The 72,089-nt window shown below is 41.6% G+C and overlaps 1 protein-coding gene across 1 annotated transcript; it reads right to left on the reverse strand.

Moving 5' to 3' along the window:
• Positions 1 to 18,064: 18,064 nt before the first annotated feature.
• LOC139544183 (protein CutA homolog) lies at positions 18,065 to 45,263 on the reverse strand. The gene is made up of 6 exons (XM_071351002.1): positions 44,952 to 45,263; positions 43,521 to 43,669; positions 27,484 to 27,543; positions 25,663 to 25,708; positions 25,500 to 25,549; positions 18,065 to 25,360 (listed from the first exon to the last, which is right to left on the reverse strand). Exons 1-6 carry the CDS (start codon positions 45,054 to 45,056, stop codon positions 25,258 to 25,260), a joined length of 513 nt encoding a protein of 170 aa, XP_071207103.1. The 5' UTR covers positions 45,057 to 45,263; the 3' UTR covers positions 18,065 to 25,257.
• Positions 45,264 to 72,089: the final 26,826 nt, after the last annotated feature.

A 72,089-nucleotide genomic window follows, 5' to 3' on the forward strand; every position in this document is an offset into this window, starting at 1 on the left:
CCTCATATTGTAATTACTTGTACAGTAGGTCATATTTCATAGAAATCCAGAAACCCTGGGCAGTTACTTTAAGCACTTACAAATTCGTAACATATTGTATGAATTGGAATTCGTATCATATCATACAAATTGCAAAAAAATAAGATGCAGTTCGTAACATATCATACGAAATGGATGACGTAGTACACAATTCTGCACATTTTGAGGAAACATTTTGGCTCATGAGCACTACTTTCAAAACTCCTGGCTGAAATAATACAAATGCTCTGGAGCATCACTTTAATGTACAGCTATGATATATGTCATCACTATTTATTTGATATCACCGTCAGCCTCATGAATAGTGGGTTGGGTTCCTATGAGACTAAATCACATAATTAGCTTTATTTCAGCGTATTGTAGTGACAGGTTGCTGACTGATCATGCCTACTCCCAGAGAGCACCGTCCGACACCGATGTCCATGGACGTCTATACATTCAATGACTGCAAATTCTGTGGTCACCATCACTGTACAGTAAGAGACAGATGGATAGATAGGCCTACTTTCCATTTTGTCTGGCTACATTTATTAAAGGATCTAGGTCTATACATGGAAAATGTTAACTAAGATTAAATAAAGGTGTTCTAAGTGACTTTTAATTAGTTATGAAGCATTTACAGCACAACATGGAGGATATGACTATAGGCCTAGCCTACTTGGGAAGTGTATTTTAAAAAGTTGGTAATGTTGAATAAACTGTTACGAATCCCTTTGGCCCGACAGTCTAGGGGGGATGGTAACGAGACCCGTAACATAACTCATGCAAAGTGTAACAGTGACTAAGTAACGGTGAGAACGAAATAACACAGACAACTTAATTACCGTCAAACACTCAGGGTTTATTTCTAAACACACGGTAAAGGGGGGAGCAGGAAAAGGGGCTGAGCTGGACCCAAGGAAAGAAAGAATAATAATCCAAAAACACCCCTAAGCTAGACTAGCCCATTTCAACCACAGCTAACTAACCAAAAATACAGTGGGTGGTCCACCCAGTTCTAACTAGTGTATTTAACAAGGTTTACCTACGGGTAGTGTATGCCCATGGGCGACCTGTCTGGTTACCCCCTTTTCCCACCATCAAACAAACACTCAAACACCATAACCAAAAACAATGCTCACAGGTGGGGACAAAGTGACATGTATCCTAAACCACACAAGGGCTCTACAAACATATAGCATTTACAGAGTGCTTGAGCTGTAGAGAACACAACTGACAGGGTTTTTAAACCAAGGGAAAGGGACTGTGATTGGGTAGGAGAAAAGGAGCAGGTGTCTTCCGATTAGCGACTGATTGATGACTGATTGGGGAATGATGATTGTCACCTGTGAGTAGGGGAGAAGGAGAGCAAAGAAATACACACAGGATACACACAGAATACTTGTATCCGTAACAAACTATTATAATTAAACTTGAAATAATTAGATAAATGCACTTACTCTGTCATGCTCAAATCTCTGAGATATCATTCACACCCAATGGTCAATAATAAAACCATATGACATATGGCTCAATGTTTTTTGCTTTTGTGTGTAATTAAATTCTCTTCAGGGAACCAACTAGATAACATGGCAATTAAGTAATGGCTACAACACGTCGCCTTTAGTGCGCTCCCGCTGAGTATGTTAATAAAAAGAGGATAAAATGAACTAACAGCAATTACAATCTCTGCAGAGAAAGAGGGAACCCACTGGGTGGAAAACCATCTAACCAAGGAGGGAGGAGTTCCATTGGCTTTTACTATTTATCAACATGTCACGTTGTGTCTACATGTGTCTTTAATAAAATTTGTAGTGGTGGTGACCACTATACATGTAACTACTGGTGACCATTATGTCATATTTGTCAGGGTTGCTGAAAAAACTCAAAGCTTCTGTTTGAAACTTACGTTCTGACAAAAAGGAAAAAGCTCAAAACAAGTTTATTCACCCACTGGGTCGAACAACTGCATAAGAGAAAGACATGTTTACACAAGCCCATATATTTATACCCTCTTTCTAGGCGGGTGCTCCTCCTTGCACATCTGGACAGCAAATACATCTCTGTTCCTAGGCAGGAACTCAAGTGGCAACTGTTCCTTCTCACTGACCTGACCTCTGCCTGCATTCCTCACTCCTCCCTAACTCACGGCTGTCCTACCTTATCAGTGACCGAAACCAGACTGTTGCCCTTCTCCTCTCCATAGGATACATGATATTTAACAATAACATTTTCAAACAGAATGTAAACGTTCTGAACTCCCCTTTCTCACTCAGTATTTCCATACACCCAGTTCTAATATGGTAACATGAACAGTTATTTCAAGTTAGAACCCAACAAAACTTTCCTTTTACAGCTCAGTCTTTTACATACTATTTATAAGATATTCTTGTTTCCTTGCTTAATCAAAAGCACTCATACCATGTACAATGTGCATATGCAAATTACAAAAGAGGAAGTGAAATAAGATGGAAATCTGTCTGTACACATACTCAAAGGAATTTCACTTTCATGTGAAGGTGTATAAAGAGCGGTGGTGTTTCTAGGAAGAGGCACGAGGACCAGAAGAAAGCAAGGCAAAAGGGGACTTAGACTCAAAACAATGTGAATATGTTTTGCACCTATGTAAATGTAAATGTAAACAACATCTTACTATCATGGCCACAGGAAGATGTTTTGGGTGGGGGAGCTGTCTCATACAGGAGTAATAAAGGCCTAGTGCACTCATTTGGTGAAATAGAAACCAATATTTATTTTTATATTAATTTTTTATTTGTATTTTAATTTATCAGGTGGTGCTATAGCACCCTCAGCACCCCTACCATCTGCGGTTATGCTTGCTATGTATGCATGATTTAGTCACACCTGATTTATCAATTCTCCACTGACGTGTTTCTAAAGAGGTATCAGGAATGATGTGATTCAGTGAAGTAAAAGATCTGTGTCTGATAGTCAGGTGTATTTGATTACTTGAGTGTGTGTGTGTGTGTGTGTGTGTGTGTGTGTGTGTGTGTGTGTGTGTGTGTGTGTGTGTGTGTGTGTGTGTGTGTGTGTGTGTGTGTGTGTGTGTGTGTGTGTGTGTGTGTGTGTGTGTGTGTGTAGTGGGAGGAGAAAAAAAAGGTATGTAAAACACCTTCCCTGTCTCTCCCTAGCACTCAGGCTGGTGCTGCTGGGTTGTGCCCGGTCAGGGAAGTGCTAAGCAGCAAACACCATCCTGGGCAGGATAGAGTTTGTACAGTGTAGGAGAACTCATAAATCTGTGAGGGGACATGCCCAGGTGGCTGGAAGGTTTGTTATTTTATCTGTCTGATATTGTGCTCTTGTGTATGTCTTAACAGTTTTCTGATTGTACTCTTGTGCTAATAAAGTGATGGCACAGCTCTATGTGAGCTTAAGTCTAATTTTGTTTATATAAAGTACGGACTGACAGCATCAAAATGGTATGGTACATACACTGTAGTTGGAGGAAACATGAGAAAGTTATGCTGCTTTGAAAGTTGATAAACTTGTAAAACCACTCAAGGACCATACACATCTGACATTTGTTAGTTTGCTGACTGTGTGGTGTGTTTTGGGGACAACCCGCCGATAGTGCCTGACTGCCAACATTTGCTAGCGTTTGTAGATGACGGGGTTTCCTCATTGGCTAGAGACATTTCTACGCCGAGCCAATCAGAGAGCATGGACCACGCGGTCACTTCTGTGAGAGGAGAGTGGAATAAAGAAACAATGACAGCAAAAAAATAGGGAACTTTCCAGTGCGCCATATTTAATTTAACTAGTTTGCTAACTGTCATTCCACGAAATGAGTGTCTTTTGCATCCCTTTGATATTTTAAGAAGTAATTGTGCACCATTATTGCTTTTTAAAGCCTGTTACATTCAGTAAAGTGCCCTTTTAATATAGTGTTAAGGCTGCGAAGGTTCAACTGAGATAGGAACAATAGCACACCTGAACTTGGTTAAAATAATTGTTTAATTCAAAAGTTAATAAATGGCAAATGCAATTTCCGTATATACGGGTTCACTGTAACATCACGCAGGATGAAAACAGAGAAGACACTTGTTCCTGACAAAGATATTATAATATACTCATGACAGAGATAGTTCCCGCTTCCGAGCCGGCCTGTCAGAGTAGAGACTGGGCGTGGTTTAGACTCACCCAGCCTATCGTTGGTGTTGGCGCTTAAGCTAGTCCTAGCCCCTTAGCGCATGTGATGTCCCGACGCTGTTGCTGTGTAGATTACGCTCCCTCACCTCAAAGACTGAGGTCAGACAGCTCTGCAACATTGTCTGAGCTATTTGCACCTGTATACAAAGCCCACTGTTCTCGCTCAAGGCTAACCACAGCTTCCCAGCACACTTATCTGGGGCTAACTGCTACTTCCAGCACACACACACAGACACCCAGGCGCCCAGGCCAACAGTTGCTAATATTCAATTTGAGTATTCAATCACAATCACATATAGTATTGGGTTGTAGTGCATAATTCAGAACCTCACAGATGATCTTCGTGTGTATAGTTTATCTATTATTGTCTATTGTACACCATAGTCAGCAGTCTCCTGATTCACCCCCCTCCCTCTACACCCCTCCTGTGCCTCTCTAAGATTAGCACAGTTTCGGTCACACAGTACAGCGCACTTCTTAATTAACACACACACATTTTACACTGCTGTTCATATCTTATGCCCTTGTACATTGTTGCATACACACACATATTTCAGGCTGTGGCCTCATGGTTTAGGCTATGAGAACTGTTATGAGAACAAAGACAAATTGTCAGGCCTACATGAGTCAGTAGCTTAAACTTTAATTAATGTAAAATCCTTCTAGTTTATAGTTATTTTAGCACGCTAAGCCTAGCAAAACCCCACAATAGACAACATGGATATATCCATAAATCAGATTTTATACCAATAAAGTCTAGCTAAAGTGCAAAAACTCAGTATTTTGAAATGTCTCTCAGTGCGCACTCTGTGACTTCTAGGAAGATTTTAGTATTTACTATTTTATTAGATTCCCCAATTTGCCACGTCTTTCTGGGTTCCAAACAGGAAACAAAACACAACAAATAAAATACATAACACTACATAATATAATACAATACAATATAACATGTACTTTAAACTCATTTAACCCCAAAATGTACGCAAGATTCACCATCATTGTTTAACACTAGTTATTTTGCTTTGACATAGTAATTTCTGAAGAGCATGATTTATTTCATGTAATTAGTGATTCATAAAAAAAGACAAATAATACGTACCTCAACAGTGATTTTAATATGGTGAAACTATTGAGAGTCATGCTGAAACTACACTTCAAGGACGTATCGCTCGTCCACCCTGTGTATGTTACCAGCCTCGAAACTGTACCCCTGCTATTTGGAGCAGACTTGATGGATCGGTTACTCCCATTGATGGATTGGAAAACCAACCAGGTATGGTCACAGGCTACAGTGCCTTCTCCACCGACCACACTGTCTACCCCTAACGCTAGCTGCAACGCAGTCATTCACGAGGGGTATCTGTCGAAAGCACCCCTTGGGAAAAAGACGTTTAGAAAACACTTGGTTACAATATCAATATCTCGACACATTCCATCAGCCAATCTGATTGACAATACTTTTCATGATTTCGAGCCAGCTGTGTCTGTGAATGAACAACTTCCCTCCTCCTTGCAGTCATGCAATACGGTAGTTGAGATGAACTTCTCTTGCCCTTCGGACACTTCCGCAAGCACTGCGGCTGTCTCAGCAAGAAAAACATCGATGCGCAGAGTATACTCTGCTTCCGATGACACACCTTCCGCTTTGTGGGGGACTGTCAACCCTTACAATGACACTAATGGCGTCAGTCCAGCAACTGACCCGATGACTCCCACTGGTGAAACACTTTGCGATATCACAGACCGATATCCTCGTCTCAGTTTGCAGGTACTGACGAGGTTGCCACAAGCGGACGCGGTGGTGACTGAGAGACCGCGACAGCCACTGAGGGTGTTGAAGCACAAACACCAGGAGATTTGGTTGAAAGGTTACAGCCATTCTCATAATAACGCGGCCACTGACAACTCGTACATAGGGTCAGAACCTTTCGCTTGCGCCTCAGATACCAACACCACATGCTGGTGGGGGGGTCCCGAGACACAAAGGGGGGGAATAGTAGCCCAGACCCATGATGAGCCTTATCGAGGCCGGTGGGGGGGGGGGGGTCGAGACTACGGACAACACCGTACGAGGCCGCCAGAGCATAAATCAAATCTAGTTGTAAACTCCCCTTTGAGAACAGTGAGGAGCAGACAGGCCCCTAGACGGGGATTATCTTAGAACACATCTAAGATAGTACTGAGGTGTACCACACTGGTCGTAAAGGAAGTCCAGTGGATTTGTCCACCTCCAAAACAAATGGCAACAATAATCATTCCTTGCAATGTGTAGTAGTCACTACAAGACAACTAGTAAAATGCTCTAATCATGTATTCCGGTAGGATAACATTTCAGAATAAATCGGTAGGACAACTGAACCCCTTGAGTACCAGTACCAATACCACAGTCAGTCCAGCAACACTCAGTAAGAGGATTAATAACCTCACTAGTGTCAAGATCGTCTTGCTGAGAGAGAGTGGACCAAGGCGCAGCGTGTGCAAAATACATTCTCTTTTATTTTTAGAGAAAAGGAAAAACAAGTAACGAACACTTTAACAAACTGAAACAAAACAACAAACGATCGTGAAGCTATAGACGTAAGTGCACACACAAGCTACAAACGTACAACATAGACAATTACCCACATTAACCTAGTGCCTATGGCTGTCTTAAATATGGCTCCCAATCAGAGAAAATTAATGACATCTGTCTCTGATTGAGAACCATTCAGGCAACCATAGACACAGCTAGACACCTACACTAAACACAAACCCATCTACTCTACTTAACCCCCTAAACCATACAACCACCCTAGACAATACAAAAACACATACATTCCCCATGTCACACCCTGACCTAACTAAAATAATAAAGGAAACAAAGAATACTAAGGCCAGGGCGTGACAACTAGTTAAATTGCTATTGATAATAGCGACATAGCAGTCACTCAGAGTGCAACACGGGGAAGGGAATCTCCATTGCACTATTCCAATAGTTACACACGCCACTAATAAATAGAACCCTCCGTTCAGGAGAAAAGTTATTAGAAGTCATGAACCACGATCACACCACGTACGACTGGTCTAATACTTAAAGAGTACTTCCGTCATGAGGTTAGCTCCTCCGTGGATAACATAGCTATGAAGTATACTTAGTATACATAGCTATGAATTATTCTTCATACCTACCGCCACTACAATAGTGGAAGACAGTGACTGGTAGTAAAACCACTACAGACTCCCTCGACACAAATTCTGACTGACCTCCAGGCATTGACCTGAAAATTACCTGACTAGGTCAGACTCATTCTGAACAAGTTGTAATCTGCCAGGATACTTGGTGTCCTTCCCCTGACATGTGAGCCGTCGTAAGCATAAACGCACATGCACAACAGAACATCCAATTAGGATGTATGCTAGGATCACTTAAAGGTCCGAGCAAAATACCAGCCTTAGTAAAGTTGAACATTTATTTTGAGGCCTTTAACTCTACAGCTACAGCACTCACAAGTTTTCTTCCCAGAAGTCCATAGGTCATCCCTGTAGACTGCCCAAAACTAGTGCCTTACAGCTGTAGACTTATCATATAGTTATCAACTTAGGATAGTACCCTAAGCAACACCCTGCAAATTAGGAAAGCCCTAGATATGACATTAGACAATGCCATGATAGGGTCATTTTGCCAAGACCATGGACGTAGATAGAATACAGTCCAATTAGATGGTTAAGGTGGCATAACTATATTTTGTTTTGTTTATGCTTTCATTCATTTTGTTTAATTTTCTTCGGCACGTAGAAAGTGATAGAGCCATAAACAACTTCCCCATGCAACCATCAGTTAGTGCCACAACGCCGCTCATTTGAGAGGAAATGTAATGATATATTTCATGAGTGTGTGTGCGTTGTTAAGATCTTATAGGCTATAGGCTATATTTCATGTGTGTGTGCGTTGTTAAGATCTGCCTAAGTTACTGCCCAGATCTTCCAGTCTGGACAACCAGACGACGGGTCCGGAACGGCGATCCCAATCTGGACATCCGCTGCCGAGCCATGGAGCAGACTTCTTCATTTGCAGACACCCTACCCGGGTCGACCACCAGAGGGGGGACTGCAACGGCGATCCCAATCTGGACATCCGCTGCCGAGCCATGGAGCGGACTTCTTCCTTTGCAAACACCCTACCCGGGTCGACCACACCAGAGGGGGGACTGCAACAGCGATCACCAACTGGACATCTGCTGTCCAGCCATGGAGTGGACTTCATTCTCAGAAACCCTACCCGGGTCGACCACCAGATGGGGACCACAACGATGGTCCACAACCAGGACAACCCACGGTCATTTTTATGTTGGTTTGCAACATGCAGGTTAATCGCAAGATTGAACCCAACATGGGGGGACTGTCATGACGTTGGCCTGGGGGTATCCTCTCTCTACCCTACTGACGTGACATTAGAAAACCCCTTGGTTAACATAGAGATTCTGGGAACATCAGAAGGTGGGGGGAAATGAACTATATTCTGGTAATCCGACCAAATGAACATATGCGATGGTACTTAATGAATATGATGTCAGTTCGGTTGTCATCTGAGACATTCTCATCAATGATAGGATGACATAAACTCTACAGTGGAAAGTCTACACATCAGAGTTATCGGATTCACATGGAATTGTTGTTCAATTTAAATGTTTGAATATGAAATTATTCGTGATGGGATGAAATGTGATTTTAGCTTCTAAAATGTGAGAATTGGGTTTTTATGAGTGAATTAGGCCCGACTCAGTAGCCCGCCCACGTGAAGAGACATAGGTTGTTAATTATGAAACACACCCCTTTTCTCCCTCCACTATATAAAGCCTTGACGAAAATGTAACCTCCGGTTCCAAGTACGTGAGGTCTGCAGCCTCTGCGTTAAAAAGGACTAACATGTCAACTACAGAACTAAGCCAACATCAGCGTGAGCTTTGGTTGCGAATGGTATGAACTTTGAACTCTTATTCACTACAGAAGTGATACCTCCTAGACGTTGAGTTCGCAACAGCAGCTGCAAACGTAAATTAGGAAAGAACAGACCGAGTATCCCGTCTACTACACAACGACATTACTACAACGTATCCAATTTACCAGCAGAGACATTCTTCAAAGGACAAAGGACTCGGTTGGGCAACACGGCCTTCTATCTACCACCAACCTACCGAAGTGCAGCTCAGAGTAAATATTTATTGCATTTTCCTTTTCCAAATGGGCGGTAATTTAGAATGCATAGGATACTGTATTTACGATAGCATGGCTTCTTTCTTGGTTCCTCAAGTCTTCCAACTCTTTCACTTAAACCCAGCCCCCTTTTCTTTTGTGTAACCCGCTGTCATATCTGTTCCGCTAGGGACGTTTTCCTTTATGACATAATTTGTAATCAAGGTATGATTCATTCTGTGTATATGTAATTTTGTGTGATTAGTTAGGTATTGAGTACATAAATAATTAAACCCAATTTTGTATTGCTGATTCAACTTGTTAGCCAGGGTTCGTGAAGATAACCAAGAATTTACAACTTTCAGATGAGACTGAATTAAAGTGACGATTAATATTGACTGCTATTGATGTAAAATATTACTAGGTCTTTAAGAGTTTATTCGGAAGATAACAGCTCTATAAATATTATTTCGTGGTGCCCCGACTCTCTAGTTAATTACATTTACATGATTAGCTCAATCAGGTAATATTAATTACGGAGAAAGGATTTTATAGAATAGCATATTATATCACTTAATCCGGCATAGCCAAAGACACGACAAGTGGCAGCTTTTCAGTTTGCCCGTTTAACTGAACTGTGACCTCAGTGATGTCTCCCAGCGACAGATTCACCTGTATAAGTCTTTAACATGATATGTGCTGGCTGACGTGGAAGGTGTTTCAATGTCTTTTTGTAGACTGTCTGACATAAGAAATACAGCTGCCCTATGTCAAACTCCATACGCACCGGCTGCCCCCTAGCAAGGTGCAGCTCCCCAGCTACAGTCAGTATATCCAGTGTGACTTCCTCGTCTGAGTAACTCACATCTGTGTTCTCCTGCTCAAGAGCGTGAACATGTCTCTTTTTCTTTCATTGGAATGTCTTTTTCCACGTTTCAGTCATTTACGTTTTCTCTGAGCTATTTTTGTTTCTGCAGGCTCGTTTGATGTGGCCCTTTTACCACAGGCTCAGCAATCCATGTCCTTATACCAGCATGTAGATACCTAATGTCCCGCTTTGCCACAGCGGAAGCATGTGCCTCAATTTCCCAGTCTCTGATTTTCAGTTGCAACTCTGTGCACTCGTCCTGACAAACCCAACTGCTAAGCCTCTTTAGCAGCTAGTTCCATGGACACACTGACTTCAATAGCCTTTGCTAAGGTCAGATTACCTTCAGTCAATAGTCTTTTTTTGTGTAGCTTCACTCCATAGCCTACATACTAGACTGTCTCTAATGGTGTCATTTAGAACATCATGAAACTCTCAGTGCTCTGATAGTTTATTTAATGCAGTTTCAAACATTGTCACTGATTCTCCCTCTTCCTGATTTCTTCTGTGAAACCTAAACCTTTCAGCAATAACTAGTAGTTTTGGTGAAAAGTGTCCTTTCAGTATTTCCACAATATCCCCATACACCTTATTACCTGGCCTGTCTGTCTGTAGAAGGCTGCGTAGTAAATTAAATGTCTTTAGCCCCATTACACAAAAAAATGTAGGCACGCTTTAGTCCTCATATGTCATTTGCAAGAACAACATTTTCAAACTGTTCTGTAGGGTGATTTCCATCTTCTGTGACCTCTTTAGACATCTACCAACATATTAGCCCAACACATGATACATTTCTGAAATCCTCAAGATGTTTTCTAATCACACACAAAACAAATGTTTATATCATATTCACAGGAGTCAAAACCACATTTTAGTTTTCATTTGGTAGAGTGGGACAGCAGGTTAGATGAACTGAGCCATCATTATTAGACCCAATTGTACCCCGATGACAATTAAATAAAATGTGGGATTAGGAAACATCTGTGGATTTCGGAAATGTATCATGTGTTGGGCCAATATGTTGGATAGATGTCTGAAGAGGTTACAGGAGACAGAAATGCAAAAGGTCTCCCACTTTTTCTGAATTCACTCAAATAACAGTACTAATAACAGTACTACAAGGAAAAAAGGTACAGGATATAGTACTACATTAACCAGAGCCCTGCCTAACCTAAGTACAGGGCTCCCTAATGTAAACTGGATCTCTTTCCTCCATTGGAAAAGTCTATAAGACTGTCCCACTTTAGCTACTGCATGCAACTGGATCTCTTTCCTCCATTGGAAAAGTCTATAAGACTGTCCCACTTTAGCTACTACATGCTGTCCTACTTTATCACTTTAGGTAGCTATGGTTGGTAAAGTGGGACAACAACAAAACATTTCTGAATTACACAATTTAGACATAATGTTGACAACCTTTTTATGTATTTTGATGCACTAGTACATAGTGTGCACATAGCAATTTGGCACAGTGCATTATTTATGACAGTTTTATAACCTTAACATCAGAACATTAAAAAAAGCTGTGTGCTTCGGGGGGTGAGCATCCTGTTTGAAGCTTGCTCTGCCCCCCTTTATGATATCACACCAATGATGGAGACCAATCTGGAGACCAACCAGATTTCTTTTTTTTGAGAGGCCATGCTCTTACAATGGAAAGTATAGGGGCATATCCAAATCCAGCTCCCAGATTGCAATTCCTATGGCTTCCACTAGATGTCAACAGTCTTTTTTCCAAGGTTTCAGGCTTGTTTCTTCCAAAACGAAGAAGAATAATGAGTTTTAGTACTGTGATACAGACATGGAAATTATTGTATATGCGCGCGCGACGAAGAGGACGCACACCTGCAAATATCGCTTTCCTGCATTGTGTCCCACCACCCGCCAACCCCTCTTTTTACGCTTCTGCTACTCTCTGTTCATCATATATGCATAGTCACTTTAACGATACCTACATGTACATACTACCTCAATAAGCCTGACTAACAGGTGTCTGTATATAGCCTTGCTACTCTTTTTTCAAATGTCTTTTTACTGTTGTTTTATTTCTTTACTTACCTACACACACACACACACACACATACTTTTTTTTGCACCATTGGTTAGAGCCTGTAAGTAAGCATTTCACTGTAAGGTCTACACCTGTTGTATTCGGCGCACGTGACAAATAAACTTTGATTTGATTTGATTCCTATTGAACATACTTCTTTCCGTATGAAATATTATAGTTTAATTACATTATAGGGTATCTGAGGATTGAATAGAAACATATTTTGACTTGTTTCAACAAAGTTTAGAGGTAGCTTTTTGGATTCCTTTCTCTGCAGGTTGAACGAGTGGATTACTCAAATTGATGGCGCCAACTAAACTGACTTTTTGGGATATAAAGAAGGATTTTATCTAACAAAATGGCACTACATGTTGTAGCTAGGACCCTTTAGATGACAAATCGGAGGAAGATTTTCAAAAAGTAAGTGAATATTTAATTGCTATTTGTGAATTTATGGAACCTGTGCTGGTGGATAAATATGTTAATGTGGGGCGCCATCCTCAAACAATCGCATGGCATGCTTTCACTGTAAACGCCTATTGTAAATCGGACAGTGCAGTTAGATTAACAAGAATTTAAGCTTTTAACCGATATAAGACTCTTGAATGTACATAAATGTTTAATATCCATAATATTTATGATTATTTATTTGAATTGCGCGCCCTCCAATTTCACCGGAAGTTGTCAACAGGTGTCCCGCTAGCGGGACGCCTAGCCCATAACAATAGTTTAAACTTTCTCTTGTCAGACCAAGAAGTAAACGTGTTAAAATTAAGCTGTCCCAGTTCACATGATGTCCAACTCTTTCTGAATTCACCATATATGAGCACCACTGCTCAATACTTTCATCAAACTTTCAATAGGCTCCTGATTGGCACTCACTTCGATATTGTCCTCTAACACTGCAATGTTTTCCTCAGTCAAGTGATCTTGATTAATTTCACACGCTGACATTTTATCCTCAAGTTCGCTCATTGAGCAGTTTCTTTATTCTAAAATTCGTCTTACAGTTGAATAAATATCCTTTCCTTTAATCACTGTATATTCCTCCCTTTTTAATCATGTTGTTTTCCGCTCTGACGTCAGTCTGAAATCCTTTTCTGCTGTCCATGACGATGCTAACTCTCTCTCCTAGCTAGCTTGACTAGACACTTGCCTCTGCAATACACTATGCTATCAGTAGCCTAGACTGAAACACAGAAAATAACAGTTTTAAACTTGACAGTGGCTTGCGAAAGTATTCACCCCCTTGGCATTTTTACTATTTTGTTGCCTTACAACCTGGAATTAAAATTGATTTTTGGGGGGTTTGTATCATTTTATTTACACAACATGCCTACCACTTTGAAGATGCAAAATATTTTTTGTGATACAAACAAGATATAAGACAAAAAAAACAGAAAACTTGAGCATGCATAACTATTCACCCCCACCCAAAGTCAATACTTTGTAGAGCCATCTTTTGCTGCAATTACAGCTGCAAGTCTCTTGGGGTATGTCTCTATAAGCTTGACACATCTAGCCACTGGGAGTTTTGCCCATTCTTCAAGGCGAAACTGCTCCAGCTCCTTCAAGTTGGATGGGTTCCGCTGGTGTATAGCAATCTTTAAGTCATACCACAGATTCTCAATTGGAATGAGGTATGGGCTTTGACTAGGCCATTCCAAGACATTTACATGTTTCCCCTTAACTTCACTAGGGTAGGGGGCAGCATTCGGAATTTTGGATGAAATGCATGCGCAAATTAAACTGCCTGCTTCTCAGGCCCAGAAGATATGATATGCATATAACTGGTAGATTTGGATAGAAAACACTCTAATGTTTCCAAAACTGTTTAATTAGTGTCTGTGAGTATAACAAAACTGATTTGGCAGGCGAAAACCTGAGAAGAATCCATTCAGGAAGTAGTTTTTTGGGGGGTTTTGTAGTTTGCTATTCAATGCCATTACAGTATCCATTGACTTAGGACTCAAATTGCAGTTTCTATGCCTTCCGCTAGATGTCAACAGTCTTTAGAAATTGTTTCAGGCTTGTATCCTGAATAATGAGAAAGTAAGAGCAGTCTGAATGAGTGGACCCTAAAGTGTCACAGAGCTTTTTCATACGCGCAACCGAGAGAGTGCCTTTCTTGTTTACCTTTTAAATTGACAACGTTATTGTCCGGTTGAAATTTTATCGATTATTTAGGCTAAAAACAACCTGAAGGATTGAATATAAACATCATTTGACATGTTTCTATGAACTTTACGGATACAATTTGTATTTTTTTGTCTTCCTGTTTTGACTGCGTTTGATTACTGTGGATTACTGAAGAAAACGTGCGAACAAAACTGAGGTTTTTGGATATAAAGAGACTTTATCGAACAAAAGGAACATTTATTGAGTAAATGAATGTCTGCTGAGTGCAACCATATGAAGATCATCAAAGGTAAGAGATTAATTTTATCTCTATTTCTGACTTGTGTAACTGTTCTACTTGGCTGGTTACTGTTTGTAATGATTTGTCTAGTGGGCTATGTTCTCAAATAATTGTAAGGTATGCTTTCGCCGTAAAGCATTTTTTAAATCTGACACCGTGGTTGGATTCACAAGAAGTTAATCTTTAAACCTAAACCTATATGTTTTGTTTTCAGAATTTTTATAATGAGTATTTCTGTATTTGAATTTGGCGCCCAGCAGTTTCACTGGCTGTTGAAGAGGTGGGACGCTAACGTCTCACGTTTAAACCACTCGAGTGTTGCTTTAGCAGTATGTTTCGGGTCATTGTCCTGCTGGAAGCTGAACCTCCGTCCCAGTCTCAAATCTCTGGAAGACTGAAACAGGTTTCCCTTAAGAATTTCCCTGTATGTAGCGCCATCCATCGTTCCTTCAATTCTGACCAGTTTTCCAGTTCCTGCCGATGAAAAACATCCCCACAGCATAATGCTGCCACCGCCATATTTCACTGGTTCTCGGGGTGATGAGAGGTGTTGGATTTGCGCCAGTCATAGCGTTTTTCTTGATGGCCAAGAAGCTCAATTTTGTCTCATCTGACCAGAGTAAGTTCTTCCAAATGTTTGGGGAGTCTCCCACATGCCTTTTGGCGAACATTAAACATGTTTGGTGTTTAAGCAATGGCTTTTTTTGCCACTCTTCCATAAAGCCCAGCTCTGTGGAGTGTACGGCCTGAAGTGGTCCTATGGACAGATACTCCAATCTCCGCTGTGGAGCTTTGCAGCTCCTTCAAGGTCATCTTTGATCTCTTTGTTGCCTCTCTGATTAATGCCCTCCTTGCCTGGTCCGTGAGTTTCTTTTCATTTTTTTTATAATGGATTTAATGGTGCTCTGTGGGATGTTCAAAGTTTCGGATATTTTTTTATAACCCAACCCTGATCTCTACTTCTCCACAACTTTGTCCATGACCTGTTTGGAGAGCTCCTTGGTCTTCATGGTGCCACTTGCTTGGTGATGCCCCTTGCTTAGTGGTGTTGCAGACTCTGGGGCCTTTCAGAACAGGTGTATATGTACTGAGATCAAGTGACAGATCATGTGACACTTAGATTGACTTTATTTAACTAATTATGTCACTTCTGAAGGTAATTGGTTCCACCAGATCTTATTTAGGGGCTTCATAGCAAAGGGGTGAATACATACGCACACAATTCCTTTCAGTTTTTTTTATTTTTTAATAATTTTTTTAAACAAGTTATTTTTTTCCATTTCACTTCACCAATTTGGACTATTTTGTCTATGTCCATTACATGAAATCCAAATAAAAATCAATTTAAATGACAGGTTGCAATGCAACAAAATAGGAAAAATGCCAAGGGGGATGATTACTTTAGCAAGGCACTGTAAAAACCCGACTTCTTCCGGAAAGAAAAGTTCCTGTAGGTTGAAGACTTACTCGTCACCAATCTTTTGTCATATCTTGTGGGTTTCATAATCATGTCTTTATAACAATGGAATAATGATGAGACAGGAGAAATTTATCAGTTCAACCATTTATCTGGAACATGCTCATCTTAACACATGCAAAACTCCATGCTTTGTGACACAACCCCAATAGACAACAGTAGGAACTAGCACCAAACGCCCAGCTTCCTGAATCCCATCACCTATATGTATGAAAAGTACCTTGAGGGGGCAAGAAAAATAACACTAAATAAAATCATAATTATTGATGATGTTGTTACTGTCTGATTTTTAAGAAAAATCTGATGTTGATTTACTGTTACTGTTGTTGTCATTAGGCAGGTGAATGTTGTGGACACTGTTGGCTGGAGTGATTTTTCTGTGCAAGACACTCCAGTCTCTGAGCAGCAGGAGATCAGGAGATGTGCTGAGCTTGCCCCAGACGCTGTGTTGCTGGTGATCCCTGCAGACCTAGTCATCACTGACCAGTACCTATGCTCAGTGGACCAACACCTTGGTCTACTGGGGGACACAGTCCAGAGAGACACCATAGTGCTTTTCACTTTTGGAGACTTTCTACAACACCAGATCATAGAGCAACACATTGAGAGAGAGGAGGCCTTGTGGAGGTTTGTTAGCAGATGTGGGAACAGGTACCATGCTTGTTACAATAAGAGGAAAGGGGGTGGACAAGTAGAAGAACTATTGGAGAAGATCGACAACATGTTGGCAGAGACCAGCGCCGGACATTCTGTGGTGATGGGAGACGTTTCTCAGGTGCTGGAAGAGACACAAGAAGAAGAGGCTGAAGTTATCCAGAAACAATCAGAAACACTATTTAGGTGTGAGTACATTTTCTCACCAACTCAGTGGCCTTGTGGTTAGTGTCCGCCGGCCTTACGCAATGCTTACATTTTCTGACACTACTGTTGCACTTTTTAAGTGAAATATTTATATTTTTACAAGATAATTTTATCAGATCTCTTATAGGCAGGTCTCAGCAAACTGTTCATCACTAACAAAGAGGAATGTCCTAAAATGTTGACATTGATACAACCTTTTAGACTGAAAAGACACATTCTCATTACAGGTGCAGCTCAGCCGCTCTCAGAGTTGAGGATGGTGCTTCTGGGGGAGGAGGGGGGTGGAATGCTGTCAAGAGCTCTACAGGAAACACCATCCTGGGCATAAATGCATTTGGGCAGTGGACCTCCAAGCACCAGAAGGCACAGGCTGAGGTGGTAGGAAGGAGAGTGGTGGTGGTAGACACTTCTGGCTGGCAGAAGAATTCCACAGCTTTCTCACCCGAGCAAGATATTGTGCACTGGGTTTGTCAGTGTCCCCCAAACCTCATGTTCTCCTCCTGGTCATTAACGTGCTCATCATTCACAGACCCCCAGTGGAGGTCTGTGGAGCGGTGAACGGGGCTACTAGGGAACACCATGGTGCTGTTCACTGGAGCAGACATACTGCAGGGCACAATCATAGAGTACATGATCAAGGAAAAATAAAAAGTATTCAAAATCTTTTAAGAAATTGTGGGAACAGATATCACATTTTCAACTATAGGTACAGGGGGGATAGCTCTCAGGTCAAAGAGCTACTGGAGGATACCGAAAAGATGGCCCTGAAAACATTGAAATATTGTTCACTGTCTTCTGCCTCCTCTCTTTTCTGCCACAATGTTAGACTGTCTATCTTCTCCAGCAGCACTTTGACTTGGGAGTAGTGTTCAAACATCTTTTTGCTGAAAACATGGTACCTGTCTCCACATCTACCAACAAGCCATTAGAGATCTTCACCCGATTTCAATGTGCTCCTCTATAGTTTTGTCTCCCAGCTGATCCCCGCTGGTGAAGAGAACTATGTTGTTTATCCACACCTCTGCGAGGCAGTCAAGTTGCTCCTCTATTGCAGCTCTTTGTGTCTCTGTGACAGGACTTCTTAAGTCAACAACAATAAGGAATGTGTGGGGCCCAGGGCCACAGAGACACACTTCTCTCTATCTCTGATGTGATCAGTTCTGGGCTCTTGGTGAGGGCAGAAGGATAAGTGTGCAGCAAATTCTAAAAGATGAAAAGCCGAAATGAGTGTAACGTCCTGGCATTTAAAGCATACTCGATTTTCTAAATTTCACATACTATAAAACATTCGATTTTTGCATACCTAAAATGCCTACTATTTAGAATGCAAGTATGGGTATTCGGACGTGGCCATTATCTTTTTTCACCAAGTACACTATTTGAAGATAAACAACCATAGACACTCCAGTATTTCACATTTAAAAAATGGTAAGATATTTCCTTACTAATTATGAATTTGTATACTCAACTAAATACTATATACTTTACATATACTCTTGTGTACTATAGTTTTAAACACTATAATCTGTCCCCTGAAGCTAATGTCACCCACTATACTGCACTTTTCAGTGGATGGAGATACTCCAGCCTCATCAGAAGCGGACATCAGAAGGCCAAACCGGAGAAAACAGCAGGGAGATCACCACTTGGACGGTGGACAATCTTCAATGGGGTCAGATTACAGGAGTGAGATATAGGAGTAGAAACATTTAGGAGTGGGAGAGAGAGAAATTAGGAGCTGGAGTGAGATTGCCAGGGAGTTGGCATCAAATATAGCAGTGAGTTTTTGAGGTCATGTTAAGAACAGAGAGCTTACTGGAGTTGTGCCTTGAAAAACTAAGGTAAGTCACCAGTATCAATATCCTTTTCTTTGTTATTGTCAATGTCATTGGTCACCATACTGTTACTGGTTTAATATAGTGGCTCTATATGTCCTGTAAATATTGATTTCACTCAATTGATTTATTTGGAGGATAAATAATACACTGAGTGTATAGAACATCAGGAACACCTTCCTAATATTGAATTGCACCCCCTTTTGCAACCAGAACAGCCTCAATATGTTGGGGCATGGATCTACAAGGTGTCGAAAGCGTTGCACAGGGAGGCTGGCCCATGTTGACTCCAATGCTTCCAACAATTGTGTGAAGTTGTCGGGATGTCCTTTGGGTGGTGGACCATTCTTGATACACATGGTTAACTGTTGAGCGTGAAAAACCCAGCAGTATTGCAGTTCTTGACACACTCAAACCGGTGAGCTTGGCACCTACTACCATACCCTGTTCAAAGGCACTTAAATCTTTTGTCTTGCCCATTCACCCTGTGAATGGCACATATTCACAATCCATGTCTCAATTGTCTCAAGGCTTAACAATCCTTCTTTAACCTGTCTCCTCCCCTTCATCTACATTGATTGAAGTGTATTTAACAAGTGACATCAATAAGGGATCATAGATTTCACCTGGTTAGTCATGGAAAGAACAGGTGTTCATAATGTTTTGTATACCCTGTGTATGTTTCTGAGAGGAAAAAGCTATATTCTATTAGCCTATGTATTCAGTTATTAGAATAAAAGCATAGTCATGCCAATTGTATCACCTGACAATTGTTTTATTAATCTACAACAAAACTTAAAACATTTTTCAAACCCAACCTTTCTTCTTTACAAAAACTTTGCTCACAGGCTTAGTATGGTGACTTGATGTTCATATAGCACTTGCCAGCTTGTAGCCCTAAAAAACAGAAATTAGTTAGCATTTTATACATCTAGTTTGTAAATGGAGAAAGAATAGGATTATGGAATAAACTCAGAAAATAAGGTCTGAGGTTAAAACCGGCTTGGGAAATCTTGTATGTTTTGTTCTATGAGATAATATGTCAGTTAACATGACCTTTATGAATTTTGAAGCTTTAGTGTGATTTATGTGCTTGTTTTGATTTAAATAAATGCTTAAAAATTCCCAGTAGGTGACATTAGTTGATGAAGATAGAACAAAATGTATAATAAGATCTCCTAAGCCTGTGTTTATTATACATCTTATTTTCGGCATTTATCCAAAACCTCAAAAAAAAAAAAACATTAATTATAGGCTTTGGCCAACGTGCCATGGCGGAGTTAGCCTCCATTAGTGCCGACCAAAAGAAGCCATTACTATTGCTCTCTATTGTGGACCTGTGTTCGAATACTCATACTATCAACACTAACCATACCATTTGTGACGTATATTTAGTATATAGTATGCTTATTGGTCATAGTATTGATATAGTTAGTATGCCAAAAAAATCCCCAGAAGTCGTACTAAATTTGCCAAAATATGAAGTATTCACGAGGACAATATTTCCGTACTTTAGGGCCCATAATGCAATTCTTCAGGAAATGAGCTTGGCTTCACATCATTTTCAGATTTGAACAGCGAAAAATATGTAACCGAAGTCCAACGATAGCTGATACAAATGCATCGCTTTAACTAATTATGACAAATGTTAACAACATGTTGAGCAATGTAATAAAGTAATTACTTTTCAAATAAGTTACCGTACACGTTATGTTGGCTGACAATTTGTTAGCTATGCATATCATTACAGCAGTATGTACCGGTATGTTAGCTAATTACTTTACGTTAGTTGGCTACTTATACATCTGTAATATTCATATGTATAAACATACTGAATTATAATTGGATGCATTTTACCGCCATATCATAATGTGCTATGATTGGTTAAGACCACCCAAATGGTTAGGTCATGGTCAGTTTGATCCTGGTTGGCGATACGTGAACATGCCAGTTATAGCTAGCTAATAAAGAGCTACGGTAAGAAATATCCTGTAGTACTGCATTATATTATTTTGTACAAAGCGTGCAAAACAAGACAACATCAAACTTACCAGTATATTAAGTATGAGCTATCTAACTAACTACCCAACGTTTATTGATTATTCCCGTCATTCTTAGCTTCGCTAAATGATATAGTCAATGTGCTCAATGGACGTTTGGAAGCTTTCATAAATTCGCTCTGGCTACCTACTCCGATTTTGATTTCAGAGCACTCATGCAGTGTTGCCAACTAATTTTCAGGGTAAGTAGCTAGAGGCAGGTTGATTTGTTGCTAAAAGTTGCTAAATAACGTTACTCAAATTGACTGGCCATCTCAACGAAAAATATGATTTGACATTTGTTCAGGTACAGACTCCCACTCTTCTGTTCGTCTGGCTGTACAAATTTGATTGAGAGATGTTGTAAGTTCTGTTCAAGATCAAACGTTCGTGACCAACTATATTCATTGGGTTTGGCTCGTCGTCGTCGAACCCGTACTACTGCTGCTGCTGTCAGCCAACAATGATTTGCAATTTGCTGAAATCGCTGCTGGCCGGCTGCTGCCTGTGCACGAGCTGAGCGCCTGCTGCTGACGTCACTCACAATGCACTTTTGCAGCCAGGCACGTGTGTTGTGACTGCGTGTGTGACAGAGAAAATAGTTTTTGTGTCATTTAGAGGGAAAATGCGTGCATTTTAGCATTTGAGTCACTTTTCAAAAGTTGCTAAAAGTTCAAAATACATTTTTAAAAGTAGCTACATTTGTAGCTAGGTGCTGTTTGAAAAAAAACTTGCTAAATCTAGCAACAAAATTGCTAAATTGGCATCACTGCACTCATGTCTGAGTGTACCAGAGCAAAGAATAATGAATTTATGAGCGCTCAACACCGTTTGAATATGGCCGGTGTCAGATAACGTCAGCAAAAAAGCGTATTTAAATTGAGGCCAGCAACACAGTTAGTCACCAACGCTCTAGATAACATAAACTGCCTAACCTGCTCTGCTATGGCGAGTAAAATGGTCAGAGTGATCACTCTCATTTGTGTCTGGAGGTAGCAAGCAAGCTAGCAACGTTAGCTTTTGTGCTTGACTGACGTTGTAAGTGCAGAATGCTCAAATCAACCCTACTCCTCGGCCCGAGCGTCAGTGTGCGCTCCGAGAGCGTAAGGCTCTTTACAAACGGACAATCTGACAATGCTCTGAATTTATGAGCGCACTCTGGCAACACACCCGAAGTCATAAAATGTCTAACTAGTCATTTTTTATGCTAACTAGCTAGCAAGAGGTTGCATAGCAACAGCATCAACTTCCGGTAGTCCGGCAAAGAGCTAGACGCTCAACTGAAAGGATACTGTTCCGTTTACAGTACACTAAAATGAACTAATAGTATATAGTATGTAGTATATACTCATTAAGTATGCAGTATACAATATGTTAGTACAGTTATTCGAACACAGCTCAGGGTTGAGCTCAATTTCCAGGAGCGACCAGTATGAAAAAAATACAGAAATGTATTCTACTATTGTAAGTTGCTCTGGATAAGAGCGTCTGCTAAATGACAACAAATGTAAAAATCTCTTCGGCAATATACCACTTAAACTAGAATAATGTGTCAAGTGTTAGAAGTCCAAAGTTATTGGATATGTGTGATGAGTACCCTACAGTAGCAGTGCCCTCTAATGGCATTGCAATATTACTGCAGCATGCACTTGACAATTTCAAAATAGTGTCTGTAGTGTCCCCCTCTAACCTACAAAACCCAGTCAGCCACTCATTCACGGACATAAATCAGTTAGGACATACTGACCCCTTCCACATCCATCTGCTGACCTTTGGGGTAAAGTGGATTATTGGTAAATCCACAGGCACAAAACCTTGCTTAGCCATGTCGGCTTTTTCTTTGTGAGGCCTTTATGCCAGAATTGGGGACTAACCCCCATTCTAACTTCAGCGAGGTAAGCGAGTAAGGCTGCATCAAATTATAGATTGGTTTAACCAGCATTGGTATGTAAGTCTCAGAGGAAGCAAACAAAACTTCCTCTGACAATTGTACCATGATAAGTCAATCCCCTCAAACTGGGCCTGTTTGAGAAAAATGTTCAGTCAGTCAGTGTACACTATGTTCACTGTGTGTTTCTATAAACCAGAGCTCAGTACAGTATCCAATGTAAACAGTGACCTGACTGCTTTAATGTGTGTTACCCAACAGTCCCTGCTTTCACCAGGCCCGGGTCCGTCTGTGACCTAAACAGCTGGACCTTTATTCTCTGTGCTCTGTGTACCCAGGGGAACGGGTTTAATGTGGACACAGCTTCCTCTCTGGATCTAAGAGCCACGGATCACTGGCTAAAGATGCATAAACACAACAAGCTACAGTATACATTGAATTTGAGTGGTAGTGCATGTTCCTAATCTCCTCTTCGCGTAAGGCAAAAAAAACAGAAAATATGGATAGGGTATATGAATGTGGAAATAGATTAAATATTTGTCTTTCAATAAACATTCTCTTTAAAAAAATATGAACTGTAAAAGCTCCCACCCCACCATCAAATTCAGACTTGTACGTGGTATGTACAACGTATACAGTTGAAGTCGGAAGTTTACATACACTTAGGTTGGAGTCATTAAAACTCGTTTTTCAACCACTCCACAAATTTCTTGTTAACAAACAATAGTTTTGGCAAGTCGGTTAGGACATCTACTTTGTGCATGACACAAGCAATTTTTCCAAAAATTGTTTACAGACAGATTATTTCCCTTATAATTCACTGTATCACAATTCCAGTGGGTCAGAAGTTTACATACACTAAGTTGACTGCCTTAAACAGCTTGGGAAATGATGTCATGGCTTTAGAAGCTTCTGATAGGCTAATTGACATAATTTGAGTCAATTGTAGCTGTACCTGTGGATGTATTTCAAGGCCTACCTTCAAACTCAGTGCCTCTTTGCTTGACATCATGGGAAAATCAAAAGAAATCAGCCAAGACCTCAGAAAAAAAATTGCAGACCTTCACAAGTCTGGTTCATCCTTGGGAGCAATTTCCAAATGGCTGAAGGTACCACGTTCATCTGTACAAACAATAGTACGCAAGTATAAACACCATGGGACCATGCAGCCGTCATACCGCTCAGGAAAGAGACGCGCTCTGTCTCCTAGAGATGAATGTACTTTGGTGCGAAAAGTGCAAATCAATCCCAGAACAACAGCAAAGGACCTTGTGAAGATTCTGGAGGAAACAGGTACAAAAGTATCTATATCCACAGTAAAACGAGTCCTATATCACATTACCTGAAAGGCCCCTCAGAAAGGAAGAAGCCACTGCCCCAAAACCGCCATAAAAAAGCCAGACTACGGTTTGCAACTGCACATGGGGACAAAGATTGTACTTTTTGGAGAAATGTCCTCTGGTCTGATGAAACAAAAAAATAACTGTTTGGCCATAATGACCATTGTTATGTTTGGGAGAAAAAGGGGGCGGCTTGCAAGCCGAAGAACACCATCAAACCGTGAAGCCCGGGGGTGGCAGCATCATGTTGTGGGGGTGCTTTGCTGCAGGAGGGACTGGTGCACTTCACAAAATAAATGGCATCATGAGGGGGGGAAATTATGTGGAAATATTGAAGCAAAATCTCAAGACATCAGTCAGGAAGTTAAAGCTTGGTCGCAAATGGATCTTCCAATTGGACAATGACCCAAAGCACACTTACAAAGTTTTGGCAAAATGGCTTAAGGACAACAAAGTCAAGGTATTGGAGAGGCCATCACAAAACCCTGACCTTAATCCCATAGAAAATTTGTGGGCAGAACTGAAAAAGTGTGTGCGAGCAAGGAGGTCTACAAACCTGACTCAGTTACGCCAGCTCTGACAGGAGGAATGGGCCAAAATTCACAGAACTTACTGTGGAAAGCTTGTGGAAGGCTACTCGAAATGCTTGACCCAAGTTAAACAATTTAAAGGCGATGCTACCAAATACTAATTGAGTTTATGTAAACTACTGACCCACTGGGAATGTGATGAAAGAAATAAAACATGAAATGAATCATTCTCTATACTATTATTCTGACATTTCACATTCTTAAAATAAAGTGGTGATCCTAACTGACGTAAGACAGGGAATTTTTTACTTGGATTAAGGATTAAATGTCAGGAATTGTGAAAACCAAATACATTTAAACTCAGTTTAAGGTGTATGTAAACTTCCGACTTAAACTGTATGTATCACCTTAAGGAAGAAGCAACGTATTTATGTGCCATCATATATTACAAAAAGTTATCCTTAGAACACAAATATCAAACAGGTCTCAGCATCTGGTTCCCAGCCAATCTCTGTTGCCTTACTCTCCAGATAACCAATAGATTGGATATTCACGTCCAATAAGTCATTGAGGATATTCTCCCTGATTGGTCAGTCGTCAGGAACAGCCTCATCCACCCACTTCAAATAGGGCAGGCTCCCGTCCTCCACAGGGAAACTAAGCACCTCTGGAGTCTCATAGGGATGCACAGACCTGGGGAGGAGCAACAACACATACATTATGTAGCAGGTGCCTAAGTTAGCATTGCTACTGCCTTCCTGAGACCTGAAGTACTGTTGCCCGAGACCCAACTGCTTGGGATAATTTCTATAAAAAAACAAATGTAACTTACTTGACATAGTCTATGAGCCTTTGGGTCTTCGAGGTCCTCGTCTTCACCAACTACAATGCAGAAAAATCCTAGCTATTACTCTGGAAAGTTGGTTTCAACTCACAGTGTAATACTGAACAACCAGCCAGAGACATGAAAGCATAGCTCTACCAAATAACTTTACCATCAGAATTTCCGTCGCATCTTGAATCTCCCCTTTCCAGTAATACCTATGGGACAAAAATAAAAACCTTTGGGACATTCACAGTAGTAAACTGTACATGGGTTGTTCAATGAAACGAGCACCTTTGATATTTTAAGTAGAAATTGAGCGCAAATATTGAATATTAAAAGTATGTTATATTAAATGATGTGCCCTTTAATATAGACCACATGGAACATTCAATAAAATTCAGTATTTTGACATGTCCCTTTGTACATCCTCTGTGACTTCTAGGAGGATTTTAACTCACTTAACCCCAACATTTATCCAAGTTTACACCATCATTGTAGTTATTTAGTTGCTTTGACAAAGTCATTGCTGAAGATTATTATTAATTTCATGTGGTTCATATTAAGGTTAAAAAGAAAAAGAAAAAAGAAAAACATGTCCCTCATTTTAAGGTCAACCCTGCTACGTGAACTGTTATGTGAATTTTTTTTTTTTTTTTTTTTTACCAAAATAAACATTGAACATCTAATAGTAAAATCATAGTGTAAAGCAGGTGAGCTGGTTCTACTCTTTTTGACCATTTTCTGGTGTTTTGTGGTGGGAAAATTAGCAGGTCAAGCATAACACATTAACCCTATTACACCTAGATAGACAGGCTAGAAATGTTTGAACAATTTAATGTCCATTTTTGTGAAGTTTGCATTTAATTACCACTCCCTGTTACACACAACAAGCTTCCAATCCTCCTGTCACAATTGGATTTATGAATGATTTAAGGCGATGTCGTCAATCCTGTTATGGTAAACCATGTTACTTTATTTGGCACTTAATAGGCACTTACTATAGTCTTTTTTATTTAACCTTTGAGATGGGAAAATAGGTTTTTTATGAAGTTGAACATGTGCTTTTTATGACAGAATGTTAAAATTAGGTGAAATAAAAACTAAAAACAATTTACACTGTTCAAAAGGCACCTATTTGGTGGAACAACCCACATACGCAGATGTAGTAAACAGTATACTTATGTGTAGTGTGATAGGCTAAATAATGCTCTTCAATGATAGAATAGTTTTTCCCTTACCTTTACCCTAACCCAAACTGTAACACTAACTGTAACCCTAAACCTAACCCTTACCTTTACCCTAACCCAAACTGTAACCCTAAACCTAAAGCCCCTTACCTTTACCCTAACCCAAACTGTAACCCTAAACCTAACCCTTACCTTTACCCTAACCCAAACTGTAACCCTAAACCTAACCCTTACCTTTACCCTAACCCAAACTGTAACCCTAAACCTAACCCTTACCTTTACCCTAACCCAAACTGTAACCCTAAACCTAACCCTTACCTTTACCCTAACCCAAACTGTAACCCTAAACCTAAGTTTAGGATTACAGTTTGGGTTAGGGTAAAGGTAAGGGTTAGGTTTAGGGTTACAGTTAGTGTTACAGTTTGGGTTAGGGTAAAGGTAAGATTTAGTGCAGCGTTTCCCCTTTGGGGTCCTGAGGAACGAGTTAGTGGTTAGGTTTAGGGTTAAGGTTGTGTGTGTGTGTGTGTGTGTGTGTGTGTGTGTGTGTGTGTGTGTGTGTGTGTGTGTGTGTGTGTGTGTGTGTGTGTGTGTGTGTGTGTGTGTGTGTGTGTGTGTGTGTGTGTGTGTGTGTGTCCTGTGTGGCTCAGTTGGTAGAGAATGGTGCTTGCAATGCCAGGATTAGCTTCCCTTGGGGCAACCAGTACGGAAAATGTATGTACTCACTACTGTAAGTCGCTCTGGATAAGAGAATCTGCTAAAATTGAAAAATGTGTGTGAGCCAGACTGGCACTGGCAGTACTTACATGGTGGAGGTCCTGGGCAGAATATTGATGCATGCTGCCATCCTCCTCTCCATAATGGCTCTGTGCGAGAGAAGAGGAAGGAAGGGAGGAGAGGAGAGAGACCGCAACAATTATGATATCATTCAGTTATTTTGCAGATGTGTTGTTATTTTAAAGAATATTTGGCCTATTTAGTATATGGCCCAGGGCTGTGCACAGAGTTTACAAGGGACACGTGCTGAAACTGTACAAATGAATATCTCAAAATTCACAGCATACCAACTGCTTCTGTAGCAAAAATTTTAACATTTTTGAGAATAGGCCTTTATAATTCTGCAACAGCACACTCACTCATCACAAATTGTAAGCAAGCTAGTTACAGTGCCTCCTAAAGACATGATTGACATCAGGAAAAGATGGTGGGCTATCAATTGATCATTCATATTGATGATTGATGTAAATCTGCTAGTTAGCTAGCTCGATTTGTTTTTATAATTGTGATTTATCTCCAATGCTTTTAAATAATAACTTCATAATATGCACTGAACAACATCCAACAATTTCAAAGATTTTACTGACTTACAGTTCATATAAGGAAATCAGTCAAGTGAAATAAATTCATTAGGCTCTAATCTATACATTTCACATGACTGGGAATACAGATATGCATATCTTGGTCAAAGATACCTTAAAAAAAAGTAGGGGTGTGGATGAGAAAACCTTTCAGTATCCGGTGTGACCACAATTTTTTGTTGTTGCATGAAGCAGCACGACACATCTCCTTCGCATAGAGTTGATCAGGCTGTCGATTGTGCCCTGTGGAATGTTGTCCCACTCCTCTTCAATGGCTGTGCAAAGTTGCTGGATATTGGCAGGAACTGGAACACGGTGCCGTACATGTCGATCCAGAGCATCCCAAACATGCTCAATGGGTGACATGTCTGATGAGTATGCAGACCATGAAACAAACGTGGGCATTTTCAGCTTCCAGGATTTGTGTACGGATCCTTGTGACATCGGGCCATGCATTATCATGCTGAAACAGGAGGTGATGCCGGCGGATGAATGGCATGAGCGTGGGCCTCAGGATCTCGCCACGGTATCTCTGTGCATTCAAATTTACATGGATAAAATGCAATTGTGTTCATTGTCTGTAGCTTATGCCTGCCCATACCATAACCCCACCCTCACCATGGGACACTGGTCACAACGCTGACATCAGCAAACCCGTTCGCACACACGACGCCATATGCAATCTTCCGGGTACAGTTGACACCGAGTTTCATTTGAGAAGAGCACACTTCTCCAGAGTGCCAGTGGCCATCAAAAGTGAGCATTTGCCCACTGAAGTCGGTTATGAAGTCAAACTGCATTCAGGTCAAGACCCTGGTGAGGACGACAAGCACGCAGATGACCTTCCTTGAGACGTTTTCTGACAGTTTGTGCAGAAATGATTTGGTTGTGCAAACCCATAGTTTCATCAGCTGTCCGGGTGGCTGGTCTCAGACGATCCCGCAGGTGAAGAAGCCGGATGTGGAGATCCTGGGCTGGCGTGGTTACATGTGATCTGAGGTTGTGAGGCCGGTTGGATGTACTGCCAAATCTCTAAAATGACGTTGGAGGCGGCTTATGGTAAAGAAATGAACATTAAATTATCTGGCAACAGCTCTGGTGGACATTCCTGCATTCAGCATTCCAATTGCACCCTCCATCAAAACTTAAGACACCTGTGACATTGTGTTGTGTGACAAAACTGCACATTTTAGAGTGGATTTTATAAAATCAAATCAAATCAAATTTTATTAGTCACATACACATGGTTAGCAGATGTTAATGCGAGTGTAGCGAAATGCTTGTGCTTCTAGTTCCGACAATGCAGTAATAACCAACAAGTAATCTAACCTAACAATTCCACAACTACTACCTTATACACACACAAGTGTAAAGGGATAAAGAATATGTACATAAAGATATATGAATGAGTGGTGGTACAGAACGGCATAGGCAAGATGCAGTAGATGGTATAGAGTACGGTATATACATATGAGATGAGTACTGTAGGGTATGTAAACATAAAGTGGCATAGTTTAAAGTGGCTAGTGGTACATGTATTACATAAAGATGGCAAGATGCAGTAGATGATATAGAGTACAGTATATACATATGAGATGGGTAATGTAGGGTATGTAAACATTATATTAAGTGGCATTGTTTAAAGTGGCTAGTGGTACATTTTTACATAATTTCCATCAATTCCCATTTTTAAAGTGGCTGGAGTTGAGTCAGTATGTTGGCAGCGGCCGCTAAATGTTAGTGGTGGCTGTTTAACAGTCTGATGGCCTTGAGATAGAAGCTGTTTTCAGTCTCTCGGTCCCTGCTTTGATGCACCTGTACTGACCTCGCCTTCTGGATGATAGCGGGGTGAACAGGCAGTGGCTTGGGTGGTTGTTGTCCTTGATGATCTTTATGGCCTTCCTGTGACATCGGGTGGTGTAGGTGTCCTGGAGGGCAGGTAGTTTGCCCCCGGTGATGCGTTCTGCAGACCTCACTACCCTCTGGAGAGCCTTACGGTTGTGGGCGGAGCAGTTGCCGTACCAGGCGGTGATACAGCCCGACAGGATGCTCTCGATTGTGCATCTGTAGAAGTTTGTGAGTGCTTTTGGTGACAAGCCGAATTTCTTCAGCCTCCTGAGGTTGAAGAGGCGCTGCTGCGCCTTCTTCACGACGCTGTCTGTGTGGGTGGACCAATTCAGTTTGTCCGTGATGTGTACACCGAGGAACTTAAAACTTTCCACCTTCTCCACTACTGACCCGTCGATGTGGATAGGGGGGTGCTCCCTCTGCTGTTTCCTGAAGTCCACAATCATCTCCTTTGTTTTGTTGACGTTGAGTGTGAGGTTATTTTCCTGACACCACACTCCGAGGGCCCTCACCTCCTCCCTGTAGGCCGTCTCGTCGTTGTTGGTAATCAAGCCTACCACTGTAGTGTCATCCGCAAACTTGATGATTGAGTTGGAGGCGTGCATGGCCACGCAGTCGTGGGTGAACAGGGAGTACAGGAGAGGGCTCAGAACGCACCCTTGTGGGGCCCCAGTGTTATAGTCCCCAGCACAAGGTGCACCTGTGTAATGATCATGCTGTTTAATCAGCTTCTTGATATGCCACATCTGACAGGTGGATGGATTATCTTGGCAAAGGAGAAATGTTCACTAACAAGGATGTAAACTTTGAGCACACAATTTGAGAGAAATAAGCTTTTCGTGGGTATGGACATTTTGGGGATCTTTTATTTCAGCGGATGAAACATGGGACCAACACTTTACATGTTATGTTTATATTTTTGTTTTTTATAATATTACTAATCTTCTAAATCAATATACTGTATATATGGCTGGCTGGCTATCGACTTTTGTGGATATTTTAGTATATGGTCGTTCGCTAGAGTCTAGACGACCTGTGTTGCTGCTCAATATCCTCATTTTGAAAACATTTCCTAATACTACTGCTTTAACCTGAGAGGATAGATGGGGGGAAGAACATTTACATTTCGGAGCAGCTCGTTTGAAACCTACTCAGTGTTCTCTCCAGTTAGCGCCATGTTAAAAAGAGAACAGCTCATCTACATGCACGACAGACCAGGGTTGGGCTCAATTCCAGGCAGTCAATTCAGGAAATAAAAATTGAATTAAATGTATTTGTCCCATGCCGAATACAACAGTTATAGATCTTACCATGAAATGCTTACTTATGAGCTTTTTCCTAACAATTCAGAGTCAAAAAGTAAGAGTTTGAGGTAATATGTACAGTTAATTTTACCAATACGTAATACAAGTACAAATACGTTCCTTCTTCCTTAAGGAGATACATACAGTTGAAGTAGGAGGTTTACATACACCTTCGCCAAGTACATTTAAACTCAGTTTTTCACAATTCCTAACATTTAATCCAAGTAAAAATTCCCTGGTTTAGGTCAGTTAGGATCACCACTTTATTTTAAGAATGTGAAATGTCAGAATAATAGTAGAGAGAATGATTTATTTCAGCTTTTATTTCTTTCATCACATTCCCAGTGGGTCAGTAGGTTACATACACTCAATTAGTATTTGGTAGCATTGCATTTAAATTGTTTAACTTCTCTAGGGTAGGGGGCAGCATTCGGAATTTTGGATGAAAAGCATGCCCAAATTAAACTGCCTGCTTCTCGGGCCCAGAAGATATGATATGCATATAACTGGTAGATTTGGATAGAAAACACTCTAAAGTTTCCAAAACTGTTAAAATAGTGTCTGTGAGTATAACAGAACTGATTTGGCAGGCGAAAACCTGAGAAAAATTCGGGAAGTAGTTGTTTTTGCTTTTGTAGTTTTCTATTCAATGCCATTACAGTATCCATTGACTTAGGACTCAAATTGCAGTTCCTATGCCTTCCACTAGATGTCAACAGTCTTTAGAAATTGTTTCAGGCTTGTATTCTGAAAAATGAGGAAGTAAGAGCAGTCTGAATGAGTGGACCCTAAAGTGTCACAGAGCTTTTTCATGCGCACGACCGAGAGAGTGCCTTTCTTGTTTACCTTTCATATTGACAACGTTATTGTCCGGTTGAAATTTTATCGATTATTTAGGCTAAAAACAACCTTGAGGATTGAATATAAACATCGTTTGACATGTTTCTATGAACTTTACGGATACAATTTGGATTTTTTGTCTGCCTGTTTTGACTGCGTTTGAGCCTGTGGATTACTGAAGAAAATGCGCGAACAAAACGGAGGTTTTTGGATATAAAGAGACTTTATCGAACAAAAGGAACATTTATTGAGTAAATGAATGTCTGCTGAGCGCAACCATATGAAGATCATCAAAGGTAAGGGATTAATTGTATCTCTATTTCTGACTTGTGTAACTTTTCTACTTGGCTGGTTACTGTTTGTAATGATTTGTCTGCTGGGCTATGTTCTCAAATAATCGTAAGGTATGCTTTCGCCGTAAAGCATTTTTTGCTTTTCGTGGTTGGATTCACAAGAAGTTAACCTTTAAACCTATGTAAAATATGTTTTGTTTTCTGAATTTTTATAATGAGTATTTCTGTATTTGAATTTGGCGCCCAGCAGTTTCACTGGCTGTTGAAGAGGTGGGACGCTAACGTCTCACGTACCCAAGAGAGGTTTAACTTGGGTGTAACGGCTGTCGTCGGAATGAGACCAAAGCGCAGCGTTGAAAATGTTCATGATCTTTATTGTCAAGAATCACTCAAACAAAAATAACGAATACAAAAACGAAAGCGAACAGTTCCGTCAGGCAACAAAACAGCTAAACAGAAAATAACTCCCCACAAAACCCAAACTGAAAATCACAACTTATATACGATCCCCAATCAGAGACAATGATAGACAGCTGCCTCTGATTGGGAACCACACATGGCAAAAACAACAAAGAAATAGAAAACATAGAATCTCCCACCCGAGGCAATCCCTGACCTAACCAATCATAGTGAATAAATAAGGATCTCTAAGGTCAGAGCGTGACGGACCCCCCCCCCCCTCCCAAAGGTGCCGCTCCGGGCGCAAACCTGAACCTATAGGGGAGGGTCCGGGTGGGCATCTACTCTCGGTGGGGGCTCCGGTGGGGGCTCCGGTGCGGGACGCAGACCCTGCCCCGCTTTAGGCTCCCCCCACTTCGGTGGCGCCTCCGGTGCAGGGATCGTCACCGGGACCTTCCGGGCCGTAGATCATCGCCGGAGGCTCTGGACTGCAGATCGCCGCTGGAGGCTCGGGACTGCAGATCGTCGCCGGAGAACCTGGAATGGGAACCCCCGCTGGAGGATCTGGACTGCAGCTCGTCACTGGAGGCTCCGGACTGGGGACCGTCGCTGAAGGCTCCGGACTGGGGACCGTCACTGGAGGCTCCGGACTGGGGACCGTCGCTGCAGACTCCGGACAGGGGACTGTCGCTGCAGGCTCCTTGCCATGGATCATCGCTACAGGCTCCGGGCCATGGATCATTTCTGGAGGCTCCGTGCCATGGATTACCACTACAGGCTCTGGGCCATGGATTATCACTAGAGGCTTCGTGCCATGGATCATCACTGGAGGCTTTGTACGTGGAGCCGGAACAGGTCTCACCGGACTGAGGAGACGTACTGGAAGCCTGGTGCGGGGAGCTGCCATAACACGTCCTGGCTGGATACCCACTCCAGCTCGGTGAGTGTGGAGAGCTGGCACGGGATGCACTGGGCTATGAAGGCGCACTGGAGGCATAGTGCGTAGAGCCGGTGCAGGATATGCTGGGCCGTGGAGGCGCACCGGAGGTCTGGAGTGCAGAGCTGGCACAACGCGTCCTGGCTGAATCCCCCCTGGAGCACGGCAAGTGCGGGGAGCTGGAACAGGCCGCACTGGGCTGTCCTGGCGAACTGGGGATACCGTGCGTAGAGCTGGCGCAGGATATCCTGGACCGAAGAGACGCACTGGAGGCCAGGAGCGCTGAGCCGGCACAATCCGTCCTGGCTGAATGCCCACTCTAGCACGGCAACTGCGGGGAGCTGGAACAGAGCGCAACGGGCTATGAATGCGTACATCACCGCATAACATGGTGCCCAACCGGTCACACGCTCCCCACGGTAAGCACAGGGAGTTGGCTCAGGTCTAAATTCTGACTCCGCCAATCTCCCCGTGTGCCCCCCAAAAAATGTTTTTCGGGAGCTGCCTCTCGGGCTTCCGTGCTAGCCGTGACCCCTTGTATAGTTGCTCCCTCCTTGCTGCCTCCGTCTGCTCCCATGGGAGGCGATCTTTCCCAGCCAGGATCTCCTCCCACGTCCAGAAACCTTTACCATTCAGGATGTCCTCCCACATCCATTTCTCCCCATTTTCCCTCCAAACATAACGATAGTCATTATGGCCAAACAATTCAATTTTTGTTTCATCAGACCAGAGGACATTTCTCCAAAAAGTACTATCTTTATCCCCATGTGCAGTTACAAACTGTAGTCTGGCTTTTTTATGGCGGTTTTGGACCAGTGGCTTCTTCCTTGCTGAGCGGCCTTTCAGGATATGTCGACATAGGACTTGTTTTACTGTGGATATAGATACTTTTGTACATGTTTCCTCCAGCATCTTCACAAGGTCCTTTGCTGTTGTTCTGGGATTGATTTGCACTTTTTGCACCAAAGTACGTTAATCTCTAGGAGACAGAATGTGTCTCCTTCCTGAGCGGTATGATGGCTGCGTGGTCCCATGGTGTTTATACTTGCGTACTATTGTTCGTACAGATGAATGTGGTACCTTCTGCCGTTTGGAAATTGTTCCCAAGGATGAACCAGACTTGTGGAGGACTGCAATTTTTTTTCTGAGGTCTTGGCTGATTTATTTTGATTTTCCATTGATGTCAAGCAAAGAGGCACTGAGTTTGAAGGCAGGCCTTGAAATACATCCACAGGTACACCTCCAATTGACTGAAATTATGTCAATTAACCTATCAGAAGCTTCTAAAGCCATGACATAATTTTTGGGCATTTTCCAAGCTGTTTAAAGGCACAGTCAATTTAGTGTATGTAAACTTCTGACCCACTGGAATTGTGATACAGTGAATTATAAGTGAAATAATCTGTTTGTAAACAATTGTTGGAAAAATTACTTGTATCATGCACAAAGTATATGTCCTAACCGGCTTGCCAAAACTATAGTTTGTTAACAAGAATTTTGTGGAGTGGTTGAAAAACGAGTTTTAATGACTCCAACCTAAGTGTATGTAAACTTCCGACTTCAACTGTACATGTGAACTACCGTTCAAAAGTTTGGGGTCACTTAGAAATGTCCTTGTTTTTTAAAGAAAATACAATTTTTGGTCCATTAAAATAACATCCAATTGATCAGAAATGCATTGTTAAATGTTGTAAATGACTGTTGTAGCTGGAAACGGGAGATTTTTTATGGAATATCTACATAGGCGTACAGAGGCCCATTATCAGCAATCATCATTCCTGTGTTCCAATGGCACGTTGTGTTAGCTAATCCAAGTTTATAATTGTAAAGGTCAAATTGGTCATTAGGAAACCATTTTGTAATTATGTTAGCACAGCTGAAAACTGTTGTTCTGATTAAAGAAGCAATAAAACGGGCCTTTAGACTAGTTGAGTATCTGGAGCATCAGCATTTGTGGGTTCGATTACAGGCTCAAAATGGCCAGAAACAAAGTCTTTCTTCTGAAACTCGTCAGTCTATTCTTGTTCTGAGAAATGAAGGCTATTCTGTGTGAGAAATTGCCAAGAAACTGAAGATCTCGTACAACGCTGTGTACTACTCCCTTCACAGAACAGCGCAACCTGGCTCTAAGCAGAATGGAAAGAGGAGTGGGAGGCCCGGTGCACAATTGAGCAAGAGGACAAGTACATTAGAGTGTCTAGTTTGAGAAACAGATGCCTCACAAGTCCTCAACTGGCAGCTTCATTAAATAGTACCCGCAAAACAGCAGTCTCAACGTCAACAGTGAAGAGGCGACTCCTGCTGGCCTTCTAGGCAGAGTTGCAAAGAAAAAGCCATATCTCAGACATCTGACCAACATTCTGAAGGCACAGGGTGGAAAGGAGATCAAAATCCACGGCCAGTCCATTCAATTCGTCCAGGACCTGTCTGCTAGGCTTATGAAAAACAACGCAAGCAATACATTCCGATCAAACAGTCACTGGAGGGAAAAGGAATCAAATCTCAACTCTGCTTCCTGGCAATGCTGTGGGTATGGAAGGGAACGAAAAGGATAGAATTCACAAGCGCTGATGAAGCCCTAATCAAGCTTCAACTGGCAGATTCATTAAATAGTACCCGCAAAACACCATTCTCAACATCAACAGTGAAGAGGTGACTCCGGGATGCTGGCCTTCTAGGCAGAGTTACAAAGAAAAAGCCACCTAGAAGAAAAAGAAAAACTCTGCCTAGAAGGCCAGCATCCTGGAATCGCCTGTGTTTTTTACATTGGATAAAAGTAGAGACTCAGAGCTAGAAAATGGTATATCATACACTACAGTTAAGGAACAATGAGAAAGTTATTCTGCTTTTAAAGTTGATAAACTTGTAACCTCACCTTTGAGAAAATGGCCCTTGAATGTTTTGGTAAACCTACTGGAGCACTCTTCTTTGATTACACCCATTCAGCATCTTTCACACCCTCTTGAACCTTATCCCCAACCCCACCCATATCTTTAAGGATTCACGTGAGGCCATTTACTAAACAACCAAAGTTTCAAGACTAAAGGCTGATTTATACTACGTCTATCGACAGTTGTTGCAGTGATATCATGAATATTATATTGTCTTCCAAAATCAAACTTGTCGTTGTCGTTATAAAAAAGTGCAAACACAAAAACTACAGGCTGCATGACATCAGCAACTTGGTGGTCCAAAATAGCATAACTAGTGTATTTTAACACCAATAAACCCACCCGTTTAAAAATAAATTTAGTATATGTCAATCTAGCAAACCAGGCAACAAAAAGCCACTTTCTCAACAATGTTTTCATTAGTTTCTAGCTTGTTAGCTAGCTAGCTAATGTTAAGTAAACTAGTTAGCCAATTCAAATAATGATCATATCCTGTAGCTGACAACATCTTCACTTTAGCTCACTTGTCTTCATTATTACAGGAAAATAAACTTACAACTAGATCATTATTTACAAGTTAATAATGGCGAGCCAATTACAGAAATGTGCTTATTGTTGTGAGTGTGACAAAATAAAAGCAGGGCATTCTACCTGAGAATTTTAGAACTTGTCTCATTGGCCTAACATTATATACTAATTTGACTTTGTTGTGATGTTCTTCACATTACCATCTCTCGTAAACACATACTATATAAAATAAAATAAAAGTTTATTTATTTACATGCACAGGATACAGAAGTTGTAGTGAAATGGTTACTTGCATAGTGGAGTCTTTTGTTTAGACATGTAGCTAGCTAGCTAGCTAGCTAAACAATAAACCATAATCCCAACTCATAACATTACTACCCTGAATCTGCAAATAGCTAACCAACCAGGAAAGGATTACCTAACACATACTGAACAGATCATGTTATAGACATAAGCATGCTACATGGCAGACCAATATGAACCCATCTCTCGACATGTCCAGCCCATCCATTATCTCAGCCAATCAGCTTGCGGGAAAGTTCCTGTCTCTTTCCGTGGCTTAATCAACTAGATGACATACAAGTTTGTTATTAAGGTATATGAAACTTCACATGTTCCAGAAGACATTTCGGCACAAAAACGAAGTATACGTTCAAATGGCTCTCCGGAGAAGTATTAACGTGTGACATACGCCTACTTTCCTAAAACAAGTCCCTTTAAGGGGCATCTATTTTTAATGACTTCTCAATGACCTGAAAAAGAAAAGCTATTTATGTAAATATTTTTTTTCCAAATTTAGTCTATTGCAAAAGTTATATCGAATTCTGTTTTTTTGACAATGCAACCAAATATCAACATTTGAAGGAGATGTACATTCTGCTTGGATAGTTCCATCTGTGCCACTGACTTAGTCTCTCTTTATTTCCAGCTTGTCTCCATCTCAGCCAAAAATGTAAAGAATAGGTGCACTGTTGTTACATCTAATGCCTGTTTACCTGAGGCTGATGCCACGCAGGTGTTTGTACTCATGTACTTATGCATATACACACACTCACATTCAAACGCACACACGTGCACATACACGGACACACACACACACACATACATGTAAATAGTGCCATACATGCACTCAAACGTATTCAGGGTGCCTTGCTGTTAGGATTTTTGTTGTAGTTGATGTCTTTTGTTTTTTGCATTGTTGTTTTCTGTTTTCGTTAGTTTTTCTCTTTTTTCTCTTTTGTTCCTTTTGATGGTTGTTGGTGCATTGGGGGACGGGGGATGGGTGCTTGGAGGGTAGGGAATGGAATGATTTTATTCTATTCTATTATGACTTTTCTTTATCTCGGGGGGTGGGACTGTAGGGGTGGTCTCGGATGGTTGAGGGGCAGCTCTCAGGAAACTGTGGGGGGGATTTTAGAGGGCTGGTCGCCTGGCGGTTGGGAGCTTGAGCCGGTGGCTGATAAGTCACTGGTTCGGATCCCCGTTTTTTGACCTTGTTGGAGATCTGTCGACGTGCCCTTGAGCAGGACGTTGACCCTGATTGCTTCTGTGGGTCACTCTGGATGGGAGTCTGTTAGACGACTGAATGTAATGTTGAGCGGCTTCACTGCAAGTAAATTGTATGTTTTAACATAACATTTTTTTAAAGTTAAAGAATAAGACTCAATCAAATCAAACTTCTGCGGCGAGAGACAGATTTATTTACAGAGCAATTCAGTTGAGCATTTCCTGTTGGCATATCAGTGCAACATAATGTAAAGTGTGACCTAGGTTATTCTGAATTTTTTACTGAAGCCCACATACTGTGTTCTCAACAACTTGAGACCAATTTGAGACCTCTTATAGGATAGATCTTTTCACACAGCCTCATCATTATTTGTTTAAAAATGTATCAATTACTTTTCGACAGTCTAGCCAAATATGGAAGGTTTGTTTCAATCTGGTAATGTTAAAAATATATTTGAACTAATTTCACTTCTGCAGAAAGTGTCTCACTGCCCTCACGTTTGACCATTTCCTTATTTCTTTCCTCTGAAATGGTATAATTGTTAAAGAGAGATATCCTCTTTTTAATAAGTGTCTGGTGAGTGGCAGAATGAGTCAGAAATTATGTTGTAGCTTAGCTGAGAATGTCCGCTTGAAAAAAATTGTTGTTCTGATACTCTCACTCTGAAAGTTTTAAAGATGCACTATGCAGGAATCGCTCCGCCATTTCCTGGTTGCTAGAATTCGAAGAGTTCATTTTATGTGACAAAACAAGCAAGCATAGTGTAGAGAATCATTGTACCATCTATCCCACTGTGAAATATATTTTTCAAAACCAAAAATATTGCATTTTCAGCTGTTTGAAGCTGGTGTACAAAATCAAAAGTAAAAGATGGAAAAAAACTTAACTTAAGAATGGGACACAAAGAAAAAGCACACATTGAATAGATCTACCGCTTTGTTAGATTTGCTATCAATGAGAATGACAGATCTAAACAATTTTGTGTGAATTTGATTGGGTCGCCCAGAAAGTTAGGTATTGCAGCTTTAAATATATATCTATAAATGTTATATTAATTACAGTTTGTCTACAAATGAATAATTGATATGTTGGATTTACATCTATATCTCAACCAAAACTCAAGGTTAAAGAATAGGACTAAATCAAATTAAATCAAATTTCTGAAGAACAGAAGTTAGGTGATGCAACAGGACAACAACCCAAAACACAGAAGTAAATCAACAACAGAATGGCTTAAACAGAAGAAAATGCGCCTTCTGGAGTGGCCCAGTCAGAGTCCTGACCTCAACCTGATTGAGATGCTGTGGCATGACCTCGAGAGAGCAGTTCACACCAGGCATCCCAAGAATATTGTGGAACTGAAATAGTTTTGTAAAGAGTAATGATCCAAAATTCCTCCTCACCGTTGTGCAGGTCTGATCCGCAACTACAGAAAACGTTTGGTTGAGGTTATTGCTGCTAAAGGAGGGTCAACATGTTATTAAATCCAAGGGTTCACATACTTTTCCAACCTGCACTGTGAATGTTTACATGGTGTGTTCAATAAAGACATGTACAATTATAATTGTTTGCGTGTTATTAGTTTAAGCAGACTGTGTTTGTCTATTGTTGTGACTTAGATGAAGATCAGATAAAATGTTATGACCAATTTATGCAGAAATCCAGGTAAGTCGAAAGCGTTCACATACTTTTCATTCCCACTATATATATATTGTCTTTTTTTGTTGAATCCTGGGTTGAATTGAAATAATAGCTGTATACTTATGCTAAATTGTTTATTATATTCTATTGAGCCATTTACTTTATATTCATATTCTTATCTTTTATAATGTATTATTGTTGTTGCATTTTCGAGGAACCTGCAAGGAAGCATTTCGTTGGACTGTAATAATTACTAAATAAGTAGTAATTTTTATTAATTTATTCTTTATTCTATTTAGTGAGATCTACAAACAGTAGAGAGCTGAAGCATTGAAGCATTGTGGAAATACTAATTACTTAGCATATATTCTGCTTAGTGGTTGGTCACATCACATGTGATATTAATAGGGCCAGGTGTTTTTCCTGACCAAGCAACCAAACCAGGAAAATCTCTGGGTCCTAGTTATGGCCAGTGCAGAATAATTGTAACTTGAGTCTGCTGAGAGGAGGATGGCACATAATAATGGCTGGAATGGAGCAATTGGAACAGCATCAAACACTTGATGCATTTGATACCATTCCGTATATTCCGCTCCAGCCATTACCATGGGCCTGTCTTCCCCAATTAAGGTGCCACCAACCTCCTGCGATCTTGATGTGTTCTGAAACATACACTGCATGGGCAAAAGTATGTGGACATCTGCTCGTCAGACATCTCATTCCAAAATCATGGGCATTAATATGGAGTTGGTCCCCGCTTTGCTGCTATAACAGCCTCCACTCTTCTGGGAAGGCTTTCCGTTAGATGTTGGAACATTGCTTCAGGGATTTGCTTCTCATCAGCCACAATGGTATTAGTGAGGTCAGTACTGATGTTGGGCGGTTAGGCCTGGCTCGCAGTCGGCGTTCCAATTCATCCCAAAGGTGTTCGATGGGGATGAAGTCAGGATTCTGTGCAGGCCAGTCAAGTTCTTCCACACCGATCTCAACAAACATGGACATCACTTTGTGCACGGGGGCATCGTCATGCTGAAACAGGAAAGGGCCTTCCCAAAACTGTTACCACAAAGTTGGAAGCACAGAAGCACATCTAGAATGTCATTGTATGCTGTAGTGTTAAACTGTCCTGGAACTAAGGGCCTAGTCCGAACCATGAAAAACAGCCCCAGACCATTATTCCTCATACACCAAACTTTACAGTTGGCAATATGCATTGGGGCAGGTAGCGTTCTCCTGGCATCTGCCAAACCCAGATTTGTCTGTTTGACTGCATAATGGTGAAGTGTGATTCATCACTCTAGAGAACTCGTTTTCACTGCTCCAGAGTCCAATCATGGCAAGCTTTACACCACTCCAGCCGACGCTTGGCATTGCGCATGGTGATCTTAGGCTTGTGTGCGGCTGCTCGGCCATGGAAACCCATTTCAAGAACCTCCCGACGAACAGTTATTGTGCTGACGTTGCTTCTACAGGCAGTTTGGAACTCAGTAGTGAGTGTTGCAACCGAGGACAGACCATTTTTACGCGCTACGTGGTTCAGCACTTGGCGGTCCCGTTCTGTGAACTTGTGTGGCCTACCCCTTCACGGCTGAGCCACTGTTGCTCCTAGACGTTTCCACTTCACAATAACAGGACTTACGGAAATTTGATGAACTGACTTGTTGGAAAGGTGGCGTCCTATGACGGTGCCACGTTGAAAGTCACTGAGCTCTTCAGTAAGGCCGTTCTACTGCCAATTTATGGCTATGGAGATTGCATGGCTGTGTGCTCGATTTTAAACACCTGTCAGCAACGGATGTGGCTTACCACACTGCATCCCACTGCTGGCTTGCTTCTGAAGCTAAGCAGGGTTGGTCCAGGTCAGTCCCAGATTCTGCTGGAAGTAGTGATGGAGGGCCAATAGGAGGCACCCTTTCTTCTGGTGTAAAAAAATATCACAACGCCCCAGGGCAGTGATTGGGGACATCACCCTGTGTAGGGTGCCGTATTTAAGATGGGACGTTAAACGGGTGTCCTGACTCTGTGTTCACTAATGATCCCATGGCACTTCTCGTAAGAGTAGGGGTGTTAACCCCGGTGTTCTGGCTAAATTCCCAATCTGGCCCTCGTACCATCACGGTCACCTAATCATCCCCAGCTTACATTTGGCTCATTCATCCCCCCTCCTCTCCCCTGTAACTATTCCCCAGGTCGTTGCTGTAAATGAGAATGTTTTCTCAGTCAACTTACCTGGTAAAATAAGAGTAAAAAAAGAGCCAAATCCACGAATTTGAAAGGGTGTCCACATACTTTTGTATATATAGTGTATTATAAAGAGAGAGTAACCCTGCAGTACCACAAACACATTTCTAATAACCCTTATTCGTAATCCTCCAAAACAATTGACGAAACATAATTTTACTCCCATCTAAATGATTCTGTCCTAAAATAGTTATTCAACACTGCCGTGCCGCTCAGCCTCTCTAACCACTAACTCAATATCTAGGTTGAAGGTACCCAGGTTAGGACAAGCTAATAATTCCATGAGGAAGCTTTTGAAAATAAACAGATTCATGAGACCAGCGCAAACTAGCATCGCTGGTCCCATTGTTTAGAATTCTTCCTCATTTATGCAATTGTCACGCCCTGACCTTAGAGAGCCTTTTTTATGTCTCTTTTTGGTTTGGTCAGGGTGTGATTTGGGTGGGCATTCTATGTCCTTTATTTCTATGATTTGTGTTTCTATGTTTTGGCCGGGTATGGTTCTCAATCAGGGGCAACTGTCTATCGTTGTCTCTGATTGGGAATCAAACTTAGGCAGCCATTTTTCCCACCTGTGATTGTGGGTAGGTATCTTTGTTAGTGGCACTATAGCCCTCGGAAGCTTCACGGTCGTTTATTTTGTTTCTTGTTTTGTTGGCGACATTCGAAAATAAAAGGAAATGTACGCTTACCACGCTGCACTTTCGTCCTCTTCTTTCGACGGCCGTGACAGCAATGCATTATGGGATATTAGAATCTTCTTGTTTTAACCTCTGTTATCTTCAACCTAGCTCATTCTCAGAAAATGCTCTAACCCTAACTCTACCTCATCAAAAGATGACATTGTGTATGAGTGATCCTGTTTCACACAGTCGAAGTTGCGTTCAAGGGTTTTCCCCTCATTTTGTTTGGGTGCATGATGTTGTTAAGTAAACACAACCATCACATTGATTAGCCTTAGAAGCATTTCACCACTGATTCATTGTGTAGTTTGTGTGTGGTGGGGTAGTATTGTTTAGTTACAGTGTGATAATGGTAGGTTGGACTGTAGCCTACCGGCCGATGTCCTTGGCTGCCTGTTCGTTGGGGCAGTTGATGAGGAGAACAGAGTGGTGTCCAGGTAGATAGCTCCCTGTAAAGGAAGAATGGAGCTTTCCACCCAGGAACCTCAGCATGGGATACATAGACATGGTCAACACCATTCCCTGGAGAAGAGGGAGGAGGAGGAACAGCAACACAATTCATTTCCCACCCACCTTGTGATCAGATTTTTTGTAATTAACCTTTATTTAACCAGGCAAGTCAATTAAGAACTAATTCTTCTTTGCAATGTCGGCCTGACAAGAGGCAAAAGGCCTCCTGTGGGGATAGGGGATAAAAAAAACAACGTCAAACAAAATGGACAACACAGACAGAAGACACTGGCAACAGCAAACAAACAGTGGATGTTTGTGTGAAGTATAACAACATGCTTCCTTACATAAGGCAATGAAAACTCTTGACATAGGGTGACAACTAGAAACAACTACGTCTCAAAAACCTATTCATCTATGTGTCCTTTGAACTCCTCCAGGGACACCAGGTCCTGGGGTTTTAGGGAATTCCAAGACCAGGGGGCTGAGTAATGACAGGACCTTTTTCCATGCTCGGTTCTAATGTTCGGGACCGTTAGCATAAAACAAGATTGAGATCTAAGCATGTATGTGTTTTCATTTTGAGCTAGAAGAGAGGGTAGATAAAATGGCAGTTTTCCTAAAATGGCCTTATAAGTAACAATGTACTGATGGCATGCCACTTATGCCACATATAAAGTGTAATGCTTTCACATATCACTCCAGGTAGAACAAATTGTCCTTACCTTAAAGACAGATCTAGGATCAGATACCCTACCTTTGACCCTGCATCAGTTGTTAGGCTATTGGGCCAAATCCCACCTACTATAATCACATCTCTGAGTTGAGGTCACTTCAGGGCAAGTTGTGGAAGGAGTCAGGACATGGTCCCTGATGGTCATTCATTGGTCAGTGAACAATGCCAGGTATTATCCCTGCTGCCCCATCAGAATGCTGTGTCCGGGCTTAATCTTGGTGACTCTCTCTGTTCTCTATCCTCTTATTATTGTGCTCCCACAGCTGAATGGCTAGTTGGAACAGACAGCGGCCAATTTATAATCCTCTCTCTCTCGCTGCAGCCTCTCTCTGTCTCTCTGCAAGCAGCATGGCATGAGTGATTGGCCTTTCACTAAATAACAAAGTGACCCCTCCCCCAAAAAACATCTGTCAATAATTGTTTAGTACGAGAGAAGCATTTCACTTTAATAAAATAAATCTGTGACTATTTGGGGAGGGTTTCCCCCCAGATATTGTATTGTTATAGGTAACTGATCTCACGTGTGAATTATTGCAACAAAACTGCATTCCAAAACATTATTAATTTGCCATCTGGATACATTTCTATAATTGTATTCAACAAAAATAATAAACTTACCATACAGATCACGAACAATCCCAAACGACAGAGCGTTTGAGCTAGGGACTGCTTGTGATATCGCGGGGACAGGAAGTCCATTTTACTGCCAGCAACAAATGTCATTCCGACCAAGAGTTATTCAGACTGTCAGACCCGGGTTTGAGAGGGAGAGAACAGATGGCGCCTTGTGCGCTCAACCTGACCTGGAGAGGGTAGAGAGGATCTATAAGCAGCTTTGCGCTTATACCGTCACAAATAAAGTTCTCGCTTCATAGTCCGTTGCCCATTTCTTGTGAATAATAGTCTATTTTTAATGTGCTAAATCTGCAAAGGTGAACTTTTCTGCTGGTGAAGCCACATTGTTGTGGATAGATAAGCACAGTGACAGGTAGGTCGGATAGGACGGTCTATGACAGCACAGGAATCCGTGCTTGTCATTGGATGTTTGACACTTCCTGATACACCAGCGTCCAACCAAACACTGGCATTGAACATAGGGCGCCACCCCCAAAACCCTGGCCGTAAGCGGCTTTCGCTCCCTAATAAACATAAGTGCTTTTCACTGGATGCGAGGTAGAAGCTAGAGAGGTAGGCCTGTGTTGTGTGCAGATTAAAAATATAAACGGTTTTATTTTAGTGGGTGAGTCAATACTGTGGGGGGTGGTCTTTTTGCCCGAGATGCAGATGGCTATATCGGTCTGCCAATACAGGACTATTAAAGGCCCAGTGGTGAAAAAATATACTGTAGTTTTAAAAAGTATTATTATTTATTTTATTATTATTCAGATTTTACAGGGGTGCTGCAGCACCCTCAGCACCCCTACTTCCCGCAGCTATGCCCGCTCATTTGAAAGGAACAATTGAGTAGATCTGCCAGAATATATAGACCTATGATAAGACATTTCCATGAACCTGTTCAGAAAACCGCATCAGAACATCAACAACACAACCATGGTTGAGTTTATTGAACAGGCAATTTATCATTATAAAATAGAGAACATGTTTTATGATAAGAAATGACATGCCCTAAACATATTGCTATACAAGTAACTCACCTGTTGCATCATTGTAACAAAGAGAGTCACACAAAGAGAATACATCAATGTTAATTTGAGGAACTTGTTTTCCCTTTCAGACAATACTGTTGTTCCTTTATTCATCAAAACAATACTGGTTTTGTCCCAAATGGCACCCTATTCCCTATTGGCCTTTGTCAGAAGTTATGCACCATAAAGGGAATAGGGTGCAATTTAGGACACAAACACTGTCTTCCTATAACCCTCAGAGAGGAGGCACATTTAGGGCATGGTCGAGGAATTTGACAGGGCACACCTTTTACTGCACAAACACAGATATTGTAACTAAGATCCCACTGGAAGATGAAAGGTTTACATCAAACACTGTCTGTGGTGTGATAGTGCACAGTCAGTTGTTATGAACTGACTCCAATAATTATATGACTGTATATGCCATTGTTATTGTGTTATACAGTCGTTATGACGGTGATACAAAACCGACAAAGTAGAGAAGATGATAAGTAAAAGCATAATAAACAGCTCCATGATTTCCCCTGGTTATAGAGTTATAGTTGATAGCAGACAGTCAACTGACTTCTGCTTTTCAGGAGGATGAACCAGAACCAAACACCCGTCACAAAGGGATAGAAGGGATACAGTTTGTCAAATTGAGGCAAAAATACTTTTTTTTTTTTTTGCATTTTAGCTCACCCTAACCCTAAATATTTTCCAACCTAATTATCCTAACCTGCTACAAAAAAGTACATTTTTACATTGGTTGTATCCCTTCTAGACAAAACTGTCTCAAAGCCTCAAGTCAAATCTGTGGTGCCAGAATGCAGAGTGGCCACTAGATGGCGGTGTGTGTTCACATATATTCTCCTTCAGTCTAATCCTGCCTCCCAATGTAAAAACCTGACATTCAGGGTACTCAATCCCCATTTCAAAACAGGCAATAACCAGAATATATTGTAAAGAAACAAGGCTTGTTCCAAGAATGAAACTAGTGTGACTCATCCGTCCTATTCAATCTCCCTCCCCACCCCTGTGCTTGTGTGTGCATGTGTTGTTGGCTGGCTGTCTCATCCTGCTAGGGGGCAGATCAGAGAGTTCACAGCAGGGTGCGCCATCAAGGCCACAGCCCCCAGAACAAACCAATTCACTTTCCCTCTCAGCCGACTCACAGGCTTCATTTGAGAGGCCTCTCAGAAAGCTCAGCCACTTAAGCCAGTGTTCCGCAACATGAAAGAGGATGACCGAAATAGAGGGATGGGTGGGTAAAAAAGAGAGAAAGGGAGAAAAGGGAATTAGGGAGAGAGGCGTTTGATCTACTCATTCTGGGGCGTAGCTTGGGGGGAGGGGTTATGTTCACTCCGTTTATGGTCCCTTGAAATGTGTCATTCAACAAATAATTTTTATTTATTTATGTTTTTGTGTTATTCATCTGTTTTTACCAGCAGACTTCAAGTGGAATGTGGAGAGGCAGATAATGAGGCCACAGGTCTAAACATACAAATGAGGAATAAGTTAAAGAAAGAGGAGGGGGAAGAGGGATGAGGGGAAAAATTGAGAGAAGGATTGACAAAGGAGAGGAGAATAGAGAAGCCAAAGAAAGACAGTAGGGAGTCAAGAGGCAAAGGAGGGCTGAGAAAAGAGAAAGAGAGAAAGAGAGAAAAGAAAGGAATCATGAAAAGAGCAGCGGAACAGTCAGAGGAGACAGGGTGAATAGTAAGACCGATGTAGAAGCTTTCAATACTTTAATCTCCTCCCTCTGTGTGTAGGTTGAGGAAGGGATGGTAGGGGAGGAAGGGGGAGTGGTAGGGGGTCAAGTGGGATCTAACAAAGGGACTCCCCAGTAGTGATTAGAGATTAAGTAAGAGGAGCCTGCTCCTCCCCATGGAGATAGGCAGGCAGGGAGTTGTTTTTCTCATCACTACTCTGACCCCATACTCTGACTCTAACCACCTCTGAACCACCACCAACGTCCTCCTCTTGGACAGAGTGAGTGAGCCATTCATCATGTTATTCCTGGGGTGGGTTGGTTCCAGCCTTGCTGCCTATAATGCTGCAGTCCCTGAATGATGACTCAACCACAGCCACAACAACCACTGACTGACTGGCTGTGACAATAACAGTGACAATAATGCCACTGCTCTGTGCAATGACCACCAGCATATTCAATGACATTCCTCCTCAACCCTGCATACATTTGGAAGACCATTTCTTCTTGTGATAATGAACAATTGAATTTGTGCATTGTCATGTCATGTCATCTATTTGGTGACCACAACTACCATCCTTTAAAAAACAACATCCTTCCTGCTATAATTGCCACCTTTCAAAAATATATATATAAAAACTCCCCCTATTTGGTTGAGTGGTGCCAGGAAAATAACCTCGCCCTCAACATCAACAAAATGAAGGAGCTGATTGTGGACTTAAGGAGACAGCAAAGAGAGTACACCCCCATCTACATCAACAGGGCCACAGTGGAGAGGGTGAAAAAGCTTCAAGTTCCAACCTGAAATGGCATATCCACACCGATAGTGTGGTGAAGAAGGAGCCACAGCGCCTCTTCAACCTCAGGAGGCTTAGGAAATTTGTCTTGGCCCATCAATGCCTGGTACGGCAATTGCACTGTCTGCGACCGCAGGGCTCTCCAGAAGGGGGTGCAGTCAGCCCAACGCATCACCTGTGTCACAGGAAGGCCAAGAAGATTGTCAAGGACCTGTAGCAACCCGAGCTACGGCCTCTTCACCCCGCTACCATCTAGAAAGCAGAGACAGTACAGGTGCATCAAAGCTGGGACCGAGAGACTGAAAAACAGCTTATATCTCCAGGCCATCAGACTGTCAAATAGTCACCACTAGCCCAGTACCCTGCCCTGAACGTAGTCACTGTCACTTGCCGGCTACCACCCGGTTCTCTGCCCTGCACCTTAGAGACTGTTGTCTTACGTGCATAGTCCTGGAACACTGGTCACTTTAATACTAGAACACTGGACATTTTAATATTGGAACACTGGTCACTTTAATACTAGAACACTGGACATTTTAATATATTGGAACACTGGTCACTTTAATACTAGAACACTGGACATTTTAATATATTGGAACACTGGTCACTTTAATATTGTTTACATACAGTTTTACCCACTTCATATGTGTATATACTGTATTATAAACTGAGTGGTTCGTGCCCTGAATGCTGATTGGCTGACAGCCTTGGTATATCAGACCATATACCACGGGTATGACAAAACACTTATTTTTTCTTCTCACATTGCATTGGTAACCAATTTATAATAGCAATAAGGCACCTTTGGGGTTTGTGGTATATGACCAAGATATCACGACTAAGGGCCGTATCCAGGCAATCCGCGTTGCATCGTTATCCGTGGTATAGTGGCCACATACCACACCCCCTCGGGCCATCTTGCTTAATTCTAGTCATGGCTCATCCTATATACTGTAACTAGTGCTGTACACACCTTTCCTATTCATATACTGTACACACACACACACACACACACACACACACAGTGCCTTCTAAATGTATTCAGACCCCTTGACTTTTTCCACATTTTGTTACATTACAGCCTTATTCTAAAATGGATACAATTATTGTTTCCCTCAATCTACACACAATAACCCATAATGACAAAGAGAAAACAGATGTTTAGAAATGTTTGCAAAATGTCAGAGCAAAAACCAAGCCATGGTGTTGAAGGAATTTTCTGTAGAGCTCAGAGACAGGGTTGTGTCAAAGCACAGATCTTGGGAAGGGTACCAAAAAGGTTCACCTTCCAACAGGACAATGACCCTAAGCACACAGCCAAGACAAGGCAGGAGTGGCTTCGGGACAAGTCTCTGTATGTCCTTGATTGGCCCAGCCAGAGCCCGGACTTGAACCCGATCGAACATGTCTGGAGAGACCTGAAAATAGCTGTGCAGAGCTGTGCATACCCAAGAAGACTCGAGGCTGTAATCGCTGCAAAAGGTGCTTCTACAAAGTACTGATTAAAGGGTCTGAATACTTATGTAAATGTGATATTTCAGTTTTTTTTATTTTATAAATTTGCAGAAAAAAAAAAAACCTGTGTTTGCTTTGTCATTATGGTGTATTGTATGTAGAATGAGGGAAAACATTATTATATCAATTTTAGTATAAGGCTGTAACGTAACAAAATGTGAAAAAAGTAAAGGGGTCTGAATAATTTCCGAATGCAGGCAATACATGCAGCATCAAAATTGTCAAGAAAACATAATAATTATTTAACCAGGGGCACGGCCTTCACCAGGGTTGCAATCTGAACCCCGCACTCTTCAATATTTACATCAACAAATTGGCCACTATTCCAGAAAAATCCTCAGCCTCTGGTGTTCGTCTCCACAATTCAGAGGTTAAATGCCTGCTCTTCACAGATGACCTGTGCCTGCTGTCTCCCACAGCAGAGCCTGGACCTGCTAGAGCGGTAGAAAATCCCAAAAAGACAAAATAATGATTTTATATTAAATACTGCAAACACTACATTTACTTAGGTTTAAAAATAAGCTTGACTTGACACCTAAATGAGGCAGTGAATGAACTGAGAGATAAAGCATTAACTTCTTATGGCTGGGGGGCAGTATTGAGTAGCTTGGATGAATAATTTGCCCAAAGTAAACGGCCTGCTCCTCAGTCTCAGTTGCTAATATATGCATATTATTATTAGTATTGTATAGAAAACACTCTAAAGTTTCTAAAACTGTTTGAATGATGTCTGTGAGTATAACAGAACTCATATGGCAAGCAAAATCCTGAGGAGAAATCAAAACAGGAAGTGAGAATCTTAGTTTTGTATGCATTCACCAGAGTCCCCAATGAAATCCCCTTGAGATATTAATGATGTTGCACTGCCTAGGGGTTCCACTAGATGTCAACCATCAATATAAATTATAATGAGACTTCTATGGTGTTGTGGGAGTGAATGATAGCAGAATCTTTCAGGTGTCTGGCAGTCAGCCATTTTCTGATCACGCTTATTCCTCATGGTACCCACTTGTGTTCCATTTCTCATGAAGACAAGAAGGAATACTCCGGTTGGAACTTTATTGAAGCTATATATTTAAAACATCCTAATGATTGATTCTGTACTTAGTTTGAAATGTTTCTTCGACCTGTAATATAACTTTTTGAAGTTTTTGTCCGATGTAACGCTGACCAGAATGAGCGTTTGGATATGTATACCAAACGCGCTAACAAAAGAAGGTATTTTGGACATAAATAACGGACATTATCGAACAAAACAAACATTTATTGTGGACCTGGGATTCCTGGAGTGCTTTCTGATGTAGATCATCAAAGGTAAGGGAATATTTATCATGTAATTTCTTGTTTATGTTGACGTCAACATGGCAGCTAATTGTGACACATTTTTCTGAGCGCCGTCTCAGATTATTGCATGGCTGGCTTATTCCGTAAAGTTTTTTTGAAATCTGACACAGCGGTTGCATTAAGGAGAGGTATATCTATAATTCCATGTGTATGACTTGCATTATCATCTACATTTATGATGAGTATTTCTGTTGAAACGATGTGGCTATGCAAAATCACTGGATATTTTTGGAACTAGTGAATGTAACACGCCAGTGTAAACTCATATTTTGATAAATATGAACTTTATCAAACAAAACATACATGTATTGTGTAACATGAAGTCCTATTAGTGTCATCTGATGAAGATCATCAAAGGTTAGTGATTAATTTTATCTCTATTTGTGCTTTTTGAAACTCCTCTCTTTCACTGGAAAAAAAAATGGCTGTGTTTTTCTGTGGCTATATGTGGTGACCTAACATAATCGTTTGTGGTGCTTTTGCTGTAAAGCATATTTGAAATCGGACTCTGTTGTGGGATTAACAACAAGAATAGCTTTAAAATGGTATGAGATACATGTATGTTTGAGGAATTTTAATTATGAGATTTTTGATGTTTTGAAAATGGCGCCCTGCACGTTCACTGGCTGCTGTCATATCGATCCCGGTAGCGGGATGCAGCCATAAGAAGTTTTAAGGGCATTCTACGGCATAAAAAAATGTATTCAAATTGAAATTTTAACATTTGGCTAAAATTAATTGAATGTGTCATTGACCTAATTGCACTTTATGGCTACGAGGTGTAGGGTCCTTTTGCAAAACAAGCTTTCACCCAATGGGACAAATACCCAAATGAAATCCTGTATGCAGATTTCTGTAAGATTCTCCTACATGTCTAGAATAAAACTACACACAAGGCATGCAGGGCAGAATTAGGCCAATATCCTCTACTTAATCACCCTCCCGGATCCGGGATCCTCCTCATCAGAAACGCTGACTAGCATAGCCTAGCCTAGCGCCACAGGGATATCATATAATATATAATTTCATGAAATCACAAGTCCAATACAGCAAATGAAAGATAAACATCTTGTGAATCCAGCCAACATTTCCGATTTTTAAAATGTTTTACAGCGAAAACACAATATGTATTTCTATTAGCTAACCACAATAGCAAAAGACTCAACCGCATATTTTCACAATTTTTCTACCGCATAGGTAGCTATCACAAAACCGACCAAATAGAGATATAATTAGTCACTAACCAAGAAACAACTTCATCAGATGACAGTCTTATAACATGTTATACAATAAATTTATGTTTTGTTCGAAAATGTGCATATTTGAGGTATAAATCATAGTTTTACATTGCAGCCATCGTCACAAATAGCACCAAAACAGCCAGAATAATTACAGAGAGCAACGTGAAATAAATAAATACTCATCATAAAACTTTTATGAAAAATACATGTTGTACAGCAAATGAAAGATAAACATCTTATGAATCCAGCCAATATTTCAGATTTTTTAAGTGTTTTACAGCGAAAACACAATATATACAGTGGGGCAAAAAAGTATTTAGTCAGCCACCAATTGTGCAAGTTCTCCCACTTAAAAAGATGAGAGAGGCCTGTAATTTTCATCATAGGTACACTTCAACGATGACAGACAAAATGAGAAAAATAAATCCAGAAAATCACGTTGTAGGATTTTTTATTAATTAATTTGCAAATTATGGTGGAAAATAAGTATTTGGTCAATAACAAAAGTTTATCTCAATACTTTGTTATATACCCTTTGTTGGCAATGACAGATGTCAAACGTTTTCTGTAAGTCTTTACAAGGTTTTCACACACTGTTGCTGGTATTTTGGCCCATTCCTCCATGCAGATCTCCTCTAGAGCAGTGATGTTTTGGGGCTGTTGCTGGGCAACACGGACTTTCAACTCCCTCCAAAGATTTTCTATGGGGTTGAGATCTGGAGACTGGCTAGGCCACTCCAGGACCTTGAAATGCTTCTTACAAAGCCACTTCTTCGTTGCCCGGGCGGTGTGTTTGGGATCATTGTCATGCTGAAAGACCCAGCCACGTTTCATCTTTAATGCCCTTGCTGATGGAAGGAGGTTTTCACTCAAAATCTCACGATACATGGCCCCATTCATTCTTTCCTTTACACGGATCAGTCGTCCTGGTCCCTTTGCAGAAAAACAGCCCCAAAGCATGATGTTTCCACCCCCATGCTTCACAGTAGGTATGGTGTTCTTTGGATGCAACTCAGCATTCTTTGTCCTCCAAACACGACGAGTTCAGTTTTTACCAAAAAGTTATATTTTGGTTTCATCTGACCATTCTCAAAGGTAAGGGCATTCTCCCAATGACATTCTCCCAATCTTCTTCTGGATCATCAAAATGCTCTCTAGCAATCTTCAGACGGGCCTGGACATGTACTGGCTTAACCTTTTGTCAATAGGGGGAGCTGTTAGCATTATTTTTTTTTTTACATTTCCAAATTAAACTGCCTCGTGCTAAATTCTTGATCGTACAATATGCATATTATTGTTATTATTGGATAGAAAACAGTCTATAGTTTCTATAGGAGTTGAAATTTTGTCTCTGAGTGGTACAGAACAATTTTTACAGCACTTTTCATGACAGGGTTCAGATTTCAGAAATTTTTACCTCTGATCTGGGGTCTGTTTATAAGGCCACAGTGAATGCTATGAAGAAACCGACACTACCTACGTCTTCCTCTGGGTGTCTGTACGTCATCACGTTTTCAATGAACTCGATGGGACGTTCACAGCCATTATAAATGACAAAAATGTACAGAGACCCCTCTTTCTCAACGTGCGCCTCAAGCGTGAAGGCCATCGGACCTGTCTCGTTCCAAATCGTTTTCTAACCAGCTATATTTCTCCGGTCATGTTTTCAGTCGTTATAGTTGTTAAAAACATCATAATGTAGTTAATTTGAAACGTTTTATAGCAATTTATATCCGTTTAGTGCGATTCTGAGGAATTTATTTGTCGTGCACTTTCTAGCTTTGGGAACGTTTCGCGGTCTCGGTCGTTGTTAGTGGACATTTCGAAGGACAGAGGACATCTATCGACCAAAAGACGTTTATAACATAGAAAGGATACATTGCCCAAGAATATGATGGAAGATCAGCTCAAAGTAAGCAATATTTAATATGATAAACCGTGTTTCTGTCGAAATATTTTAAACGCATTTTTCGCCATTTTGTTTTGTATAGCTTCACTTGGCCAACCCTGTATTGAAAAGTAAGGATAATTTTAAAAATGTAAATCAGCGGTTGCATTAAGAACTAATTTGTCTTTCGATTCCTGTCAACCCTGTATTTTTTAGTCAAGTATATGATTAGCTTTTAATTAAACTAGATCACTCTGATAGATGACGTCAGACATATTGAGGCTTGATTTCCTAGTATTTTCATTGTGTAACCACGGTTTTGTATGGCTAAATATGCACCTTTTCGAACAAACTGTATATGTATGTTGTAAAATGATGTTACAGGAGTGTCATCGGAAGAATTCTGAGAAGGTTAGTGAAAAAATTAATATCTTTTGGCGGTGATTACGTTATAGCGCTCTTTGGCTGGAATCGATGCTCTGGTAACGTTTTCACATGTAGTATGCTAACTTATCGATTTATTGTGTTTTCGCTGTAAAACGCTTAGAAAATCTGAAATATTGTCTGGAATCACAAGATCTGGGTCTTTCCATTGCTATGCTTTGTCTATTCTTATGAAATGTTTTATGATGAGTAAATTGGTCATACACGTTGCTCTATCTAGTAATTCTAGTGGATTTGTGATGGTCGGTGCAATTGTAAACTGTGATTTCTACCTGAAATATGCACTTTTTTCTAACAAAAACTATCCTATACCATGAATATGTTATCAGACTGTCATCTGATGGTTTTTTTTATAGGTTATTGGCTATCAATATCTTAGTTGAGCCGAATTGGTGATAGCACCTGAAGGAGTAAGAAACTGATGGAGTTAGAATAGTGGTGTATTTTGCTAACGTGTTTAGCTAATAGATTTACATATTTTGTCTTCCCTGTAAAACATTTTAAAAATCTGAAATGGTGGCTTTATTCACAAGATCTGTATCTTTCATCTGGTGTCTTGGACTTGTGATTTAATGATATTTAGATGCTACTATCTACTTCTGAAGCTATGCTATCTATGCTAATCAGTGTGTGGGGGGTGGGGGGTGCTCCCGGATCCGGGTTTCTGAGGCAGTAAAAGTTAAGCAGGGGGACACGTCTGGCACTGCAGGATTTGAGTCCCTGGCGGCGTAGTGTGTTACTGATGGTAGGCTTTGTTACTTTGATCCCAGCTCTCTGCAGGTCATTCACTAGGTCCCCCCGTGTGGTTCTGGGATTTTTGCTCACCGTTCTTGTGATCATTTTGACCCCACGGGGTGAGATCTTGCGTGGAGCCCCAGATCGAGGGAGATTATCAGTGGTCTTATATGTCTTCCATTTCCTAATAATTGCTCCCACAGTTGATTTCTTCAAACCAAGCTGCTTACCTATTGCAGATTCAGTCTTCCCAGCCTGGTGCAGGTCTACAATTTTGTTTCTGGTGTCCTTTGACAGCTCTTTGGTCTTGGCCATAGTGGAGTTTGGAGTGTGACTGTTTGAGGTTGTGGACAGGTGTCTTTTATACAGATAACAAGTTCAAACAGGTGCCATTAATACAGGTAACGAGTGGAGGACAGAGGAGCCTCTTAAAGAAGAAGTTACAGGTCTGTGAGAGCCAGAAATCTTGCTTGTTTGTAGGTGACCAAATACTTATTTTCCACCATAATTTGCAAATAAATAAATTAAAAATCCTACAATGTGATTTTCTGGATTTTGTTTTCTCATTTTGTCTGTCATAAATGAAGTGTACCTATGATGAAAATTACAGGCCTCTCTCATCTTTTTAAGTGGGAGAACTTGCACAATTGGTGGCTGACTAAATACTTTTTTGCCCCACTGTATTTATGTTAGCTCACCACAATAGCCAAACACACAACGCCATTTTTTCACCGCAAACATAGCTTTCACAAAACACACGAATAGAGATAAAATTAATCACTAACCTTTGAACAACTTCATCAGATGACAGTCTTATGACATCATGTTATACAATACATTTATGTTTTGTTCGAAAATGTGCATATTTATAGCTACAAATCTGGGTTTTACAACGCAGCCATTGTCACAAATAAAACCAAAATGTCGGGAGAAATTTTAGACAGCGACGTAATCTAACAGAAAAACTCATCATAAACTTTGCTGAAAAATACATGTTGTACAGCAAATGAAAGATACACTGGTTCTTAATGCAACCGCTGTGTTAGATTTAAAAAAAATAACTTTAGTACAAAGCACAGCATGCAATAATCTGAGACAGCGCTCAGCCATTCTCCGCCATGTTGGAGTCAACATATTCCACAAAAATACGAAATAATATCATAAATATTCTCTTACCTTTGATGATCTTTCATCAGAATGCAGTGCAAGGAGTCCTAGTTCCACAATAAATCGTTGTTTTGTTTTAGAATGTCCATTTCTTCTGTCGAATTAGCAACTTTGCCTAGCATGGTGGAGCTCAAGTGTCCATCAACGTTTGGCGCATGGAACGAAAAATTCAAAAACTGATAATAAAAGTCGAATAAACTGGTCAAACTCAGTTGAGAATCCATCTTTAGTATGTTTTTCTCGTATGTATCCAATAACGTCCCAGACGGAGCATTTATTCGTGTCTACCTAACGCATTGCAGACAAAGATATGGCGTTCCCAACTCCGTAGCAAAATACTGCCAAAATGGCTGACCTGTCACTCCAAAAGCTCTCATTCGGTCCCACATCAGGCTAGACACCTCATTCAACGTTCTACAGCCTGTTGAAATCTAGTGGAAGGCGTATGAAGTGCATACAGATCCATAAATACAAGGCAATTGAATAGGCAAGGCCTGTCACAGAGACCCATTTCAGAATTTTCACTTCCTGTTTGGAACTTTGCCTGCCAAATGAGTTTTGTTTTACTCACAGATATAATTCAAACAGTTTTAGAAACTTCATAGTGTTTTCTATCCAATAGTAATAATAATATGCATATCATATGATCTAGAACAGAGTACGAGGCCGTTTAATTTGGGCACTATTTCTTTCCCAGTGAAAAAGAAGAAGATATCCACAAAAACTAAAAACTAGAAATAGAGCATTTAAGTTTTGGAAACATGTATAATACATTGACCCCCTCTGCCATTGAGAAGGGTACAAACAGGAAAACCTGGCTCCCTGTAGAAGAAAAGCTGTGCAACCACTGCACCACAGCAGAACCTGAGACAGAGGTGCATTTCCTGACAAAATGTAAAAAATATAAAACAATTTAGAGTGTAATTTCCCGAAATTTGAGACCCTTATTCAAGGTTTCAAAGACCTATCTGAAGAGAACAGGCTACCCGTCCTGTTGGGGGAAGACGCAGAAAGCTGTGGGTTGGCAATGCACTACATTGCTGCCTGCCAGTAGATGAGGAACAGTGTCTGACAGACCAACCAACCTGCACATGTCCTCTATGACTGTTATTGTCCATGATATGGTTATTTTTACCCATGGTTATTGTTGTTACTGATTGTCCCGTTGACAATCTTGATTATTATTGTTTTAATTATGTTAATATTGTAAATTAATCACCAAATCTCCAAAGTAGGCTTTGGCAATATGTATACTGAACAAAAATATAAATTACATGCAACAATTTAAACCTGTTAGGGATAGGGGGCAGCATTTTCACTTTGGATGAATTGCGTGCCCAAACTGAACTGCCTCCTACTCTGTCCCACATGGTAATATATGCATATTATTATTACTGTTGGATAGAAAACACTCTGACGTTTCTAAAACTGTTTGAATTATGTCTGTGAGTATGAACCTGAGAAGAAATCCAAACAGGAAGTGAGATATCGATTTTCAAAACAGTGCCTATTGAAATCCCTGTTAGTTATGGATGTGCATGCACTTCCTAGGGCTTCCACAAGATGTCACCGTCTTTAGATACTGGTTGTAGGATTCTACTATAAAGGAGGGGCTCATAGGAGCTCTTTTACTGAGTGGTCTGCAGAAAGCCTCGGTCTCATTATGCGCGGTCACGAGAGAGTATGCTCTCGTTCCAATGCTTTTCTTCAGACAATGAAATTCTCCGGTTGGAACCTTATTGATGATTAATGTTAAAAAACATCCTAAATATGGATTGCATACATCATTTGACTTGTTTCTACGACCTGTAACGGAACTTTTTTAGTTTTTGTCTGGAGGAATTGCTCGTGCCTCATGAAGATGGATTACTGGGCTGAACATGCTAACAACAAGTGGCTAAATGATGGGCTTTATGGAACTTTATGGAACAAATCAGTCATTTATTGTCGAACTGGGATTTCTGGGACTGCCTTCTGATGAAGATATTCAAAGGTAAGTGAATATTTATAGTGTCTTTTGTAGCCTCTGTTGACGCCAAAATGACGGATATTTCTTTGGCTATTTTGGGTTCTGAGTGCCGTTCTCAGATTATTCTTTTTCCGTACATTTAAAAAAAAATCTGACACAGCGGTTGGATAGAGGATAAGTTTATCTTTAATTCTGTGAATAACACTTGCATCTTTTATCAATGTTTATTATGAATATTTCTGCAAAATCACCGGATGTTTTGGAATCAAAACATTACTGCACGTAACGCGCCAATGTAAACTGAGATTGCTTTATATATATGCACATTATCGAACAAAACACACAATACATGTATAACATGATGTCCTATGAGTGTCATCTGATGAAGATAATCAAAGGTTAGTGATTAATTTTATCTATATTTCTGCATTTTGTAACTCCTATCGTTGGCTGAAAAAATGGCTGTGTGTGTTTGTGACTTGGCTCTGACCTAACATAATCATATGTTGTGTTTTCGCTGTAAATCATTTTTGAAATCGAACACCATGGGTAGATTAACAAGATGTTTATCTTTCATTTGCTGTATTGGACTTGTTAATGTGTGAAAGTTACATATTTCAAAAAAAATATTTTTGAATTTCGCGCGCTGCCTTTTCAGCGGAATGTTGTGGGTGTTCTTCTAGCGGAAACCCTGGGCTAGAAAGGTGGTTACTGAGTTATAGTTCATATGAGAAAATCAGTCAATTGAAATAAATTCATTAGGCCCTAATATATGGATTTCACATGACTGGGCATGAGGGCATAGGCCCACCAACTGGGGAGCCAGGCCCAGCCAATCAGAATTTTCTCTACAAAAGGGCTTTATTACAGACATAAATACTCCTCAGTTTCATCAGCTGTCCAGGTGGCTGGTCTCAGACGACTCCGCAGGGGAAGAAGCCTGATGTGGAGGTCCTGGCCTGATGTGGTTACACGTGGTCTGCGGTCATCAACCCCGTTGGACGTATGGGACAGCTCCAGTCATCTGACAGCAGCACAGAAGGATTGACGCTGTTCAACACAACTACCTTGACACAGCCACATAGACAATGCTGTCACAACACAACCACCTTGACACAGCCACATAGACAATGCTGTCACAACACAACCACCTTGACACAGCCACCTAGACAATGCTGTCACAACACAACCACCTTGACACAGCCACATAGACAATGCTGTCACAACACAACCACCTTGACACAGACACATAGACAATGCTGTCACAACACAACCACCTTGACACAGCCACATAGACAATGCTGTCACAACACAACCACCTTGACACAGACACATAGACAATGCTGTTCAACACAACCACCTTGACACAGCCACATAGACAATGCTGTCACAACACAACCACCTTGACACAGCCACATAGACAATGCTGTCACAACACAACCACCTTGACACAGCCACATAGACAATGCTGTCACATCACAACCACCTTGACACAGCCACATAGACAATGCTGTCACAACACAACCACCTTGACACAGACACATAGACAATGCTGTCACAACACAACCACCTTGACACAGCCACATAGACAATGCTGTTCAACACAACCAACTTGACACAGCCACATAGACAATGCTGTTCAACACAACCACCTTGACACAGCCACATAGACAATGCTGTCACATCACAACCACCTTGACACAGCCACATAGACAATGCTGTCACAACACAACCACCTTGACACAGCCACATAGACAATGCTGTCACAACACAACCACCTTGACACAGACACATAGACAATGCTGTTCAACACAACCAACTTGACACAGCCACCTAGACAATGCTGTCACATCACAACCACCTTGACACAGCCACATAGACAATGCTGTCACAACACAACCACCTTGACACAGACACATAGACAATGCTGTTCAACACAACCAACTTGACACAGCCACATAGACAATGCTGTCACAACACAACCACCTTGACACAGACACATAGACAATGCTATTCAACACAACCACCTTGACACAGCCACATAGACAATGCTGTTCAACACAACCACCTTGACACAGCCACATAGATAATGCTGTTCAACACAACCACCTTGACACAGCCACATAGACAATGCTGTTCAACACAACCACCTTGACACAGCCACATAGACAATGCTGTTCAACACAACCACCTTGACACAGCCACATAGATAATGCTGTTCAACACAACCACCCTCACACATCCACTTTGACAATGCTGTGTCATAACACAACCATAGAAAAAATGAAGGAACATAGAGAAGTGACTCATGGCATACACACACACACACACACACACACACACACACACACACACACACGTGCACCTACATGGACATGCGCAAACACACACACAGACAAACACAAGCAAGCATGCAAGCAGGCAAGCAAGCACACGCACTCACATTTCTTCCTTTGGGATCTCTTGTTGTCCAGTATGACTTCCCTCCAGGTATCACAGGTCTGGGTTGTGGATATAGCTGGCCATGGGTCTGGAGATGATTAATAGACCAATCCGTGTCACATTGGGGCAGTGATGGTTCATCTTGTGGCCAGAGCTTGTTGTTACTGGCACACACACGCACACACACACACACACACACACTGATGATGGAGATTTTATCTGTCAGTCAGTCTGGTTCAGGACGCACACTAAAAATTGTCCAAGGCAAAAAAACACCTTGCAGCAAAGTCATGAACAGAAAGAAAATCAATCCACTCATTGACTTACTGTCCCCTTCAAATCCAACTTTGAGCCATATTCATGACTGTGGTGTGTGTGTGTGCAGGTGCGTGTGTTGCTGCTGCTAATGTGTGTGTGAGTCTGTGTGTGTGTTTGCGCACATATGTGTATGTGTGTGCACCCTCTGGATGCGTCAGAGAGTGAGATGATGTAAATGAGTATCATTAAAGCCAGGGGCCTCAGGCTTACCCGGGGCCAAACCTCTCTCTACGTGATCAACAACCTATTACCTATTACCTTTCATCACCCCACGTCTCACCCAATGACTCACCTCATTCACCCAAGCACACGTTGACCACCTCTTCTTATCTCTCTCTGCCCTCCTCCCCTCTGTCTCTCTTTGCCCTCCTCTCCCACCTCTTCCCAAACAAACGCAAGCCCCGTTTCCTGTTTTAATTGTCCCCTAAGTGGCCCCTGTGCTGGTGGTTTATTATGCAGCCTCTCTCTGCCAGGAAGCTGATAACCTCTACCTCTGTATCCCAAATGGCACCCTATTCCCTTATAAGGCACTACTTCTGACCAGAGCCTTATGGGCCCTGTTCAAAAGTAGTGCACTATATAGGGAATAGGGTGCCATTTGGGACAGAGTCTTCTATCGCTGTGAGCAATTAAACCAGCACACCTACCGCTCAGAATGAAGATTCAGAGAGAGGAGGGAGAGGAGGATGGAGGGGGGAGGGGGGAGAAGGGGAGATAAAGGAGACAGAGAGGGGATAAAAAGGAGAGATGGAGGAAGAGAGTGAGAGGGGAGAGAAAAATATAGATTGAGAAGATAGATAAATAGAGCAGTCATTCCACAAAATGAGTACCTTTTGGGTGGTGTAACTTGATTTAAAAAAAAAAAATTTAATCAAATGTTATATTTTGTCATGAAGAGCACAACTTCATAAAAAACATGTTTGCCCATCTCAAGTGGTAAATAAACAAAAGTACCACAGTAAGTGCCAATTGAGTGCCAAATTATGTAACAGGATTGACCGTAACAGGGTTGACAATTTCATCCTCAACCAGCCATAAATCCCCTCGTGACAGGGGGAATGGAAGCTTGTTGTGTGCAACAGGGAGGGGCACTTGAATGCACGCTTCACCCAAAACATTTAATTGTAAAAAAAAATCTAACGTGTCTATCTATGGGTAACAGGGTTAACGCGTTATGCGCGACCAGGGATGTGCTGCTCAGTTTACCACAAAACACCAGAAAATTGCCAAAAAGAGTGTAACCAGCTTACCTGTTTTTACACTATGATTTGACTATTAGATGTTCAATCTTTCTTTTGGAAATATTTTAAAAGGAATAGTTTCACCATATTATAATGAGAGTTCAGTTCACGTAACAGGGTTGACCTTAAAATTAGGGACAGTGTAACGGATATCCTCTTCGTCTGAGGAGGAGTAGCAAGGATCGGACCAATGTGCAGCGTGGTAAGTGTCCATAATGAGAATATTTAATAAATCCACAGAACACTGAACAAAATAACAAAAGCACAAACAAACAACCGAAACAGTCCCGTATGGTGCAAACACTAACACAGGAAACAACCACCCACAAACACAGGTGGGAACAGGCTACCTAAGTATGATTCTCAATCAGAGACAACGATAGACAGCTGCCTCTGATTGAGAACCATACCAGGCCAAACACACAGAAATACACAACAAGGACAACATAGAACACCAGACATAGAATGCCCGCCCAAACTCACGCCCTGACCAACCAAAATAGAGACATAAAAAGGATCTCTACGGTCAGGGCGTTACAGACAGGTTTTTTTTCTTCCTTAAAATGAAACACTAATCACATGAAATAAATAATACTCTTTAGAAATGACTTTGTTGAAACAACCGAATAACTAGGGCTTTACATCTAGGATTTAAGTGGAATAAAATCTTCCTAGAGGTCACAGAGTGCACATAGGGACATGTCAAAATGCTGAGGTTTGGCACTCTAGCAAGTCTTTATTCATATAAACAAATCTGATTGATATATTTTTTTCATGTGGTCTATATTAAATGGCACTTCCTTTAATATAACAGCCTTTAAAAAAATGGCTATATAAAATATCAAAGGGACGCAAAATGCAAATCTTTTCGTGGAACGACCCAGAGAGTGGAAAGAGAGAGAGAGAAGAGGGCAGGGAGAGACGAGGGATGGCCGTAGGAGCTTTTTTTATGGTTATTCAAAGGGAAATCAATGCTAATGATTGGGACTGTTCATGCTGCTTGGTGACAAGGAAAAAAGCCTCAGAAAACGCAAGGTGCCGAGGTGTGTGTGTAGTGTGTGTGTGTGTGTAAGACTCCAACTCAGTTACTGATAAGGCGAGTAGCCAGAACGGAGAATGGACAACGTGACACCAGTGTGGCTGCTACTGTATCTAGACCCATTAAGCCCCGGTCACAATTAAAGATTTGGCTATTGATTATGAACCAAGCAGCAGTGGACTGATGACAAAACGTTCACTAAAGATGTCCTCCCTACTTCCTTATCATGCACAGTAGTTCCAAAACACTCACTAAGCAACAGAGCTGAGGTCTAATACAGGTATACCTGTATTTGTTTTCTTTCAAATAATTTGAGTGCCTGGATAAATCAAATACTTTGAGCGCCTGGATAAATGAAATACTTTGAGCGCCTGGATCAATCAAATACTTTGAGCGCCTGGATCAATCAAATACTTTGAGCGCCTGGATCAATCAAATACTTTGAGCGCCTGGATCAATTAAATACTTTGAGCGCCTGGATCAATGAAATACTTTGAGCGCCTGGATCAATGAAATATTTGAGCGCCTGGATCAATCAAATACTTTGAGCACCTGGATCAATGAAATACTTTGAGCGCCTGGATCAATCAAATACTTTGAGCGCCTGGATAAATGAAATACTTTGAGCGCCTGGATCAATGAAATACTTTGAGCGCCTGGATCAATCAAGCGAAGCTCAAGTGTTTGATCTGCTTTTACCTTGGGAGCCATAGGCCATGTGGGCAGATCTGGTTAACTTCCAGGCCCTAGTGTTATTGCGATAAAACAGCCTTGTGTTGGATAGATGTAGATTTAAATCCAGCTGTGGCTCTCTCAGCTCTGTCATGCCCTGCGTCCTCTATTGAGGTACCAATCCAGCTGTTATAGGGGGCCATTGACATAGTAAGATAAATATCAACTCTCCCCTTGTTACATTTACATTTAGGCCTACATTATAGTAATTTAGTGGTACTTTTTTCCAGAGGGACTTTGGTTTTAGATGCCCATTGTAACAGCCCAATCATAGTCTGGTGTGGTTTTAATGATGATTACAAATAGTTTTAAATGAGCAGCTATCAGGTGTTTAAATACGCAGAGGGGCTGTTTTCTGTTTTCTGCTATGATAAAGCTAATTACAGTGGGAAGGTGTGAGAGAAAACAGCTACAAAGTGTGGTCTCCTGTGGAAAGAGATCCACCATTTTGTGGGTTTGCAGAATAAATATGTTTACTCTAGCTGTTTACCTCCATGTGGTACTAGCTGCTGCCTGGCTGCAACGCTCCCCAGCCCCAGACTCAGCCTAGTGATAAACAAAGGGGGTGGGGGGCAAAGCAGGAAACTGTTGAAAATGAGTGTGGTGGAGATCAAACGGTTTTATTTCTGTTGTTCCGGGAAGAAGGGGCCTCTTTCTCTGAGTCCTCCGGGAGGAGTGCTCCAGATTCCAAATATTTCCTTTTTTTTCCACTCGTGGTCCTTTGAAATATTTAGGGGTTTTAGCTAGCTATCTCCCCACAATACACACACACGCAGGTTCACACGCACACATGTACAAACATTTAAGACATTTGTGTGCTACCTTTTCAAAGCATCAACATGTGGACATGCAGTCAACATGTGGACTTGGACAGGCTGTCTCCCAGACCAGACAATTTCAGATCTGCCATCTCACCATAACGCTCATCCCAAGGGAGTCCTTCTCAGAACCCTCAACTCTACCCTTCATTCCCCTTCATCGTACCCCCCCCCCCCAAACCCCTAAACCATCACCACCAGCACCACTACAGCTCCCTCTCTTCTCTCTTCTCCACTTTCATCTAAAGAGGTGAGGAGTGGGAACAGAGTTGCTGCCTTCAGATCATTAAATGCTTGCAGGCTTTTACAGGAAAGCCGATGGATTAGCTGTTATTGGGGGAAATGTCAGAGGGGCCAGACTGCAGTCCCCCAAATACACTTCCAGAACCAACACTTCAAGGTAAAGTTCAAAGCAAATTGAATCAAAAGAACATTGACCTACTGCTGTTGTTGCTGAGAGACAGAAAGAATTACAACGCAAAGTAGTGTTAAACGAGAGAGAGAAACAACACGTTATAGAAGAAAACGACGGATCATCCTGACATAGCTGTTTGTTACAGTGTTATATACAGTGCACGCACCATCACAGAGACCCTTTAACTCACTGCCTACAGCATGTTATAAAAGATCACAACAGGTCAAGGTTGATATGTTAGATTGTTGAATGTGTTGTATACAGTTCACACACCATCATAGGGACTCATTAACTCAATGCCTCACACTTACCAACAGCCTCTAAGAATAACCCTGCAATCAGTAGCAACCCACACTGACAGGCATAAGCAGCCTGTTGTATTAGTAACCCTAACGCATGTCTTGTTATCCATAAAGACGAGAGAGGGGAATAGACCAAGCAGATTGTCTGGGAGAGAGAGAGACAGAGGACGCCACAAACACAACACCATCACACACCCCGAGACACAGAGACGTGTTTACAGTTTTCACGTCAACAACTAACAGCACTCCAATTCCACTCAATTGGCCTTCATTTCCTGGTTCGGTACCAGGGAAATTGTGTGTAGGCTATGCCAGCTGTATGTACGGTAGGGTATACAGCTTGTGCCTGGTGAGATTTCATGTACTGTAAATTGTGACGACACGATGAATAATTCTATGCCCCAAATATCTGCTGGGATCTATGCCTATTGGGGTAGTATGATCTTTGGTGCTGTTGCTATGAGAGTACAGTTTTCCTAAAGTATATAACATGGTCTTGTCTTTAGCTAGACTTCATTCTCTACCTTCCCACTTGCAGTAAATCAAGATTAAATATGCCAATGTGTGACATTACTTTAGCCAGACTTTATGAGCGAACTTACTTCTTAAGTCGGGGTTGAATACGTCAATATGTGATCTCACTTCCTGCTGAGTCGGTGGTGAGCAACCTCCTTCTGACAGACCATTTACTTGATCACTGAATCGAGAGTCGAATCTATCACAATCGATTCACAGCTCACTGGCTGAGAAGCTACCTTAATCTTCCGATATTGAAGGTGTAATTCTTCCAGAAACCCTGTAAGTTGTGTTGTTCGATTTCCCCCTTTTTCTTCCCTTTTCAGAGGGGTGGAGGAGATGGAGGAGACCATTGTACTTGTCTACTACAAGACCATAGTACTTGCCTACGGAGCAGCAAGAGGAACTGCCCCTCCACACCTTCAGGCTATGTTCAAACCCTACACCCCAACCCGAGTACTCTGCTCTGCCACCTCTGGTCTCTTGGCCCTCCCACTCCTATGCCCAGCCCAGTCAAAGCTCTTCTCTGTTCTGGCACCCACATGGTGGAACCAACCTCCCCCTGAAACTAGGACAGCAGAGTCCCTGCACATCTTCTATGGACCAAGATGGCGTAGCAGTCGGACGTGTGTTTGTCTTGTCTTGTCTTGTCCCGCGTAAATAGTCCTCGTTTTTTTTTCGTATGCATTTCGTATATATTTTAATTTCACTTTCAATTTAGGAACTGAATATACATTCCGCCTCACCCAATGTGGTACGGATCTGCTATTTCTTTTATACTTTAGAACCGTAACCCCAATCAGAAGCTAGCCAGATAACTAGCTAGTAGTCAGTTAGCCACTGCTGCGGTCTTCACCCTTAACTCGGACACCAGCCAGCTTCAGCTCGGGCCAATACCTGCCAGTCTGCAAGCGGATATCAACCCAGAGCATATAGGACTGCTTTTTCACTACCACATCACCGGATTTTTTTTCTAGTCACCTATCCGGACCCGTTTTTTGTTGTTGTTGTTGTTGCTGCAGATACGGAGCCCCACCGGGCCTTCACGACTGACTGGCGGCGTTATCTGCCCGAGGGAGCTATCCAACTGGCACCCCCGTCCCGACGTTACCCGAACGCTCATCTGGGGCCCGCTAATCGTTAGCTGTCTTATCGGCTGCTATCTGAATAAGTATATCGGACAATTATTATTATTATTATTATTATTTATTATTATTTTTTTTTTCTTGGGTCACTATATCTATTTTGCCAATTTGGATTGATCCCCTCTACCACACGGAACCCCACTAACCTACCGACGGAAACGCACGAGGTATCTACAATTAGACCTCCATCCTATGCTATCTTGCTTCCGATAGCCATCTACCCGGCCTGCTGTCTGGATCGCCGTGACCCCAACCAACCTCTACTCACTGGACCCTTATTGATCACTCGATTAAGCATGCCTCTCCTTAATGTAAATATGCCTTGTCCATTGTTGTTCTGGTTAGTGTTTATTGGCTTATTTCACTGTAGAGCCTCTAGCCCTGCTCACTATACCATATCCAACCTCTCAGTTCCACCACCCACATATGCGATGACATCACCTGGTTTCAATGATGTTTCTAGAGACAATATCTCTCTCATCATCACTCAATACCTAGGTTTACCTCCACTGTATTCACATCCTACCATACCTTTGTCTGTACATTATTCCTTTAAGCTATTTTATCGCCCCCAGAAACTTCCTTTTACTCTCTGCTCTAGAAGTTCTAGACGACCAATTCTCATAGCTTTTAGCCGTACCCTTATCCTACTCCTCCTCTGTTCCTCTGGTGATGTAGAGGTGAATCCAGGCCCTGCAGTACCTAGCTCCACTCCTATTCCCCAGGCGCTCTCTTTTGATGACTTCTGTAACCGTAATAGCCTTGGCTTCATGCATGTTAACATTAGAAGCCTCCTCCCTAAGTTTGTTTTGTTCACTGCTTTAGCACACTCTGCCAACCCTGATGTTTTAGCCGTGTCTGAATCCTGGCTTAGAAAGACCACCAAAAATTCTGACATTTTCATCCCCAACTACAAGATTTTCAGACAAGATAGAATGGCCAAAGGGGGCGGTGTTGCAATCTACTGCAAAGATTGCCTGCAGAGTTCTGTTTTACTATCCAGGTCTGTTCCCAAACAATTTGAACTTCTACTTTTAAAAATCCACCTCTCTAAAAACAAGTCTCTCACCGTTGCCGCCTGCTATAGACCACCCTCTGCCCCCAGCTGTGCTCTGGACACTATATGTGAACTGATTGCCCCCCATCTATCTTCAGAGCTCGTGCTGCTAGGCGACCTAAATTTGAACATGCTCAACACCCCAGCCACCCTACAATCTAAGCTTGATGCCCTCAATCTCACACAAATTATCAATGAACCTACCAGGTACCACCCCAATTCCGTAAACACGGGTACCCTCATAGATATCATCCTAACAAACTTGCCCTCCAAATACACCTCTGCTGTTTTCAACCAAGATCTCAGCGATCACTGCCTCATTGCCTGCATCCGTAATGGGTCAGCGGTCAAACGACCTCCACTCATCACTGTCAAACGCTCCCTGAAACACTTCAGCGAGCAGGCCTTTCTAATCGACCTGGCCGAGGTATCCTGGAAGGATATTGATCTCATCCCGTCAGTAGAGGATGCCTGGTCATTTTTTTTAAATGCCTTCCTCACCATCTTGAATAAGCATGCCCCATTGAAGAAATTTAGAACCAGGAACAGATATAGCCCTTGGTTCTCTCCTGACCTGACTGCCCTTAACCAACAGAAAAACATCCTATGGCGTTCTGCATTAGCATCGAACAGCCCCCGTGATATGCAACTTTTCAGGGAAGCCAGAAACCAATATACACAGGCAGTTAGAAAAGCCAAGGCTAGCTTTTTCAAGCAGAAATTTGCTTCCTGCAACACAAATTCAAAAAAGTTCTGGGACACTGTAAAGTCCATGGAGAATAAGAACACCTCCTCCCAGCTTCCAACTGCTCTGAAGATAGGAAACACTGTCACCACCGACAAATCCACTATAATTGAGAATTTCAATAAGCATTTTTCTACGGCTGGCCATGCTTTCCACCTGGCTACCCCCACCCCGGACAACAGCACTGCCCTCCCCTCTGCTACTCGCCCAAGTCTTCCCCATTTCTCTTTCTCCCAAATACAGTCAGCTGATGTTCTAAAAGAGCTGCAAAATCTGGACCCTTACAAATCAGCCGGGCTAGATAATCTGGACCCTTTCTTTCTAAAACTATCTGCTGAAATTGTTGCCACCCCTATTACCAGCCTCTTCAACCTCTCTTTCGTGTCGTCTGAGATTCCCAAAGATTGGAAAGCAGCTGCGGTTATCCCCCTCTTCAAAGGGGGGGACACTCTTGACCCTAACAGCTACAGACCTATATCTATCCTACCCTGCCTTTCTAAGGTCTTCGAAAGCCAAGTCAACAAACAGATTACCGACCATTTCGAATCCCACCATACCTTCTTCGCTATGCAATCTGGTTTCAGAGCTGGTCATGGGTGCACCTCAGCCACGCTCAAGGTCATAAACGATATCTTAACCGCCATCGATAGGAAACAATACTGCGCAGCCGTATTCATTGACCTGGCCAAGGCTCTGTCAATCACCACATCCTCATCGGCAGACTCGACAGCCTTGGTTTCTCTAATGATTGCCTCGCCTGGTTCACCAACTACTTCTCTGATCGAGTTCAGTGTGTCAAATCGGAGGGTCTGTTGTCCGGGCCTCTGGCAGTCTCTATGGGGGTGCCACAGGGTTCAATTCTTGGACCGACTCTCTTCTCTGTATACATCAATGATGTCGCTCTTGCTGCTGGTGATTCTCTGATCCACCTCTACGCAGACGACACTATTCTGTATACTTCTGGCCCTTCTTTTGACACTGTGTTAACAACCCTCCAGGCGAGCTTCAATGCCATACAACTCTCCTTCCGTGGCCTCCAATTGCTCTTAAATACAAGGAAAACTAAATGCATGCTCTTCAACCGATCGCTGCCTGCACCTGCCCGCCTGTCCAACATCACTACTCTGGACGGCTCTGACTTAGAATATGTGGACAACTACAAATACCTAGGTGTCTGGTTAGACCGTAAACTCTCCTTCCAGACTCACATCAAACATCTCCAATCCAAAGTTAAATCTAGAATTGGCTTCCTATTCCGCAACAAAGCATCCTTTACTCATGCTGCCAAACATACCCTTGTAAAACTGACCATCCTACCAATCCTCGACTTCGGTGATGTCATTTACAAAATAGCCTCCAAAACCCTACTCAATAAATTGGATGCAGTCTATCACAGTGCCATCCGTTTTGTCACCAAAGCCCCATATACTACACACCACTGCGACCTGTACACTCTCGTTGGCTGGCCCTCGCACCATACTCGTCGCCAAACCCACTGGTTCCAGGTCATCTACAAGACCCTGCTAGGTAAAGTCCCCCCTTATCTCAGCTCGCTGGTCACCATAGCAGCACCTACCTGTAGCACGCGCTCCAGCAGGTATATCTCTCTAGTCACCCCCAAAACCAATTCTTCCTTTGGACGCCTCTCCTTCCAGTTCTCTGCTGCCAATGACTGGAACGAACTACAAAAATCTCTGAAACTGGAAACACTTATCTCCCTCACTAGCTTTAAGCACCAGCTGTCAGAGCAGCTCATAGATTACTGCACCTGTACATAGCCCATCTATAATTTAGCCCAAACAACTACCTCTTTACCTACTGTATTTATTTATTTATTTTGCTCCTTTGCACCCCATTATTTCTGTCTCTACTTTGCGCTTTCTTCCACTGCAAACCAACCATTCCAGTGTTTTTATTTTTTATTTTACTTGCTGTGTTGTATTTACTTCGCCACCATGGCCTTTTTTATATTTTTATTTATTTATACATATATTTGTTTGCCTTCACCTCCCTTATCTCACCTCACTTGCTCACATTGTATATAGACTTATTTTTTTCACTGTATTATTGACTATATGTTTGTTTTACTCCATGTGTAACTATGTGTTGTTGTATGTGCCGAACTGCTTTGCTTTATCTTGGCCAGGTCGCAATTGTAAATGAGAACGTGTTCTCAATTTGCCTACCTGGTTAAATAAAGGTTAAATACATAAAATAAAAATCTTCTGAAGACATCTGAAACCCTACCTCTTCAAATAGTATTTTAAGAAATCCCACAGCACCCTTGTATGTGGTTGTCCCACCTAGCTATCTTGAGATGAATGCACTGACTGTAAGGGGCTCTGGATAAGAGCGTCTGCTGAATGACTAACATGTAAATGTAGTGAAAGAAGAAGAGGAGTATGTATTGGAAACTGAAACTACTGCCTCTGAGGCTGGAAGAGATTAAAATACTCTGATTCAATGTAGCAATGAAACATTCTAGTTTCATATCATATCAATGTTGAGTAACCATATACAGCAGGTCGACATTCCATTAACCTCTCTTGG

The sequence above is a fragment of the Salvelinus alpinus genome, chromosome 18, assembly GCF_045679555.1.
Source record: "Salvelinus alpinus chromosome 18, SLU_Salpinus.1, whole genome shotgun sequence".
Lineage (NCBI taxonomy): Eukaryota > Metazoa > Chordata > Actinopteri > Salmoniformes > Salmonidae > Salvelinus > Salvelinus alpinus.

Excerpts from the sequence above, each read along its gene's own strand:
- LOC139544183 (XM_071351002.1), bottom strand. The coding sequence starts at position 45,056 with ATGACATTTGTTGCTGGCAGTAAAATGGACTTCCTGTCCCCGCGATAT. Across the intron at positions 43,670-44,951 it reads GATTGTTCGTGATCTGTATG|GGAATGGTGTTGACCATGTC; the intron begins GTAAGTTTATTA and ends CCTCTTCTCCAG. Across the intron at positions 25,550-25,662 it reads ATGCGACGGAAATTCTGATG|TTGGTGAAGACGAGGACCTC; the intron begins GTAAAGTTATTT and ends TCTGCATTGTAG.